Consider the following 72,089-nt stretch of genomic DNA (forward strand, 5'->3'; position numbering starts at 1 on the left):
ATTTAAGTCATATTTCAAGATTCCTCAAATTGAGTTCTTTGCTACCCACATCCATACACTAACTAATACATGTAAAAAATAATGTTAAAAGAACCGCTGTCACTCTAAGAAATCAATCTTCTCTGATTTTTTTTTTATGGGGAAACAATCCACAATGCCAAATTCTAAGTTTTTAAACAAAGTTAAAGCCATTCCACAGCATCAGATGGGAATAAATATCACAAAATATTCCATATGGTACCCATTTGGGTTAATAAATGCATAAGCAGTAAATGAAAATTAAGGCCACCCATAGAAAGTAAAATGCAAAATCATGTAATAATTAATACTGTACACATTCCAGATCAATTCTGTAAATTACTTATTCGTTGGAAAAAATGTTTGCTATTTCCTGATACTACCCCAAATGAAATTATCTGATGGAACTATTCAAAATAAATGATAAAATTTCCAAAGACTCTGTATTTCTTCTTCCAATAAACAGATAAGAAAAGGAATTCAAAATGCTTCCAAGGAAGGCATCTGCATTATTTATATTGATTTATCTTACAAAAGCCAACGAAAAGTCATGTAGTTAAGGATCAATGTCCACCACATATGCTTTCAAGGTCCTGTGGTGATTTAGGTTACTTTTTGTGGTAAACCAGAGGAGGAAAACCATCTTAAAAGTTCTAGGAATTTTCAGAACATCTGTTCAAGATCTGAGAAACTCAGAGGCAATCAACTCTCTGTCCTCAGGATTTCAAAACAAAGTCATAGGAATCTTTAAAAAAAAAAAGTTACAGAGAAGGTTGTAAATCTACTAAATTTATTATCCCAGCAAACTCTGGGTTCATTGAACTTGGTGTGCACACCAATTAACATGCAAGACAGAAATATCTTTAAAAGCTTTATTCTGCAGAAGAGGGCACTTGTGATTTAAGTTTCCAAAGGATTTGTTCTAAGGCAGTGGATTTTAAAAGGTTATAATCAGAAATATCATTAACAATTACAGTTTCATTGGCAAACATAGTTAAAATACATTCCAAAAGTGGTTGGCACCATTGGTCAAAAGGTGGACACTGTTGTTGCTATGGAAATATGAACTTGTGGGTGGACAGCCCATCCATTGCTAGCACAGGTAATGCCTGCCTCATTTCATTCTGAGGAAAATTTCTAAGGCTTTCTACAGTTCAAACATGTATTACTTGTAACTTTCTTTTGATAAGATATGCTGTTTTCATAACAGTTGCTTTATTTTATATTCCTCTCTCCATTCCCTCTAATTCAGAAGATCTCTAGAGCTCAGATGCAAACCATACTAATGGAAGACTTAGCTAGACTTGGAGCTGTTGCAAATAATATCCTTCCTGATGAGGAAAGGGTGAAAAAGAGTTTAAATAACCCAAATAAATTGTCCACATAAATAATGGAAAGGAATTTTTAAACATGGCTAAAGCACATAAATGAGAAAGTTCTTTAAATGATTGTATTGTTGGCTGAAAATGTTTAATTGCCTCCTAAGCCTCATTTCCCCCCCCCCCCCCTATATAAGACAATTTAGTATCAACATCTTGCTTTTTATGTAATGGCAACTTGATACTGCAGCCATATTTATAATTAGCAGTCTTTGCTGAAATGAAATGTGTTTTTGTTTGCTTCAATGTACTAATTAGTGACTTCTTGGCAAATGCAAATACATTGTTCTGAATTCCAGCAAGACAAAAAAAAATCAAATATTAATTCTGTATACATTCTATGTCCTGTTGCTCTCAATAAGTGCTATAAAGCAAGTCTAAATTCCTATTAGCTATGAGAGAGAAGTAACAGATATAGGTCATAGTTCCCCTCCAATTAAAAGATGTTTCCCTCCAATTAAAAATGAATGTATTGAATCACAACGGCAGAAACAATATAGATATTGTTTTTGCAGTTTAGGACTAATATAGTCCTAAATTCTAGGGCTTTCAGATCTTTGCAGGATATATGATGGGATGGAGAGAAGTCCACATGGAAATGTGGGGCTGATAGTTTTGAAAAATCAACCTCATTGCCACCTTTTTTTCAGTAACTAAATAACTCACCCCCCTCCCCAATCTTCCACACTTCCTGGAATTTTGTGAAACAAGGGTGTTAGTCCAGGCCATCTTTATTTGGAGGTCCAGTTGACACTTAAATGGAAAAATGATTTATATCCAAGAATATCCCGTCTTCCTGTGGTTTTCCCTGTCCCGGGGCTCCCATAAGAATATTAGTGTAGATAATAATTGGAGAGGAAATAATGTAGAATATAAAGTCTTTTCAAAATATATTGACTCTAACTCTATATGCTGCAAATTTGAAATAATTAAATTGAGCTTTAGTTCTAGTTCATAGATGACACAGAAATAAAGGAAAATTAAAAGCTAGAGTCGCTTCATGTACCATCAGGGCCATTAATTACTGTAATTTAAAAACCTCATGAAAGCACGTTTTGTCTTTCAAAACCCTCCAAAATGATTCATAACCTTGGTCTTTATGGCAGGGCCTAAACATACATAAACCCCATAGCATGGACAGAGATCATTGAAAATAAAATCAGATCTGAATATTCAGCTGCATGCACACGCACAAAAATAATCTAAAGTAAGTGAAGCACACTAAAAGTTGAGGGCATCATCTTGAATTCTTACAAGAAATTTGACTGATGGTGGTTTTGGGGGGCAAAAATCCTGGAAATGTTCAGAGAGCCTACAACAACTTTTCACTTAAAATTCATCTCAAAGAAGGATAAGGGACAAGCTGCTGACCATATGGATATTTCTGAGAGAGAAAGAGCAAGCTCTAGTTTCTTGATAGAGACTGGAGTGCAGGCAGCAGGCAGAGAGCCTGCTTGATTACACGCACATAAACAGTAGTTCCGTACATAATCTTTCTAAATTTTACAATTATAAAAAGACATGATTTTTCCAACATTAATGATCAAATTCATTCATTCTACATTGTCATGAGATAGTTTGTTTAGTTTTGACTTTGCATTTCTTATGACCCGTCACTGTGATTAGTAATTCACTCTCCACATATAGTTTATGCAAATCATGGTTAAATAAAGCATGGCTTAGCACATCGCACCAAGCATCAGATAAGCAAGAGGCATCAATATTAACATTGGAAGCTATCACACAAAGATGGAAGTGCCAGGATTGAAATGTAAATCAAATTCAAGAAAATAAATGTGTAGGAAGGGCTCAGGAAAACCTAGAGGCATGTAAGGCTTACATACTTCTTTCTCAGTGGATACTCTGCACGAATTAATCATTAGACACAATAAGGCACAGTACCTAGGGCCTAAGTACAGGTTAAGCTGCAGCAATTATTTTATTGTTCTTGCAGGACATTAAAAGTGTAATTCTTTGACAACTCTTCTCTCTTGAGCACTTGGCATCACGATGGGTAAGCTTACTCTTTCTGTTGCATATGTCATTTATCCTCTGCAAAGAAGTCTACAATCATCATCCAGCTGCCAAGAAATCATTTTGAGTTTGGAGTGTACATATTCCATCTGCCCCAAGTAAGGAAAAATCTTCCATTTAAAACCAGTTAGTTATTGTTGAACCAAGATATCCCTTAAATTAAAAACGCATATATACAAAGCATTTTGCAATCTTTATCTTATTTGTCCTCACAACATCCCTGTGAGGTAGGTTGCCCCTCCTTGAGAATTGCCTCACATTCATTCAAGGAGTGTAGGACTAAGGCAGAATTTGAACCCAAATCCCAATTTTGCTCTCAAAGTGGCAGACCCTGCTGCCTTTCTTCCAAGGCTTCTGACTTTGCTTCCAAGGACACATTCTATATTGATAACAGAGGGGGGGGGGGAAACCTCCCTTTTATCGACCCTGTAATCCCTTAATTCGGGATAGTCAGGATGGAGCAACTGGATGGAACTGAGCATTTACTGGCTGGATGCTCTTTTTGATGCCATGCAGAGTTCACAGCAGATTTTTTTTTTCCTTTATGCCCTAGGAGAGAAATATCTGCCGCTCCCTAGGATTGAACTCTCAAACTTTGAGAAATATCTTTAGATATATATATTTATATATATATATATTTATTTATTTATGTATAAATATACACAGAGACATACACACACACACAACTCTCCCAGGTGTGATTAGTCCATTTTGCTGTTGGCTAGTATGTGCAGCTTTTCCCATAAGGCTGGGCACCTCCCAGATCTGGCAGGTAAGCAGCATTTTCATCCAAGTGTGACAAAGGCACTGTGTCTTCCTCGCTGACATGCCACTCAAATTCAGCCTTCAGAGTTGGACGCTGATTGTCAGGAAAAGCAAGGGAGAACAGCACCTCAGGCTCACAGACAAACTTGTACACATAACGCTCACCAGCCACCTATGTCACAGAAAGGAGAAAAACACAAGCACTACAGCAGCTGTTCTGTTTTTGGCAAATCCCCCCCCCCCCATCGTACAATGTCCCCAGAAGTGACAAGTGTCTTAGGTTGCTTCTTTATTCAGCCTCTCTTCTGCCATTTCCCAGAAGCTTAATTTGGCTTCATAGCAAACCAGGTGTTTTTCCAAAAGTGTAGCATAAGTCCCGGGAAGAAAATACTGGAAATGCACATTTAAATTATGTGGTGTTTTTTTTTAACTTTAACTTTATGTCTGCATTTTAAAATTCATTTTATGTGGCCTGTAAGCCATTCCAGTCAATGTTTTTCCCAATTCTGAGACACTGATTAAAACAGAAGAAAAGCGTATAAACTATTTATGTTCCTAAAATAACATATAAAGACTGTGAACACACAGTCAATTCAATCAAAATCAAAATATGCGTGTATTGGAGGTTGGTAATCCAGTTGGCTTTATGCCTAGTATGTTGAAATACTAGGCATAAAGCCAACTGGATTATCACAGTCCAATCACACTTTCCCAGCCCTAGGAAGAAAGCAATGGCAAACCAGTTCTGAAATCTCACCAGGAAAACTGTAGCAACTTTTACAGGCAGTTCTAAGAATCAACATTGATTCAAAGGTGTGTGTGTGCGCGCGTGCACACACACACACAAACAAACATTCAAAATATAATATAATATGGAGATCATAGCTTTGCTGTCAGCATTTGTAACAATTAAAGAAACAATCAAGATGGGAAGATGCTCAACCAGGGTTTTTTAAAATGTAGGCTTATAACCCTCATGAAAAAGTTTTTTTTAATGGAATAAAATCCAAGAGGATCAAGTGCTCAACAAATTTATTAAAACAAACACTCCAATATAAAAAAGGACAATGCTTCATTATATCTTCCTGTACCCTTGAAACAATTATTCTGTTTTGATTGAGTCCCAGTTCATGGTGCTGTATGAGACAGATCTCTTGACCTTCCTACACACTAAGACTTAGTCCTAGCCTGAGTATTACTAAAGTGATAGAATTTTGCATAGCTGGTGGCCCTTCCCTTCAAATTTATGCCAACTTAGATTGTAAAATGTGCCATTCCCACTTTCTCTTGCATTTTTAATCCAATAACCAATGTTATTCTCTTGGCACAAAATATGTAGTCGTACCCAAAGGAATAAAAACAATAAATAGATATTTAAATGAAGATCATATGTGTTCATAATGCCCCAACTAGAAATTGTTAATGAGAGATTAACAATTGAACTATGAACAATTCTGGCAGTTCATTGACAGATGAGTGCCCACCTTCCCAAATTTATATGGCATATGCCAAGCATGCAAGCTCCAGACCAACCTTTTGCATAATGCCTTTTTCATAATAGTAACGAAGGGAACGACTCAACTTGTCATAATTCATAGCCGGACGATTCTTCTGAATGCCCCAAAGTCGTGCCACCTGCAGGACAAATTCAGAGTGAGATCACATTTACATGGAAAGAAACTGGGACCAAGTCTTGGAGAGACAAACCAAAAATTTCTATTCACATTCTGGCAATTTCTCTTAAAAATCCAAATGACAATTGCTAGACAATTCTGCGCACATTTCTTCCAGTATATCCACTTTTATATACTTTCCCCAATATTAGCACTTTTATCTGTGGAGATTCTCAATTATCCAGGTCAGGTTGTCCCAAAGGTGTTTTTTTTTTTTAAAGGCAGCTGGATTTTCTTGGTATTTTCTTTGAAAACATTTCACTTCTCACCCAAGAAGCTTCTAGAAGCAAAAGGTTTTCAAAGAAAGTCCAGTAGCCTTTTAGAGGAAAAAAAAACTTTGGAATTATCAGTTTTCATAAATAAACTTCTCCAATATAAGATTTTTTTTGGCTCTGTACTTTGAACTCATATACTGTATAGCTGTGATGGCAAACCTATGGCACGCATGCCAAAGGTGACACGTGGAACCATATTTGCTGGCATGCCGGCAGTCAGCTCCAGCGCACATGTGCATGCCAGCCGATTTTTTGCCCTTCCGGAGGGCTGGGGGAGGCTGTTTTTGTCCTTCCCAGCTTCAGGAAAGCCTACAGAGGCTGGGAAGAGTGAAAAATGGTCCCAATGGCCCAACCAGAAGTTTGGATCCGTTTCCGGCTTCCACAGGGCCTTCAGGAGCTGGGAGAAGCCGTTTTCATTCTCCCCAGGCTTCAGGAAAGCTTCCAGAGCCTGGGGAGGGGTTGCATGCACATTCACGGGGGTGGGGGGGAGAGAAAAAGGTTTGCCATCACTGTTGTATAGACTTGAGCTGCAACTGAAGTAGCAACCTGAGGAAACTTAACATTAGTTTATAACTGGCTTCATGTTTACGCAGAACATTTGCATTAAAGAGTTAAGTAAACAAATCTACTTTTTAGTTCAGAACACCCTCCTCTTTCTAACAACTGCATTTTTGTTGGGTTCTGAAGTTCATTTTGTTCAATTAGAAAGTTAGATATGTGCAACCTTTTCTGAGCCTAAAGCCCATATGTGGCTATTGAGCTGATATTGCAAATAAACCTGTACTCTTTTTCCGTCACAGTATAGTTTGACAATTTTAGAAGGACAGTGCCTGCCACGCTCAATATTCCAAGATCAGATATGGCTTTAACTAGGTTCCTGTAATCCACAATCAATGAAGTGTAATATAAAATAGTTTTCAATTTTAAAAAAGTAACAGAAAATCTGACCTCTTCTGGTTCAATGAGTTTGAATTCCATTCCTCGACCCGTCCAGGCAATAAAATGGGAATTGCTTGGATCATCCAGCAAAGCCACCAGGAACTGCCAAAGCTGCAGCGACCCACGCCGTTGATAAGGTGGGCCCTCACGGTATCCTTCTTGCTTAATATCACCTATTAAGTGCAACATATACAGTACAATAAAAAGGAAGAAAGAAATTGATTTTTAAAAAACCCTGCATTTTCTGGCAAAAATTCACAAGGAGGACCAATGACATATCCTGAAATCAAACTTCTACATTTTGCTTCTCCTACAGGCAAAAAAACAAAGGGACTCTATTGTACCTACCAGATTTCTCCAGCCTTTTGCTCTCCAGGAATACTGAGATGACAATTCCCAGTGTTCCTAACAAACCTGGCCAGAGAATGGTTAGAATGGCAGTTGGACTTACCTGAACTGCATGTTTCGAGGAAAGGTGTGGGAGGAGTAACCATGGGTATTAACCAAGCCTTCTTGCCTATTGGAGACTGAGGTAATCTTTTGAAGCCACACCTCCTGCTCTCCTCTGGCTACCCAGATTAACCGATGGATTGTAACAGCGTCTGAAAGGAAGGATAAAGAAGAACAGCCAACACCAATCCTTCCTAACCGTTAGCTTGAATCTGGACTTGCTCAGGACCCCCGGCGCGGGCCGCCCTAACAGGAGGGAAGTGACTCCTCCCACACCTTTCCCCGAAACATGCAGTTAAGGCAAGTCCAACTGCCAGTTTCCGAAGAGAAGGTGTGGGAGGAGTAACCATGGGACATACCAAAGCTAGATGTCCTGGGAGGGATTGGACGGGCCTGAGCCCTCTTGAGAGTCCAGGACTTCCTGCAGAACCCTCCTGCCAAATGAGGCCTCCGCAGAGGCATAGGCGTCTAATCTGTAATGCTTAATGAAGGGAGATGGAGAGGCCCAGGCGGCCGCTCGGCATATCTCCTCTATGGGTGCTTGAGTGGACCAGGCAGCTGAGGTGGCTGCACTTCTAGTGGAGCGCACTGTGATACCCTCCGGGACCTGGAGAACCCGAGCCTCATAGGCCTGAGAGATGGCCGCTCTAATCCATCTGCTGATGGTGGCCGGGGAGACCTTGGCTCCTCGGGAGGATGGTTAGAAGGACACGAAGAAGGCCTCTGAACGCCTAAAGGACGCCATGCGCTTCAGGTAAATGTGCAGTGCTCTTCTGACGTCCAACTTGTGCCAAGGTCTCCCTCTCCCCGGAAGGATGGGGACAGAAATCCGGTAGAATGAACTCTAACCCTCTGTGGAAGGGGGAGTTGACCTTGGGCATGAAGGAAGGGTCGAGTCTGAGGATGACCCCGTTATCTAGGAAGGTGCAGAGGTCCGCTCTGCTGGAGAGAGCGTTGATCTCAGAGACTCTTCTGGCTGAAGTGATGGCGACCAGAAAGACGACCTTAAGGGTCAGTAGCTGAAGGGAAACCTCCCTCAAGGGTTCGAACGGTGCCTCCATCAGGGCCTGGAGGACCGTGGGCAGATCCCAGGTGGGGAATCGATGGACCACTGAGTGTTTCAGATTCGCCGCCCCTTTGAGGAACTGTTTAAGTACCGGATGTTGGGACAAGGGAGGAGCGTTCACACACACACCCGAACCATAGAAAGAGCGGAGACCTGACATCTAAGAGTACTGGTGGCCAGGCCCTTCTGATGTCTCTCCTGGAGGAAGTCCAGGACTTGAGGAACCAAGGCCGCCATTGGGCAGAGGCCTTTACCCTGGCACCAGTCTGAGAATGCCACCCAGGAGGCATTGTAGATACGAGTGGTGGACTGCCTCCTGGATGCCTCTACCACCTTGATGACCTCTTCGGAAAACTGAGCCTGCCTTAGTTGTTCCCGCTCAATCACCAGACGGTCAGATGAAGCCACTCCGGGTCCGGATGCTCTAGGGACCCCTGGTGTAGTGCCACCTCCCCCGCTGGGATTCTCCAGTGAGGGGCTGTGGACAGATCCACTAGATCTGCCAGCCAGGGGCGGCGCGGCCAAAAGGGAGCCACCATTATCACTTCTGCTCTCTCCACTACCACCCTCCTCAGGACCCCAGGGATGAGGGGAAGGGGGGGAAGCGTAGAGAAGACCTGGTGGCCAACTGCACCGAAGAGCATCCGTGTTCATGGCTCCCACGGTCGGAAACCTCGAAACAAACTCCGGCAGCTGGGCGTTCTGAGGGGTCGCGAACAGGTCCACCGTCGGATGACCGAACCTCTTGCAGATCTGGCGGAAGATCGAGGGGTGGAGCTGCCACTCTCCGTTGTCGATCGTCTCTCTGCTGAGCCAGTCTGCCTGATGGTTCTCTGTTCCAGAGATGTGTTCCGCTCTGATGGACGGCAGGTGCTTCTCTGCCCAGTTTCCCAGCCGCAGCGCCTCGTCACGAAGAGCCTTGGAGTGGGTGCCGCCCTGTCTGTTCACGTGGGCCTTGGCCGCTACGTTGTCTGTCAGGACTAGGATGTGCTGTCCACTCACCATGCTCTTGAAGTGCCGAAGAGCCAGGTGGATGGCTCTGAGTTCCAACCAGTTGATGTTGTGTTTCAGATCTGCTGGAGTCCATCAGCCCTGGGCGATCTGGTTCTCCAGGTGGGCCCCCCAGCTGAAGAGACTTGCGTCGGTGGTGAGCGTCATCCTTGCTGGTTCTCTGAAGAGGCAGCCTCTGTTCAGAGCTGGAGACAGCCACCAGCGGAAGGATAGTAGCACCTGGGGTGACACCCAGATCCTGAAGGTAGCGTCACTCGTCCCAGCTTTCTGATGGGGCAGCAGGAACCATTGGAGCTCCCTGGCGTGTAGTCGGGCCCACGGCACGATCCCTATGCATGAGATGAACTTCCGCAGGAGCCTGGAAAGAAGAACTACAGGGACAGAGCGTGACTTGCAAACCTCGTGGATCATCTTAACGATGCTGTCCTTGCGATCCTGGGAGAGAAAAACCTCCCCAGCCACTGAGTCGATGATGGACCCTAGGTGAAGGAGCCTGGTGGAGGGCACGAGGTGGCTCTTCTCCAGGTTAATGGAGAAACCCAGGGATCTGAGAGTGTCGATGGTAGTACCCAAGTCCCTTGCAGCTGAGTCAGAAGACCTGGCTAAGATGAGGATGTCGTCTAGGTAGCAGAACAAACAGACTGGGAGGGAGCGTAGGTGACCTGCTGCTGCTGCAAGCACCTTGGTGAATGTCCTGGGAGCTGAGGCCAACCCAAAGGGCAGAGCTCTGTATTGAAAATGATTCCCCTCGTGGGAGAACCTCAGGAATTTACGGTGTTCCGGGGGCGATCCTGATATGGAGGTATGCCTCTGTGGGGTCGATGGATGCCAGAAAGTTGCCTGGCCAGATGCCCTCCAGGATGGATTTCAGGGAGGCCATCTTAAATTTGCGGTATACCACCCTGGAATTGAGTAGTTTAAGGTCCAGGATGGCTCTCCGTCCCTCCGAGCTTTTAGGAACTAGAAAGAGGTTCGAGTAGAACCCTGAGCCCTTCTCCCCCTCTGGGACCCTCTCGATGGCCCTGATGTCTAATAGGTGCTTAATGGCCTTGGCCTTAAGGGCCCTCTTGGTCGGGTCTGTGGAGGAGGTGAAGGTGCGGAACCTACTGGGGGGGAGGGAGTGGAACTCCACCTGTAGCCCGAGCCTTACCGTCTGGAGTACCCACTCATCTGATGTGATACGATCCCAGGCATCTGCAAACATGGAGAGGCGACCGCCGATGGGATGATCCGGGGTCGGATCACTTGAATGCGGAAGGGGCGACCGCCTCCTCCTCGAAAGGGCCGTTTGCCCTGTTGTTGGCCCCTGAACCTGTTCTGGAATTGTCTATCCCCCTGCCTGTGGAACCTGGGGTTTGGTACCTCTGGTTCTGGCTGTCTCCGTCGGGTGGTCTGTAGGCGGTCCTCCTAGGGTATGGCGTGTGGTGGAAGTCCGAACGTTTGGTTGTTGATGGGAGAACCTTCCGCTTGTTTTTATCCTCTACGAGGAGGGGATCCAGCGCCGTCCCAAATAACTTTCCCTCCGGTGTAGTCTGCGCCGGTTAGGTGCCACTTCATCCGGGATTCCGCCTGCCAGTGGCGTAGCCAGAGCAGGTGCCTAGAAGCAACTGAGGAAGACATAGCCCGCGAGGCATACTTTACCGCGTCCAAGGTGGCGTCTGCTGAGAATTGCGTTGCCACCAGCATCTTGAAAATGTCCTATAGGAGTCAAACCTTTGATGTTGGAGTCCTGTCCCTCAGTTGCTCCAACCACAGGACCGTGGACCTGTTAAAGAAAGAAGCAGAGGTGGCCGCCTTGATGGCCCAGGTGATAGCCTGGAACGTCTTTTTTTTTAATGTAAATGTGTTTTTATTTTCCATTTTCATACAGTCACATATATACTGTGCATAACTGGGGCCATATAACATTAAACAATAAACACAGCCATTCCTCTTATCAGCAGTACCCCCCAAAATAAAAACCCAATGTACCTCTTCGACCCTCCATACACCCTTTCTTTCGCCCCCCTCCAACTTTCCATCTTCCCTCCATCATTCCCCTCTAGCCTACTTCCCCTCCCCCTCTACCACTCCTCTCTCCCGATACACTCCTTCCTTCCTTCTCCCCCTACCTCCAGTCCTCTCTCCCACCCTCTCTACCCCTCTTTCTTCTATCCCTCTACTCCTCCCTTCAGTGTATTTCTACAATCTATTAATATATTCAGCTTGTCCTATTTTTACAGTGGAATTAAAGAGCAACAGTATACAAGTGCAGTCACGTTACCTTAAAATCTAACACATACTATGTATCCCCCCCACCCCCCTAACACCCCCCCTCCCTTCCCCCCCCCGACTTCCCAGAGCCCATAAACGGTATAGATTTTTAACAAACACAGTCTAAAATATATTAAGACAAAGAAATTAAAAAAAAGAAGTTAATAACATCTCTGCATTGAACTCAGCTTCTTCCTGTTGCACTAGCTATGAACAGTTTAGATTATTCCTAAACTTAAGCATAGGCTATTTGTAATTTCTTAGTCCCATATTTGTTTTGTATATAGTCAATCCATTTTTTCCAGTCTCGTTTATATCTCTCATTTGAATGGTCTTTAAGATATGCCGATATTTTCGCCATCTCGGCTAGGTTTGTGACTTTCAATGTCCATTCTTGAGTTGTAGGCAAGTCTTCCTTCTTCCAGTATTGCGCCACCAACAGTCTTGCTGCTGTTATTAGGTGCAGAACCAGATTAGTCTCTACCGCTGTGAAGTCCGTATATGTACGGACTTACATATACCTAGTAAAAATAACTGGGGAGTAAACTTTATCCTTCTTTTAAAGATATTTTGCATAATCCACCACATTTTTATCCAAAATGCCTTAACCTTTTGACAAGTCCACCATATATGAAAATATGTAGCATCGAGAGAACCACATCTCCAACATTTAGGCTGTACATTTGGATTCATAGAAGCCAGCTTTCTAGGATCTAAGTGCCATCTATAAAACATCTTATAAAAAATTTCTCTCAAGTTTTGTGCTTGTGTGAATTTTACATTTCTTACCCATATTCTTTCCCATATGTCCAACATTATTGGTTCTTCAATATTTTGAGCCCACTTTATCATACAATCTTTAACTAATTCTGTTTCCGAATCCATCTGTATTAGTACATTATATATCCTCTTTATATGCATTAAACTTTGATCTCTTATTTGTTTAAACAAATTATCCTCAACTTGGATAAAACCAGTTTTTTGGTCTATTTTCCACCTGGCCTGTAATTGGCCATACTGGAACCATGTTTGAACTACCTTCTCCTCTTTCAATACCTCTAAAGATTTTAGTTGTAGAACCCCCCTTTCGGAAGTGAGAAGTTGTCTGTAGGTGGTTCTATCCTGTTTTTGTGCTATATTCATATTTTCAATTGCATGTCTAGGAATTGCCCACATGGGTAACTTGTCATTTAGTTTATATTGATATTTTTTCCAAACCCGCAGTAAAGCATTTCTTAAGATATGACTTTTAAAATTCTTATCCAATTTTTTGTTGAATAACAGGTAAGCATGCCAACCATATACCAGATCGTGTCCCTCGATATTCAGTATTCTATCGTTGGTTAAATGGGTCCAATCACTAATTGCGGATAGTGCCACTGCATCATAATATAATTTTAGGTTAGGTAATTTCAAGCCTCCTCTCTCGTGTACATCTTGCATTATTTTCATCTTTACCCTCGGCTTCTTTCCGGCCCATACAAATTTGTTGATACCTTTCTGCCATTCTAAAAGATTCGCATCTTTTTAAAGTATAGGTAACATTTGAAAAAGAAAATTTTTTTTTGGTAAGATGTTCATTTTCACTGCCGCTATCCTACCTAAGCAAGGATAAGTGCAATTTCTCTCATTTTTTCATCTCTATCTGTATACTCCGCCAACGTGGTTCATAATTGTGCTTATATAATTTCCCATTTGAGGCTAGATATTTGACTTTTTTGACTACCTCACATCCTAGCATCCCTCCTAGTTCTTCCTTTTGTTTAGTATTCATATTTATAGCTAATATTTTTGTTTTTCCTAAATTTATTTTAAAACCAGACACTTGACCATATTGATTAATCGTATTCATTGAAACCATATTGGATTCCTGCGGTTGTTCCAATATTATGACCAAATCATCCGCAAAAGCACGGACTCTGTATTCTTGCTGCCTAATCTTGATCCCTTTTAGACCATCCAAGCCCCGTATTTTATTCAACAATACCTCAAAGTTATAATGAACAATAGTGGGGACAAAGGACAGCCCTGTCTTGTACCTTTTCCGATTTGAAAAGGGTCTGTTAAACTTCCGTTGACTATGATTTGAGCTGTTTGCTGTTGGTATATTGCTTTAATTGACCTTAAAAAGCTATCTCCTATCTGCATTTTTTGCAATATCTTCAACAGAAATTGCCAGTTAACTCGATCAAACGCCTTCTCAGCATCCAGAAATATGAACGCAGCAGGAATTTGGTTGTTCTTTCCCAAATATTCTAATGCATTAATAATTAGTCTAACATTACTCTTCATCTGTCTCCCCTGTATAAAACCTGTTTGGTCAGTATGTATCAATTGTTGCATAACCACCATTAACCTATTTGCTAGTATTTTAGTAAAAATTTTATAATCTACATTAAGTAATGAGATAGGTCTGTAATTTTTTGGTTGGGTAGTATCTTGATCTTCTTTGGGTATTAAAGATATAAACGCTGTCTTCCAAGATGGGGGCACTTTACCTTCCGTTTGAATTTTATTAAATAGTTCTCTAAGAGGTTCTACCATTTCTAACTGTAAATTTTTATAGTAAACCGCTGTCAAGCCATCTGTGCCTGGCGCTTTCCCTAACTTTAGTTGCTTAATTACCTGCAAGATTTCCCGAGGTTATTGGTTGGTTCAACTTTTATCTGTACTCTTCTCTAGCTAGGGGTATTTTCTCTTTATCTAAGTATTTGTCTATATCTAAACCCTTAATTTTGTCCCCTTTATACAATTCTGTAAAAAATTCCCCGAAATGCCTTTTGAATCCCCTCCTGTTGAAACACCTCCTTCCCTCTATAAATCAATTTAGTTACATTTCGAATTTTCGTTTTTTTCCTAATCTGATAAGCTAACCATCTGCCCGGTTTATTTGCATTACAAAAAGTATTGTGTTTTGCATATAGTAAACTAGTGGCTACCTGATCAGAGATCAACATATCAAATTGGGATTTTAATATAGTAATTGCTTCCTTAACCTTTGTATCGCCTGGATTCAATATTAACTCCAACTCTTTCCCTTTAATTTCCTGTTCCAATTCTTTTCATTTTAGCCCTTGTTTATGTCTATGTATTTTGTTTATATTCATCAGTACTCCTCTCATATACGCTCTGCTTGCATCCCATACAAATTCCATAGGTGTACCCTTATTCATATTCAGAACAAAGTATTCAGATAACAATTTTTTACAATCATTAATGTACTTTTCATATCTGAATAAGTTTTCATTCAGCCTCCAAGACCTTCTTGCCTGCACTGTCCTTCCCAATTCCATCCAAACTGGGTTATGATCCGAAAGGACCCTCGCCGCAATCTTTGTCTTCTTCACCCTAGAAAGTAAATCATTAGTGAGTAGTATAAAATCAATCCTTGAAAAGGATTGATGTCTATCAGAAAAGAATGTGAAATCATATTCCTCTGCATTTCTTTCTCGCCAAATATCTCTCAGTTCAAAGTCGTCCATCATGTCAAAAAAAGGTTTGGGTAGCTTAGCTCGCATTTTAGTATTAGGGCGAGAGGTCTTATATCTTTTAGTGTCAATCACGCCATTCCAGTTACCCAATAGTATACAAGACTTATAGTCCCACTGTACTAATTTAGCGTGAAGATTTCTATAGAATCCGTCTTGCTGTTGATTAGGAGCATAAATTCCCAAAAGTAATGTCTTTTTCCCTTCTAAGATTAGGTCTAGCGCGATATATCTTCCAAAGGGATCTGCTTCAATTAGTTCAGCCTTAATGTCTTTTCTTAAGTATACAACTATACCATTTTTCTTTTCCGTAGCAGAGGTCACAAAATGTTGACCAAGTTTGGGGTTAAACAAATATTTTTGATCGGTTAATTTGATATGAGTTTCTTGCAGACAAATTATATCATTCTTGAACTGTTTAAGATAGTGAAATATTTTCTTTCTCTTCTGTGGAGAGTTCAGTCCATTGACATTCCATGTCAAGATCTTAGTTGTCATCTTTGGTTGGCTGAAGCTTTTTTAGAGCCTCCTGCATGGCCTGTTTAACCTTTGGCCTAGCTCCTCCCATGGCTTCTGCGCTTGTTGCTGTGACTCCTTGATCAATGGCCAATGATTGTTGAGGTTGTTGCATTGTAGCTTGTTTTTCCATTCGTCTGGAAGTCATACGGCTAAGGTCTTTGTTCCATGGCACCTTGCCCTTCCGGGAAGGGGAGATGGTGCACCTTGTCTGGTAGTTGTGTAGTTTGCCGTCTATCTTGTCCTTCTTGTGGTTTTTCTCTAGATCCAGATGGTGCAGGGTGTCCCACCTTCAGAATATTGTGATAGAAATCTCAAGCTTTCCATACAGAGTTGAGACGATATCTTTGCTTGTCAAATGTAACTATAATACCAAATGGCACATCCCATCTATACTGTATCTGACGGTTTCTGAGTTCTTCCACTAGAAAAGCATAATCTCTCCTGGCTCTTAGTATTTGAGGTGGTATTTCTTTCAAGACAATCAAATCCTGGCCACCGATTTGAAGCCTGGTGTTATAGGACTCTTGTAGTATCATGTTTCTGAACTCTCTTGTGGCAAAGTATATAACTACATCTCGAGGGAGTTGCTTCTGTTTTGCCGCCCAAGAATTAATGCGATAAATTTTATCGATCTGCCAGTCAAAGTTGGACCCCGGTCTTCCCATCAGACGGTCAAAAGCCTCTGAAAAAATCTGTTTCAAGTTCTCCTGTTTATCCTCACGCAACCCCCTGACTCTTAATGCGAACTCCATCTGCCTGTACGGTATCATAATAATCTGTTTTTCAGTGTTTTCAACTTTTTGTTGCACCACCTCAGTTTTGGATGTCAAATTGGTATTAGCTTCATTAAGAACCTCTAGGTTATCTTCAATTCCAGAAACATGTTCTGTCAGTACAGTTACAAGTCCCAGCATATCATCATTTATTTTGGCAATCTTAGTATCAAGTTTATCATATAAGTCGATCTTAAACTCTTTTAATTCATCCTTTATCTCCTTTATCTCCTCTCTGAATTCTCTGAAGGTTTCCAAAAAAAATTCTTTCGTTAGCACATCTCCAGTAGGGGGCAACTTTGTGCCAGGTATCGGAGATGTGCTTCTAGGAGGAGGTTTCCCAGGATTTAATTTTGATGCCATTATAAGTCTTATCTACGAGCAATTAATCAAGCTTTACTGGCTCACTGTGCAGCTTATGAGAAAGAAAAAAGGGTATTAATTCACCCCTTTGTTAGCTCTTTAGGATTTTTCAAAGGATTTCAAAAAGAGAGAAAAAGAAAAAAAAGCATTGTAACGAAGCAGCTCGGCATATTCAGCGTCATTTTTGACTTCTCTATATCAGAAATATATATTAGCAGTTATAGCAGTTAGACTTATATACCGCTTCATAGGGCTTTCAGCCCTCTCTAAGCGGTTTACAGAGTCAGCATATTGCCCCCAACAACAATCCGGGTCCTCATTTTACCCACCTCGGAAGGATGGAAGGCTGAGTCAACCCTGAGCCGGTGAGATTTGAACAGCCGAACTGCAGAACTGCAATCAGCTGAAGTAGCCTGCAGTGCTGCATTTAACCACTGCGCCACCTCGGCTCTTAACAAAGTTGATAAGAAGAAAGTCTTGTAAAGGTTAAGGTTAAGGTTAAGTTTATTTATAGGCCGCCCTTTTCCCTGAGGGGACTCAGGGCGGCTTACAACTTATATAGGAAGGGGAAAACTCTTCAGAGAAGTGAAACTAATTAATAAGAAACTGCTGGCCGGCTGTTCCTCCCTTTGAACTTTTACCACTGTTTTTTGCAGAAGAATTAGGAATGTGGCATTGTTACGGAGAATGCACAATCGCCATTTTAGGAGCCATTTTTTTTTAAAGAAAAAAAAAAAACCAAGTACCCGAAGGAAGCTCTTGTAAAACATGAAGCTAGGAGTTTAAAAAAAACAGATAAGGTTCTCAGATATGGACTCTGCTTGTATTAAATTCAGATAAATAGTTCAAATATTGTCCTAAGTGGAGGTATCTTACTTTGAGCTGTGGAAACAACAGCTAGAGATTTCCGGCACGGAGATGATGATTCAGCCTCGGCTGGCCCTCCTTCTCTTCACAGCCAAAAGGGCTGCAAACTTCAAAGGAAAAGCTCTTGCCAGCTGGATCTTCTCTCCCCCTCTTCTTTGCCTGAAGAGTGAGGTATCTGCCAGATGTCTAGGCAGATAACGCGACCAGAAACCCGGGAGCAGCTCTATTAAGCTGCCACCATCAGCAAGATCCCGCCCAGGAAGTCCCGATAGCCTGGAACGTCTTGCGCAGGACGATGTCTGCCTTCTTGTCCTCAGGTTTGAGGCAGTTGGCAGTGTCTCCTGTGATGACCGTTGAAGCTGATGCCAGGGTGGCCACCGGATTGTCCACGTCAGGTACCTGGAGAGCCTGGGCAAAGATCTGATTAAGATTATAAAATTTTCTCTCATTCCCCCCTGGGGTGGGGAAGGACCCTGGTTTTACCCACTGCGACTTGAGCACCTCTATGAACATTTCTGGCGTGGGGATCTCCTCCTTAGCCACGGGGGGCCTATGGAAGAGTCCCTTTTTCTTCTTACTCTTACCCTTGCTAGAAGACTCAGTTGCGGGCTTAGGATCCGGGGTGGATCTAGATCCGCTGTGGCAGCTGCCTTGCGTAGCAAGGAACTGAATAAGGAGGGGGGGGAAGACCCGCCATGGTGGAATCATCCTCTACCTGGGGATCTTCATCCTCTGAGAATCCCACCTCCTTCAATTCTCCCTCCTCTAGGTCGGATGCCTCACTAGCCGTGGATGGGGAGGGAGACCTGGCTTCCCTGGCAACCGAAGTGCTGGGGCATTCACTCTGCCCTCTGGAAGGCTCTTGAGGGGGCCTGCTCCTGGAGCTCTGAGGCTGCTGATTTAATCTGGAGGCCATTACCTGGGCCAGGGCCCTAGCATGTCCTGGAAGATGCTGGTGAGGTCTGGCAGTGCGGCCTGGAGCTCTGGTGGCTGGGAATGTTCTCTGGGATCAGGGGATAGAGGAGCCAGGCGGGGCCTGGCGGGACTGGCTGCCCTGCGACCAAAAGGATCTGCTCTCAAGTCCACTGGGGGGGGCGGCGAAAGTGGGGGCGAAAGGGAACTGTGTCCTCTATGGGAACCCCTTGGTGAGGCTGGAGATACTGCCTGGGTTTCGGCCTGGGCTGAAGGCCTGCGGGGAGAACGTGATCTGGAGGGGGAAGGGCTGATAGTCGCCCTGAAATCCCTGGTCAAGGCCCTGGTTGCTCTGGCCTCCTTCCTGGGGGCTGCCTTCTTGGGAGCTCTGGCCTTGTCACTTCTCACCGGGGATCTGCCTCTGGGGACCGGGGAAATCGCCCTGGAGGGCCCCTCGTCTGGATCCACAGCCCCTGGGGCTCTGGGTCTGGGATCCCTACTCCTGGTCGCCTCCGCCATTACTTACTGTTATGGTGCTCACCCACGTCCTCCTTCTGCAGCCGGCTGTAGGGCGGATTTGCCTCCTTGGGGCTTGGATCCACTTCTCTGCTCTCCTGCCACTGGATTGTGGCCTCAGCTGCTGGCAGGCACAGTCCTGGAGTACCCCCTGGATCACCGGCGGGGTAGAGCCTAAAGGGAAGCCTCTTCCGGCTTCCTGGTGCCCTGTGAGTGCTTTCGACGTCCGTAGAGGAACGCTGATCATGCGCTCACCCATGTGCTCTTAAAATGGCGACTGACCAAGATGGCGATCGCTGGGGCCCTCCGGATCCTCTCTCGCCGCTGGAAGCCTCCGCAGCAGTCCTCGGTGGACTCCCGGTCTTTGCGGATCTTCCTGGGCCTTTCTGGATGCCGCGCAGTCATCTCTTCAACCCCTGCGGTCTCTGAGGCTTCCACCCCCTCAGCGCAACCAGCCAGTCGCACAGGGCGTTTGTGCACGCGCTGGCAAGCTGAAGCTTGAAAGCGTCGCGGAGCACAGCAGAAGGATGGTGAGGCGATTTGTTGTCCTTAAATATTAATCCTGCTAGAAAAGAATCCTTGCTGAAAGGGAAAAAAACTCCTACGTTTTCGAAAAGAAGGGAGAGAACAAGTAACACTCCTTTCAGGCCGAAGACTGAGGTTAATCTGGGTAGCCAGAGGAGAGCAGGAGGTGTGGCTTCAAAAGATTACCTGAGTCTCCAATAGGCAAGAAGGCTTGGTTAATACCCATGGTTACTCCTCCCACACCTTCTCTTCGGAAACATCTGGAAATTACAATCCCATTAATTTGGGGAAGCTGCTATATTTCAAAGTAATTCTCCATCATTTTTACACCATCTACGAGGAAACTTAAGTGGAATTACAAGAAGGCATGTTGAGCAGGGGTGTCTAATTGGCAGGCTGCAGGCTGGATGCGTCATGCGCAGACCACGCCCACCCCAACTCCGTGAATGGGAAAAACTTCGCAAAATGTCATATGATGGAAACAAGACGCAGAGAGTTTGACATCTGTGATATAGAGGCAGTGAGAAGCAAGAGGGAAATGTCAGCAAGTGAACCCCCAAATTTTCAAAGATACAAAAACAAACGTAGTGTCAGCCCATGGTTTGGAGACAGTGCGGGGTGTATAGACATAACAACATTTTCCCCTTGGGAGTCAAGGACGTTCATCTTGCACCGTGGGGGGGAGGAGCGTGACTGGGAGTCAATTACAATTAGGACAGCAACCTGATTGGACCATGTGATGCCCAGGTGGATGCAAGGGAAGGAACTTTGAATTTACTTTGAGTGGGGAAAGCCCAGGGGCTTCAGATTCGGGTTTTCCCAGATGTGCCAATAGAACATCTCTAATAAATTCAAACTTTGAGGAAAATGCCTGCCTTGGAGTTTTGATTTCGTTGGTTGGGTGTGTTACTTGCAACCCTGTCACATAGATTGTAAAGTTGATATTTACAAATCTAAGTTTCTATGCTTCGCAAATAGCATAAAAAAGTGGATTCCATCTTGGATACTAATTCTCTGGAACAGGAGAAAATAATCCGAATATCTACCTGTAAAACATCATAGACCACATATTCCTTGGGACTAATATGTGAATATTTTGTTCAACTTCAGATTTAAAAGTTCAGATTTCACCAATTTGATACCAACCAAATATATAAAGTATGATGTAAGCTGAAGTCCAGCATCTGTAAACTTTGCAAAATTACGGAAAGGGGGGGGGGTCCTACTATAACTGAAGGAGTAATGCTTAGGCAGTTGGTTCTCAACCTTCTTTTCACCATGGACCCCCTTTAAATATCTTTTGTGGTCACATACTATGACCACGGACTCCAAGACAAGATTTAGATCATAATAGTTCTTGAAGCCTTCGCAGATCTCCTGCAATGACATTGCTGACACCAGGGGTCTGTGGAGCACACGCTGAGAACCACTGGCTTAAGGGAATGCTACATTTATGAGAGGTGTATTCTTAGTTCAAATATTCAACTGGAAGATTGGGTAGCTTGGCTATTAAGGGAACTAAAGCCAAATGCTATTGTTTCTGACCTTCAAACCTCTCAGGAACAACACAAACATCTTCTGCAAATGGTCGCATTTGTCTCTCATAACCATAGCCTGCCAAAAAAACCAACAACCAAAGAACAACAGGTAAATATCAAGAATCTGATCTGCATTTCTTCTAGATATATGTAAGTCATTGACATTCAGAGATGAAGTACCAAAATTCTTCCCAGGATTGATGCGACTGATCACACAATTACTGTGGCTCCTTAGGCTTTTGATTAGCTAGACTTAACCATGTGAGACTTTTGTTATCATTATAAAACCTTCCATTGTTAATGGTGTTAATTCTACTAATTATTCTCCCAGAAGTTAAGATGGCTGTATATTCAGTAGGTGTACTTGTTTCTTCATTGTTTACCGTAGTTGTGGGTGGGGAGATGGGGAGGTGATGCTTTATAGATACTATGGCTGAAACCAGACTGGGGAGAATTGTCTCTTTCCTAAAAGTACAAATCTGCTTCTTATAACACATATCCCAAGTCCATTTATTGTTCATTCTAACTAGCAGTAAGTCGGTAAGCAAACAACAACTCAGTATCTCTTCAAAATGAATGTCTACCTACAAGTCAGCATTGGTGTTGAATACACTTGAATATTATTGATGCAACCCTCTTGTGTGAACATTTTCTCCTTCTTAGATAAAGTCTGAAGGAAACCCCATGCTAAGAATAATGTGGTCCATGTGCTCTTGCAACTGATTGTTTAGGTGCTTGCCTTGCATCCTAGGACTGAGTCTGATAATCAGATGCAAATTCAAGCCCTTTTATGAACCCTTCAAGTTGGCACTCTTTTAGACTGATGTGCCTCTGCTGTGCTTTCTACTTGCTTGTTGTAGGATAAAAGTGCACCAGCGTGCCTACCGTCCTACTGTCCCCATTTATATGTACTCTTTTTATGTGTTTATGGATATGTTTTGCTTATTTATATCCATTTATTTGTGCCATTTTTTCATGTGTTTTCATACTTGTTTCCTTGTACGTGTCAAAAAAATATAAACATAAATAAATAAATAAGTAAATAAACAAACAAACAAACAAAAGGAAGGAAGGCTTAAGCCTACAAAATCGCATATTTCTGCTCTCCAGATTTTTCTATGCAAACAATCAAAGCATTATCTACTAAGAATTCTTACAAGAATCGTATAAGTTCACATTTTTTACTGTAAAAAGTAGTCGACTTTTTTTCTGGGAAATAATAGAAGCTGGAAATTGTCCCCTCTCTCCAGTCATGCATCCAAATCTACTCCCAGAACAATCCATAGCAAATTATAACTGGTCACATAGTAAGCCAGATGTTTATACTGGATTTGGCATTTTATCCACTTATCAGGTCCTTCCTTAGGATGTGGAATAGGCAGGTAGTGTTGTTGTTGATTATTATTATTGTTGTTATTGTTGTTATTATTCTTATCATCATCATCACCACCACCACCACCACCACCACCTTAAAGAGAAAATTGTATGAAATCTACCAGGAACCCCAAGATTATTTTTCTCACCTAAGACGCCTTCAGAACTGGAACAACTTGGTAATCCTTCTGCATTCCTATACATTGAATGGCAACTTGCCACATCTGTAACTCAAACAAAAAAAGCGAACATGGAATAAATATTTGTTGGCCTTGTTTCAGATGTGTGAAAATGTGTGAAGATGTGTGTTTGATGGTGCCAATGCTATTATTGGATAACATTTTTGGGAAACAAATGGGACATGAATTAGATTCAAAATGAATTAATTTGAGGAATGTTCTTGTTGGAACTCACTTCCATCCACATTTTTATACTCATTAAGATATTTAAGACCAATTTTGATATGTTTTTTCTTTAGAAGGCTTTTTTTTTTTTGCTTTAGATTTTTATTTTTCAGAATTTATTTGACATTTGTCTGATTTGAATGAATGAATATTATTAGTTTAAGTGAAGAGTTTTTAAAGGAAAAAGTGAAACATAAAAACGATTAAAATAAATTACAGTGTATGTGAGAAATACGCCATGTCTTTCTTATAAGGTCTGGAGATCTTCTCATCTTTCAATTGCCGCTGAACCATTTCTCTAAGAAACTCCATCTAAACTAGCCTGCTATAAGGGATGCTGGGAATTGTAGTTTATCAACATCTGGAGGGCCTTGGATTATCCATACTTACAGAAACACCTTTCAATAGCCAAATCTATGATTCACTGGACACTTTTATTTTTCACCTAACAGTTTTATCTACCCATTTACACCCAGCAGAAAAAAAATGAAAGCAAGTAAACATTTATTCAGTATTAATGGGTTAAATCCTGAAAAGACAGCTCTCAGGGATAATGCAATCTTATTCTTTTCCTAATAGCTGACACTTTAAGTTTACAGCAGGAGAAAAAGCAAGTGAGGAAAGGCACTAATGGCAGCCCCTGGGGAAATGTGGAGCTATAAAAAGGGTCAGGAAGGGTGTGCATTTCTCCTGGATAGCCAGAGGCTTTCCTACTTCAAATGCCAGTTGGATGCTTCCCTCCCAGGTTTGCAGGTGTCATTTTCTGCACATGCTCCCACTTTCTCTGGGCAGTGAGCCAAGCTTTGGCTTGTGTTACCAGCCTGCCGGCTGATTTCAGTTGCACCACTAGGAGAGCAGGAGCAGTGAAACCCAACACTCCTCATCCGGAGACCAGTTCCTGTGCATCCATTTTGTGAATGAAATTCCTTTCCATTCCAGCCAGCCATAGAGACAGGCTCTGGGCCAAACCAGCAGGAAGGTAGAGACTCAAGGTTATGCAATGCCTTGCCAGCCCTGGGGGAACAGAGTAGTTTTTCCTCTTTCTCTCCAAACATTTAAAGGTCAGGGAATCCATTAAAAAAATCTCTTATATAGGCAAGGGTGGTAGTAAAAGAAAAGAAAAAGGGACATATTTGAAGTTTAATGGGTGTAAGGGGGGGGAGCAACTTAAAACATTTTAACGTACATAATTTCTCATGAGCTGGAGAAGTGTTGGCACTTTTTCCCCCTGCCAAGCCACAGCAAGTTTGTTAAATGGATTGGGCATTTACCCATGAATCAAGCCCAACTCCATAGAGTTTTCTTGTCAGCCTTATGGAAGAGATTTCCCATTGTAATCTTTTGCATGGTTTTTTTTGTTAAACTGGTCAGTTATGCTATAGAACTGGGGGTTCCCCAACCAAATATAAACCAATTGAACCCTACTGAGGTTTCAAGATCAGCCAGTTGAATTAAGGCCCAAAGATCAGCAATGGAATTGATGGTCTTACCACAATGGCAAGGGAACATAACACCAGAAGCAAACATCCCTCTGCATGATTTTTGTTCTTTTATTTAGGTACAAAACTTTCATAACAAAATTAAGTATGTATGAAAGAATCTGAACGTAACATACAATATATTGGGAATACACAAAAATAGTAATACTGTATGGAAGAAAAAGGTACTTTCCAGATCATTTTCCAGATACTCTGGATTATGACTGTCCTCATCACCTACCAGAATATGGGGATGTGGAATTGTAGACCACCGCCTCTAGCATGCATGAGGTTGGCGGAAGCTGGTTTAAATCCCAGAGTTTCTGAGTGAATGTATCATTGGGAAATACTGTTACATACAGATATAAATCTTGTTCTATGTGCCCGGTTTTGGTATGTCCATAAGTGAAATCAACAAATGGCATCTTTCAATAGCAGCAAAGATCCAAGATTTTGGCAGGACCAGTATGGGGGCCTCCACACTTCTTTTTCACTTTTTTTTTTTGAGGGAGGTAGTATTACAAGTAATGCCAAGTAAGCCCAAATGCTTTGATTGTTGATCAGCATAGCTGGACCAAGCAAATTTCTGTAGCAGGAAAAAGATAAACCTGGTCCAAAGAACTAAAGCTAGTCCTAAACATGCACACACATATAGCATACTACATTCCCACTTTCTTGCACTTTACCTGTGTCAAAAGCATAGTCTATCCGCTCCTGTTTTATCACCACACCAGTTGCATACTGGGAACGGTCTATGTCTCCCAGTGTGTTCACTTGCTCATACATGGGGTCGTGGAATTCCTGCTTGAAGCCCTGAGGGGGATACGGCAAACATGGGGCAGACCATGGACGTTGATAAATGGAAGGGCTGTCTGATACCAAGGCATGAGAGGCAGAGAAGGACTGGCTGGTCTCAGCATGCAGCTGGTACAAGGAACTAGAAGGAATGCAGAAGAAGTCATACAATTGTACAGGCAGACAAATAAAGAAGAGGCATTTAATCATCCCTTACAGTACATGAAGGGTATGGGGGACCCAACACTCCTTTGAAAAGAGTCCAATATCAGGAAGTGAAACACTTATGCTCAAGTTTACCAAAGCAAAGTACTCTTCAGGTGTTTGAGCCAAACAATTCCCATCGTCACCTTTAAACAGGCCACTTGAGATGGTGGGATCCTATTGAACTATTAACCACAGTAGCTTATTTAGTACCCTCCACTGGATGTTTAATTGGGTAAAGAGACAGCATGTCATGTAAATTGCTACATTCAATTGAGATGGATAGGTTCTTAATTCTGTTTGGACTAAACTAACCTCCTCCATCAGCAGTGTTACCTGAATAATATTAATTAGTTGTCTAGTAGCTGCTGTGGAGGAAAATTCCTAGAGGTGAGGTAGAGGTGGTATTCAGCAGGTTTTGGCCGGTTCTTGAGAACCGATAGTAGAAATTGTGAGTAGTTCAGAGAACCAGTAAATATCTGTAAACCAGTAAAAACCTGACTGGCCCCACCCCATCTATTCTCTACCTCTCGAGTCCCAGCTGATCAGGCGGGAATGGGGATTTTACAGTATCCTTCCCCTGGAGTGGGATGGGAATGGAGATTTTAGAGTATCTTTGCCTTGCCATGCCCACCGAATCACGCCCACAAAACCAGTAGTAAAACATTTTGAATCCCACCACTGAATGTAGGTTGTTAAAATAGGGTTACTGCAGGAACTCCATGTCTCTATTTTGCTTCACTGTCACCATGTGTCATATTTGAAGCAAAGATGGAACCAGGATAGGAAGAGTGGAAAATGTCTCACTTGGATCACTGTGTATTTTGTAAAGTTTAAAAAATTGCAGAGTGATGGTCTCTGAACCAAGTCTGTAGTAGCTTGAACTCCTATTTTACTGACCCATGGGAATGAGTATTTACAATATGTGCTGACTGATTCAACCAACCCTGTTGTGCCCAACAGGCATCAAGTCTTCAAAAAAGCAATCATATTTTAGCCTAACCCATGATGTAAAACCAGGCACCAGCTGAACATAATGCTGTTCAATGAAAAGGAGGACTAGGGATGTTCTAATATTTCAGTAGTTGTTCACAAAGAAGCGGCAGTCAAGCTATTTTCCCAAGCACCTGAAAGCAGGGTGAGAAGCAATGGGTGGAAACTAATCAAGGAGAGATGCAACCTAGAACCAAGAAGACATTTCCTGACAGTTAGAACAATTAATCAGTAGAACAACTTGCCTCCAGAAGTTGTGAATGTTCCAACAATGGAAGTTTTTAAGAAGAGATTGGACATCCACTTGTCTGAAATGGTATAGGGCGGTGATGGCGAACCTTTTTTGGCTCGCATGCCATAAACGGTGGGAGCGCAGGGAGGTTGTGCGCGGGTGTGCTGCACCCATAATGCAATGCACGACACACATACCCATTGTGCATGTGTGTATGACAGGCACTCCCCCCCCCTTTTCTCCTTCCGGTTTGTCCGTTGGATCGTTTTTCATCCTCCGGAGCCTTCAGGGAAGCTTCCGGATGGTTCCTAAAGGCTCTGGAGGGTTTAAACTGACCCTAGGAGCAAACCGGAAATCTGTTCCTGAATTTCCAGTTTTTTTGCACTCCAGAGGCTACATGGAAGCTCCTGAAGCCTCCAGAGGGACTCCAGGGGGTGTGGGAGGCTGTTTTCGCCCTCACTAGGCTTCTATAAAGCCTCTGGAGCCTGGGGAGGATGAAAAATGGCTTTAAAATGGCTGAACTCAGCTGGCCAGCATGCGCATATGTGCTGACCAGCTGACAGAGCAACACCTCGCGTGCAAACTGAGTATTAAGCTGTCCTAAAACCTTTCAGATAGAGTGAGAAATATTAGAAATTTTATCCACCCAATTAATTGGCTTACCTTTGTTCCATACAGTATGCCTGGCTAGGTGCTGTCTGGAGTGGGCCGTGGTGGCTCACATTGTTTGAATCTTGCCTAGAGAAAAGTGTAAGCATCAGGTGCAGCAAGATATATCCCTCTCCCTCCTGCTGGTATTTCCCATTTTCCCCAGCAAAACCCTGATGCGTCGTGATAGATAGGCTCTGAAGAGGTTATTTATTCAGAACTCGATTCAGACTTGACTTTTGTATTGCAGTCAGACAAAAGCACTGATGACCTATATTTTTGAGAAGGAACAGGGCTTTCTTTTGGTCTCCTACTTGTCTTTCTTTTCTTGTCACACATACTCAATTAGACTGAGGACCCCACATGATTCTTAAGCCACAGACAGCCATGCTGATGATTTTAAAGCAGAGCTGCACTTGTGTGGCTACTGAAAGCTTTGGATGTGGACACAACCACAGGGGAAGGAATCATATTCATTCTTTGAAATTGTAAATTAAACCAAAATTACCTTTTGATATCTTCCGATCTGGCCTATTTTTTTTTAAGAAATAGGCTTCTAATTGGCAACTCATCAAAAGAACAAATTCTTGGGTGCTCCTGCTTTAAAGGAGGTGAAACAGAAAAGAGAGAAGAAAGATTGGATGGCACCATTTAAATGTGATGTGGACTTCAAGAGGGGGAATATCTGAGGGAGAGAAGTGAAAAGAGCTCTATAGGTAAGAACATAACAAGGAACAGGGGTAAGAAAACAATTGAAAGGGACCTAGGAGAACTTGATGGGTAAATAAGGGCTAGGAGATGGCATTCGAATCCAAGACCCTGCATGTGGAAGTGGAGAGTGTAGGGGAGGAAAATGAAGGAAGAGGAGATACTGAAATGTGGCACATAAAGGCTAGAAAACAGAAAGTTGCAAAAAGCAGCTCAAGGAATGTCAGAACCATTAAGGAGAATTTATGAATGGTGAGGCAGAAATATTATTTTATGCGTGGCATTTTTTTTTACAATGCCACGCATAAAGAAATATAGCATGACCCAATGATAGATTGTTCCCTGGTTCATAGGAAATGGAAGAATCTACGTTAAAACTACATACCTGGCCTAAAGGGCAGATATTCTTTGTCAATGGAACAAAGAATCAACAAGAATTTTAAGATTGGAGAGATAATGTGACCGACTGAAACAATCATCTCCGCCCACCAGCATCTTAACACAAACAACAGGGATCATCCACAGTAGTATTTCAAAGAGGAAACACCTGATTGGACAGGAACACCAACATTTGGGGCTGTTTTTCAAATTTTATTTATTTATTTTAGACACCTACACTATCATAAACAACACTGTGTGATACTGCCCGGTTCATAATAAAAGGGTATGTCTTTTGAAGATTCACCCTCATATCTGCTCTTTTTGCATTATTAGACAGAAGATTTGTCTAAATAAATGTTTAACCAAATTAAATAAATATCTAACAGCTGCATGACATCATGGTCATACTTTTTAAAAGGTTTTTGTCAATGTATTTTGGTGGCTTACTGTGCTTCCCAATCCAGTTGATAATTTATGATTCAACACGGCAAACACATTCAGAAAATGGGTTAATTCAGGAAAGTAAATTAGATAGGTTAAGCACGTTGGATGAAAACAACCAGAATATGCCAGCCAACCCACTCAGCTGTCCCAACAGCTAAATTCAGAGGTGGAAAAAGGGAGTTGTAAGGATGAGGCTTACTCATTTCTGTCTATGAGTTCTCATATATACTCCTTGAATCTGGAAAGGTCCAAAGTTTGGATCCAGCTGGATCAAAAAGAGAGAACAAACCAAGAAAAAAAAGGCTTTGCAGTAGATAAACCAAAGTGTGAATCCTGGAAATGCGGATCCTGGAGAATTTGTCACAGTGGACAACAGAACAGTTGGTGTTGAGAATTCTTAGGCCACAATTAATCAGGTCTCTCCACTCTTCCAGCCTGATATTATCATATCTTAACCCCCTCTCATTTTCTTGCTGAATGAAGGCAACTAGCATTATTTGCATATTCAATAAGGAGCTACTTCTGATTATCTTCATAGAATTCATAACATTGGAATGCGTCTTGGAGTTCATCTAGCCATCTCCTTTGTCCAATGCAACATCACTCCACGTGGACATTTGACTTCTGCTTCAATACTTCCAAGCAGAAGAAAGCTTATCACCTCCCTTAGGCAGCTTTGTTTTTTTCTACTGACTAGCCCATGCTTCTTCCAACAGTATGTCAAGATCCCCGTTTCCCATCCCCTGCACCCCTTGTGGAAGCAGATACATTTGCTCTATCATTTAAAACTTTCAGGGTAAAATGAATCATCATCATTATCTTTTTCAAAAATCTCTCCAAATTAAGCTTACTGAATAATTTCAGCAGTAACTCCCCATCTGCATAGGTTTTATATGTGCTTTTTTAAAAGGTAGTGTTCCAAGTACTCCAGAGGCAGCCTGCCCAGTTTAGAATAAGAATGCAAATTAAAACTGTGCAGGCTATAAAAATGATGAAGGGTTTCAGACCTTGCATAAACTCCAAGCACCTCTTTGCTATACAACACTACATACTGGTTCTTTTCAAAAATTTCATACAATCCAGAAAAAAAAAGAATTTAAGAATCACAAATCTCCTGATTCCTTACAATCAGTGGCATTTTTTTAGGTTCGTACAGATGTTTGAGAAAATTCAGGATGCTTCAATTATTAGTCAAGAAATGCTGTACTTTTGTGAGGCCCAAAGCACTTCACTTGGTTCTAAAACATGCAGTCTTTTCTAATCTACTCTACTGCATTCTACTCTAATCAACCTGCGAACAGAACAATAAAAAGACTGTGTATTGTTTAGCCAAGAACTGATAGCTAATCCTACTTACAACATGTCCAAGAGTCCTTCATTAATTTTTACAGCAGAAGCTAACAAAAGTGCGTATAGTCAAGGCTATGGTTTTCCCAGTTGCAATGTATGGCTGTGAAAGTTGGACCATAAGAAAGGTTGAGTGCCAAATAATTGAGGCCTTTGAACTAAGGTGCTGGAGAAGACTCTGTGAGTCCCTTGGACTGCAAGGAGATCAAACCGGTCAGTCCTGGAGGAGAGCAACCTTGCTCTTTAGAAGGCCAGTTCCTGCTCTTTAGAAGGCCAGATCCTGAGGATGAAACTCAAATACTTTGGCACCTAATGAGAAGGAAGGACTCATTGGAGAAGAGCCTAATGCTGGGAAAGATTGAGGGCAAAAGAAGAAGGGGATGACGGAAAATGAGATGGCTGGATGGAGTCACTGAAGCAGTAGGTGTGAGCTTAAATGGACTCCAGAGGATAGTACAGGACAGGAAGTATTGGAGGAACGTTGTCCACGGGGTCACGATGGGTTGGACAAAACTTTGCAAATAACAACAAAGTCCCTTTGACACTTCCCTTGTTTCAGCCCCCAAACACAATTTAATAGTCTTATTTCACTTTTCTGAATTGCCAAGCATCCAATTTGTTGCATTTGCACCACTGATCTGTGAAATTCAGTTCTCCTCCATCCCTTTTCAATAACTGCATTTATATGATCAGACTCAACCTGATGGTTAGTGGATAAATTCCTACATCGGGGTGATACTGATACTCTCTAGTGGGAGGATGGAATAGACTATTTATTAATCAGCACTACCAGCATATTAAGTTGCCAATCAATATGGACACCAGGTTTTCTTAGCTTCAAAATATGCAGGATAGTGGTGAGTTATTGGACAATATAGTGTTAAGAGGTTTGGCTATAGTTAACATGCATGTCTTGGCCTTTTTCTCAAACTTGCCTATACCAGCAAAATCTGAAGGGAACCTCTACTTAGCATTCTTGGCAATTCCTAACAGAGAACAAATTCTCATGACTGCAGGAACACAAAGTGATCAGCATTTGTTCCGTAGCAGCATTACCTGGCATATAAGCATTGCTCCCTGGGTTGGTAATGAAAAGGCTGTGTGTGTCTGCAGGAACTGGAGGCATCCACACATGGGCTTTGTGGTTCCTTTTTTATCTTAGCTGGAGGACTGTGAAGGGCCACTGGGTAAGAAAAAAAGGAGAGTAAGGACATCAGGACACTCATCAGTCTGAGTTTGCATCAACCAAGCATAACAAGGGGGCAAGGACTTCCCTCCCCTCTCAACCCCGAAGAAGAAATTGAGAACTAGATGTTCCCTCTGATTTGAAGGGGGTGGGGTGGGGAGAGGTGCTTTTACCTACATCAGAATTGTATTTGCAGAGCCTAGCTACAAAAGAATCTGAGATAGGACTTTGTACAAGAGGACATTCTTAGCATTCAAAACTCCCAGATTTAAACTTGGTTAAGAATACATAAATTGATTATGAAAATGGCCTATGAGTCTGGTTCCAGTCCAGGTAGGCAACAGTTAGTTAAAATTGTCCTACATGAAATAAGGCAGTTTCTGTATTTCATGCAGCTCCATCCCTCTGTTTCAACAATTATTTAGATTAGATCATCGCAGTTCTATCTGAGAAATTCCTTGGAATGTCGTGTTTGTTCATTAAATTTAGATTTACAACCTGACCTTTCAAAAGGAGCTCCACGCAGCTGTTTGTCCTCCAGTTTTCGCCCACACTATTAACCCTTTAAAGGGTAGGTTAAGAGATGCTGACTGACCCAGAATCATCCAACAAATTTTCATGCTTCTTTCTTCTAATGCTCACTTTGGTTGGATATGTATTGAGTCAGCCATAAAGCCATGAGCTTTAGGTTCTCTTCCATGAATTTCTATAAAGTTCTAGGAGTTTCTATGAAAAACTAAGTGAAGAGTATTGTATTCTGAGTTTTAGGTACTTTTGTCATTTACTTCCTATAAATAACATTTTAATCAAGGAAGAACCATCATACAATAGAAATTCAGTTCTTATTTTAGTACATCAAGCATAAGTTAAATAAAAAAGAGGGGTTGGTTAATTATGGGCTCATGGTCTTCATCTTGATTATTTTTCTTCCTCCCCACAAATGCCCTTGCCTTACATGTATCTACATCTCCTAAAATTAGAACATTTCTTTAGTTCAATAAAAACAAATGGCAGAATCTGCTCAGATCTTGGATTGAGGTAGCTTAAATTTCATAAGATCTGGATGATTTTGTGAGTGTGGTTGGCCTTTCAAACCAGGTTATGTAATGGTATCTAAAGGCCTACAAAAGTGATTAAGTGCTGCCATAATGTGTTTAGTTTATATTTGTTCAGATTTGGATCATTTGATAGTTAAAAATTCTGCTTGGTCTCCTATGTAAATGAAACCCTTAGACCAGGGGTGTCTTCAGCTTGGCTGAGGAATTCTGGGAGTTGAAGTCCACAAGTCTTAAAGTTCCCAAGTTTGGACACCTCTGCCTTAGACAATACTCATTGAACTGAAGCATAATTTATAGATCGTCAGCCACACCTCAATGCAGTCACATATTCCCAAATCTAGATCCAACCTAATCTATATATGTAAGAAATCCTTTTAAACAAAATTGGACATTATGAAATTACTAGTAACAACAGTACTACAGACACAACAACAGAAGAGAACAGCCTAATATGGAAGGCAGTCCTAGGGTTGCCAGAAAGGGTTTGCAGTGAAAATATGGTAGGCTAGAGAGGTAAGGGAGTCAGTTTGGTGTAGTGGTTTAGGCATCCAGCCATGAATTCTAGGCCTGTCATGAATCATGAAGCCAGTATGGGGATCTTGAGCCAGTCACTCTCTCAGTCCAAGAAAGGCAAACCACTTTTAAATATTGCCAAGACAACTGCAGGAACTTGTCCAAGCAAATGCCAGAATACTAGTGTATGTGAGAGAGGCAGGTGAGGATGAATTAACAAAGTACAGGGAAATCTAAAGGAACAAATTTCACAGAAGCTATTCAGATAATTTACAATTAAAATTAATAACGAAGAAAAATAGGAGTCATCTTTTTAGTCACATGCCATCTTTTCTGATCTTGGGAATAAATGTTCTCTTAAGATAATTTTGTTGTTCATGAATGTTGTTCATAATATAATCTTAAATTTCCAAAACTAAAAGGACTAGAAATGGTCATTTTGATTTATAATTGCATATGAGGGGGTGTCTTGGCAGGAAGAGGCCCCTATAGGTAAATATACTCAGATGAATAAAAACTTTCCCTCAACTGTCCTCCAGGTTTTTAAAAACAATTAAAATGATTATATTATTGAGTTTGCAATCAGTGTTCAGGCTATAAAAACTATCTTGCAAGGGAAAATTGGTGGCAGTGAATGGCCTCTACCTAAGTTTTGTTATCTAGCAAAAGACTAGAGTGGAGTGGAGAAAGGACATTTATCTTGTATTTCACTCCCACTGAAAACAATAGAAGAAAATAAATCATGCCAATTCCTGGGCCAGTATAGCTTTTGCCTCATGTTTTGGACATGTAGAGAAACTTCAGTGCCCAGATTCCATGCTATGCTCCAAAATATTGCCATAATATCCCCTTCCTATATATATTAATGGAACAATGAGAAACCAGAAATCAGAGGCCGTTTAGCCCTACATCTACCCTCCCAAGGGGAAGAGGAGTCTTAAGGGCCCTCCCTATGTACAATAACTGAATGTCAAACATTAACAAGTTATTTGACAGCCTACAAAACTTCCAACTATCACAAATATGCTTCCACAAACAAAATTTTTAAATAAAATATTCAGTAGGAACAAATACAAGTGTAGGAATATCAAAAAGGACAATGTCCAAGAAGCAGATTAAGTAGAAGAAGTGTGGTGGGTAGAATCAAAAACATGTGGCCAGGATGGGTTTTTTTCAATCCTATCTGGCATCTAGAGAAGTAAACTCAGCTCTGGCATTTTCAGCATGAAGGATCAGATGGAGGCATTTCAGTCGTTGGCATCAAGTTTGGGTACTTTTCATCTTCTTCCCCATCAAAGCAAGACCTTCCCACCTCTCCATCTCCCCAGTTTCAAGACTCACAGTTCTCTGAATGGAAGTCAGGCACAAATTGCTCGTCACTGTCCGGAACCTGTGCTGCAAATTGTAATGGAGGAAGGTAAGTAACATTTGGCATCCTACAAAGGGTTTATTTAAAACACACACATATGAAAGAAAGAATAACACAGGAAGAAAAAAAAAACCTGCCTTTGTATGAGATGGGAACAAATCACCACCAAGAAACAGGAGGGAGTTTCTCTCTTGGGATTGCAACCTTGTCTGCGTAATCCCTCACCCAGTAGAATTGCCATTAGCAAATGAGCAGACCTAGCTCTTTATTTCAAGAGTGTTTTCCTCTTTTCATGGTGCAATACCGGACTCTTAACACTTAAGACAGTGTTTCTCAATCTTGGCAACTTGAAGATGTCCGGACTTCAACTCCCAGAATTCCCCAGACAGCGAAGCTTGACTTGAACACTGACTTAAGACCTAGTTAAAATAGGCACATCTACTGCACACCGTAGCTTAAGAGAAATTCCTTAATTCTCTACTCCTCATAAATCACACCAAATGATCACCATGAAATCCTAAGAAAGGAAGCTCAAACAAGGATGGCAGATTAAGCAATACCAAAGAGATAAAAGAAAACTGCAAGAGGTCCTCGACTTACAACAATGACTGTTTGACGTTACAACGGCTTGAAAATAGGGACTTATGACCATTTTTCATATTTATGAGCCTTGTAGCATTCCTGTGGTCATGTGATTTACGTGCAGATGCTTGACAACTGACTCATATTTATGACAGTTGCAGTGTCCAACAGCCCTGTTGCTTCCTTAACAACTGCAGTGATTCACTCAACAAAATGTGGCAAGAAAAGTTGTAAAATGGGGCAAAACTCACTTAACAAATTCCACACTTAATATAAATTTTGGACTTCATTGTGCTTGTAAGTCAAGGACTACCTGTATAGGTTTTATTTTTCTTATCTATCCAAAGGACCATACATCCAGCTGTGAAGTGGTTTAATTATGGTTTACTGGCAAAGACACAAAAGTAACATTCAGTATAACTATATAAATCATAGTTTACAACCCCCAGTGATGCGTTACACATCATGCCAATCAAAATCATACTGAACATCTTATATTTAGCATGATCTGTAAAACCAGCCAACTTGTATACCCAGAATATTTATCATCATTATAACTCTCTTCTGGATACTTTTTCAGATATGCCATTTTTCAGATCAGCAACAAAACAATTATCTGCATGGAATGTGTTGGAACTAAACTTACTTAATGTTGATGGCACAGACATTTGTTAGAAAGGCAATCAAGGAAAATTATAAAATAATTTCATGTACTGTATTTACATTTTAAAGAAAATTCTACTGAATTATTTAAATATGCCAGAATGGCAATAATTGCAAATATAAGTAGAATTATTGGTTTCCTAGTGTTCTCATCACTTATGTTATCTTGCCCAATAATAAAATATCTGCCAGGAAAAACAAACTGAAAATGCCAAGAACCCAATAAATACCATAGAGTTGCATTGTTTATTAAATCAATCATAGTGTACCAAGACATAAATATCAATTATCTTCAAGCAAAAGATGAATGTTATTCCTATTCTAACATTTTTCCTCTGCTTGAAAGAAAATGCAATTCTCTTTTCTTATCAGGGCATTTGTGATTTATAACTTTTTGTTTGGTCTTTTTGGACTAAGATCAATGGCAGCTGTTGATTTGCCATACTAACCATCCTCCAATTTAGGTCAGCATAGCCCCCGAGTTAACCCCTCTGCATTTTTGGGGTAAAATTGATACGTTAGCAAGCCCTCACACATTTGTGGCATTCTTCCACTGGGTATCAGTCCCCTTCCTGTAGGCCTAGAAAAAAAACCTCTCAAGGACTATGGACTTTTTCTCCTTAATAGGTTTTTTAAGGGCTTATTTAAAAGGTGTTATGTATGGTTGCATGCAAAAGTTTATACACACTTCATCAATTTAAATGTACCAATAAATCTATAAGTGAACAGAACCTGACGCAGACTCTATATAAAGTTAAGCATTGCATCTTTCTGCAAATTTGGATGCATGCTTATTTTTTATGTGCAATTGTTTGCATATTCAGAATAAATGAAGAATGAATACATTCTTTGAACACCCTTCCAGTCACTACATATTATATGTCTTTTGGCAGAAATAATGTTTTCCAAACATTTTCTTTAATCATCTACAACTCTTTTTATTTTTGCTTCTCAGAATATTTCCCATTTTTTTTTTATTGCAGAACTCTTCTAGCTCAGAAATCTAAAGTCTCCTGCATGTCTGGGACCTCCGCATAGATCTTCAATAATATTCAACTTTGACAATCATTCGAAAACCATTGTTTTTTTCCCATAAGTATTTTATAGTTGAGGGGGGTATATTTTAGATCATTGTGTTGTTGGAAGACACTGTTGTTCAAACTTGTGGGTTTTTTGGTGTGTTTCTTCATTCATTATGCATCCTTAGCTTTTATGATATATTGACATTTAGTTGAATCCACTCTCCCATCTCTATAAGATTCCTGTGCCACTGGGTTGCCATCCAATCCCAAAGCAACTCCCACGTTTAGTAATTGGCAAGGTATTCTTTATTTTGCCCCCTTTTCTCTCCTAGTATATTTCGCATGGTTGTAACTGAACGATTCACTTTCTGTTACACAAGTCTAAAGTATATCATTCCAAATGATTTCAGATTCACGAAGGTTTTTATTTTTGTATATTTTGGCATACTAGTAACAGTATTAGCTACAGAAAAAATAATTGTTTTTAAAAGTGTGGGTGTGGGTGTGTGTGGGTGTGTTCCAGCAATAGATGATATAATAAGGCACAAAAAACGAGCTTCTGGTCTCCTAATAACAGAAATGTTATGAAAAACATAATCTGAAATCTTCTTTTTACAAGTAAAATGGAGAGGTGCATGTGTGCGCCTTCTGAAGAAAGCTCTTAACATTAGAAAAGGTGGAAGGAAACAGAAGAGGACAACTAAAAACCAGATGGATAGAGTCAGCTACTGTGGTGAGGGTTATGTTATTGGAAGACCCAAAAAATTAAGTGAGGGGCAGATTATCATAGAGAAAAATCTATCCATATGGTTTCTAAAATATTAAGATAAATTCATTGACTCAATATTAATTAAATATTGCTATTTATTATTTCACTATTTGTATTATTGCGAGCTATACACAGCTTGTAGGTCTGCACATATTCTCCCCTTATTAGAGAGATTGCCAGGGAAGGCAGACAATTTTTATCTAAGCTTTTTCCTCCAGGACACTAACCTGGTTACCACGTATGCAGTGGCAAAGTTCTGTGCTGCTGCAATGTCCATAAGAAAAAAATTGGCTACAGAAGTATAGTCATCTTGTACCAATTATGTGAACATATCTCTAACAATCTTTGGACCATTGTATTTATTCCTATACTTAACAGCGTTGCACGCAGGTAAACCAGGGAGTGACCCGAACAATCTGAGAACAGGTATGTTATTTTCCATTTTTAACGTCAATACCTTTTAATTATATCTTAATGTCAGTATTTTTTAACATAGTGTAAAAACTAATGTGTATTGCTGGTCTTTGACCGTAATAAAGATTTACTTACTTACCTACTACTTGTATTATTATTTCCCAAAACTCCCCACCACCACCACCTATGTCCCCATGGCAATATAAAACATTTGGAAATAACTCAGATCTGCAACTCAATTTCCAGAGTTTACCTCACTGCAGCAATCCTTCCTTGTCTGTTATTTGTCCACACTAGAGAGAATATTCTGATGACTTTAATAATGACTCTTAAGTCTTTTGATGTGACAAAATATATACAATATATTTGACTATGTATGATTAATTAGTAACATATTGGGTAGCTATACCCTCCAGAACATTTTTGAATTCCACAAATAAATTTTCTGCAAGAAAACAAAACTCAGAGAGCATCATGGATTCCAGAGAATTAAGTGAGCATGATATGTCACAAAATGGCTTCCACTGTGAGGATGGGGTCTTAATGGTGCCCATATGGGACCCAGAAGCATAGTTAAAAATCAAGGTGAATCTAAAACCTGATGCTTTGTTATAATTTAACCCATAATGGATGTTGGGTAAATCTGTATGTAACATTATTTTGAAACAATATGTTTAGAAAGAAAAAAGAAAGAATCACTACTCACTAAGTTTGCTTGCCCTTTAAATACTCAATAGTCTCTGTCTGGCTGTCTCCCTCCTTCAGTCATTACACCCTCAGACTCTGTCTACACTTTATTTCCTGCCTGCACAATATAAATAGAACCCTCAAATTTTCCAAGATGTTGGCACTTGCTAATGTCTTCCACATGGCACTAAGCTAAAAGTGATGCACTTGCCCATTTCAATCTGGCTCTGAATTTGGTGGAGCGCAAATTGTTTTCAAGAAACTAAAGCAGCAGAAAGTATAAAGAGCCATAGCAGATGTGACATCCCAAATTGTGTCCATTAAGTAAGCCTTCCCCAAATAGCCATTTTGTTCCATTTCTATCTTGCCCTTATTCCGTTAACATCAGGGAATATTTCTATTCAGATTTTATTCAACACCACTGCATCATCTTTTTTCCTCATGTCCTCCCCTCACGGGGATGGTTAAATTGAACTCTACATCTCATTCATAGTAGCTTGCCATTAGGTAGCTATTAAGCTGAGGGAATGTTACAGGAGAAAGGCCAAGCACTTCTTACTCTAACATCTCAGGAATCTCTCCTACCTCTATTTGTTGACACTAGTGCTTATCTTGATTTTTAGAGTCAAGATACGCCTGCCCTACTTTTAACTAAATGGGTGCAGGAAAATGCTGGACTGAAACACGGGAAACTAAGGCTCAAATCATGCCATCCTTGAGTTCATTAGCTTATCTTGGGTAAGATTTAAGCAACCAGAGACAGATGTTCTCAGCTATAATTCCGTTGGAAGTACAGCCAATAGTGATGGATGCCGGGAGTATTCTAGTAGTTAGCAACATCTGGAGTGCCACAGTTACTTCCTACTGAAAATAGCTGTGATCTTGTAACTATTCTTTAATGCTCGCCGAACAATGAGAGGACTGAAATGAGTAATGCAGGAAGTTTATTTCCAATTTAACATTATGTGCAAATCTATAGTAGCTCCTATGACTCAACTAGCTATGGTTTAAAATGAATGCCTCAGTCAAAGAAAACTCTGATAGCTTGAAGATGAATGAAATAAGTGTTTTAATTAAGTAAAATGAAGGGGAAAAATAGAAATACTGCCCAAGGCTGAGTGAGGAAGCACAATTGTGGATCCAGCCCATATTATTAGGTTAATCATAACACCAATGTCTTTTGGAAAGTTTCAAATTTGCTAGCATTTTTCATCTATTTTAAAGTTAAAAATGGGAGGGGAGGGACCAAAAAGGAGAGAGGGGGAAACCTGAACAACAGTGAAATCACAGTCTGTTATAGTCTTTAATGAAACAATGGAGGTGGTAATAGACATTCTAATTAGATTTTAACAGTTGCTGGAAATGGTCCAGGTTATACAAAAGACTGCCTACAAAACAGTTTAAGATGAAGCAGAAAATGATAATCTCTCTTTTGAAATTACACCATCCAATTGTTACTCAGATGTGGCCTCTCAGCAAAAGATTCTTTAGTAACACTTTGTAATGAAACATTATTCTTAATAAAGAAGAAAAATTTACTAAGTCCCAACTTTTTTTCAGATGCAATATTTTTCTGTGCAGAATCTACTTTTGGAAGAAGTCCTGAGCAGAGGGGAAAATAGTGGACAAGATCTGCTCTAGATACCAAAATCAAGAGCAGAGACACAAAGAGATTCGTAATAGCATATTTATGTGATTGCTTACCAATCCTACACAAACAACTAATTCAGGTGTTTCCATGGTATTGTTTTTTATCATAGCAGTTTCAAATGTCAGCCTTTTCCCCAGATTGGCTGAGGGCTGAGCTACAACAGACTGTTTTGGGGTTGGCATGGTGTACTCATAGTAGATTAATGTACGGGTAGTCCTGGAATTACAGCCAGTCAATGTTATGATGGACCTTCCCAAAGCTATTTACAATCCAGTTTTGAAGTTGCCACAGCCAGCCTAGATCCCCATGATCACATTTCAGGCGCTTGGTAATCGGTCTGCATTTGTAGATATTTGTAGCATTCTACATTCACATGATTGCAATGTATCATATTTTTTGCAAGAAAACAATGTTTGCTTCTGGTTTCTGGAAAAAGATGCCAAGTGGGTGTAATGGGCATTGTTTTATATTTAATGACCATTGTGTTTGCTAACAACCAACCTGTTTATTTTATGATCAACCCACCCATACCCAAAAAAGATCATAAAATGACCAATGCAACGTACGTATTAATTCCAGACTAAATTATGGTCGTAGGCCCAAGGCTACTAGGCCACTAACCCTAAAAATTCTGACTTGTGGCAGTAAATGAATGTAACTAAAGGTCTTATTATGTGGAAGAAATATCTTTAGCAGAGATTGAAAAATACATTTATGCTTTGTTGCAATAGGTTAGGGGAAAACATTCCAACATAGGCTAAGTAAAAATTCATAGGATCTTCCTTGGGGGAAAAATATCTTCTTTTAGCGGGTATTTTATAGATTTACATGTAGGCCATAAAATGGTTTGTTTGATTTCTGTTTAGTGCAGCAGTCACCAACTGGTGGTCCATGAGCAAATTTTGGTGGTCTGCAGAAAAATTATTTGCATTTTTTATATTGCACTAAAAACTTTTTTTTAAAAAAAATCATATTAGTGGTTTAAAATTTAAAATTATGCATTTAGTGGTCCCTGAGTCCAAAATATTGGTGACCCCTAGTTTAGCATATTATATAAAACCAGTTTCAGTTGTAAACCATGATATATGCTTTATACAGTATGTTTTTTGAAAGCAGCCAAATGCAGTGTATTCAATTAACATGGATAAATAAATCATGACTTAGTACCCATTGATTGGTAACCAGTTAGGACTATTATTCCAGAATTCCCTAGCCACTTCTACAAAAACCCTGAGAAAGTTGAGGAATCACTAACAATGATTTTATAAATTGAATATTTTCCCAATTAAGTTTCATCATCCACCTCATTAAATTTCTAGTTTCTCTCCAGCTTACATTAATTGCTTTTGAATCTTACTTGCAATTAACAAAGCTGACTTAAAACAATGGCTGCATTCACATATTATTCTAAGCTGTAATATAGTTTATTTGGCTTGGATTTAGCATGCTGTGATCGCATACATTATTATTTACTAATTAAACCATGCTTAAACAACCTGTGTTTTTAGGGTAATGTATGACTTCAGCCAATGTTTCAGTACATTATCGCTGCATATATTATCATAATACTGTCATAATTTCTATGGAATATAGTCCATTAAGTTTCATTTTCTTTGTCGAAAAACAATACAAAAATAAAATGTGGTCAGCCTGGTGAATGACATATCGTATTTATTATGTATTCTACTGAATGATTTGTTAAATCATTTACTAACCTCAATGAGACTCTGGATTGGAGCCAATTAAAACTGCAATGCTGAAACACATTTACTAGGCACCAAAATATAATGTTAAATACTGAAGAAGTGGCAGAACAAGTTTTAAAATGATCTCAAAATTAAGCCCTTTCTGATCCAGGGACAAAATTACCATTGTATTACAGTGAATCCCAGACAGTCTGTCTTCTTTTGCATTATATTCTGGCAGAAAGGGGAATTATTTTTATTTATATAGCACTATTCATGCACATATCACTTGACCCACTGTAGGGAAGTCTGTACCTCCCAAAATGTTGAACTCCCATCACACTAGATCGTTAATCACTTGGCTGGGGCTGATGGGAGTCTCATACTTTTAAAAGGCAAGATTTAAGGAAATCTACAGTAAAGCAGAGAATTAATTAAAGAAGCCATAGTCTGCACAGAAAATCTGAGTTTTCTAAGGAAAAGAAGCAACGTTTAACTCATTCATAATTGCCAATGGTTCTTTCATTCACAGCTGTTTTTACTCCCTTTGGTCCCCAAGATGACTTTTGCAAGATAAATGGGTAGGAAACACCAGCACGATAAAAGCAGGGAGGGGAGAGAGAGAAAAGAAAAACTGCATAGAATATCCCCTCCTTTCTTCAATTATTTTCCAGTGCACAATTATCCTCTTCCCCTTAATGCCATCATGCAAAGGATAAAAGGCTGCCAAGACCCTTTCACACAAAGCGAAATGCATAGTTTGTTAACCAAACACATTTTTTTTCAGAGATAAGATGATCACAGCTGCACAAACTATTGGAAAAACATTAGAGAAATCCACATTTACGTTTGAGGCACAGGGATGAGACTAATCATCCCCATGGGATGATATCAGCCAGTTTGGTTTAGTGATTATGGCATGAGGCTAGAAAATGGGAGATTGTCAATTCCAGTCCCACCTTAGCCATGTAAATCAACCTGGTGATTTTGGGCCACTCTTTTTCTCAACCCAATCCACCTCACAGGGCTGTTGTGGGAAAATAGGAGGAAAGGCGATTATTAGACATGTCTGCCACCTTGAGTTGTTTATAAACGTAATACAGGTGGGATATAAATAAATGCTTTATCTGTTCAATTTATTTGTGGAAATAATTCATGGAAAATATCAATGGCTCCAGACCTTTTACCAAAGGCTAAAGAAAATACAATTATAAAATACAGATTTTGGTCTAAAACTGGAAGTAAGCAATGGAGAATCTTTCTTCCTATCAATTTGACCATTGCTAGATAAGTCTTGCTAGATAAGTCTTTATTCCAACCAGTTTTTAATGTAATTTTACACTTCTTTTATTTTAGATAAAGCTTCAAACTCATGCAGAGATGATTTAAGAGTCTTTAGCACACCCATCTAAATCCAAGTAAGGCATCTCATCTCTGCTATGAATGCCTTTTATGAGGATAAACAATTATACTCTCAGATAAAACTCCGGCACATTCTACCACCCAACCTGGACCACACAATCAACTTCAGTAACATACTTGACTGGATTTGGGAAGCAAACAGGATAAGACATATTTAAGAAGTGGCTAGATGGCACCCCTTATTCAAGTCACTGCATCCCCTAAAGTAGCTCTCAGCCTTCCCTTCCTTTGATGTTGTCAGAGCAGAATTTTTAAAAAAAAACAGATAAAAAACCCCCACCTGTTTCCACTTTGCTGAATAAGGATAAAAGGTAGCAGTCACGGCATAGGCATCACTCCCTGTGGGTTTGGCTTGTGGCCACCACTCCCATCAAACACGTATCTCTATTCTTACAGTAGCTTCCCTGGCACATCTTTCCTAAATAGGTTTGCATCCTCTTTCCCAATAGATCAAGAATAAAATTTCTGCAAGATTATTCAAATTGTAAGGCAATCTTAACTGAGTACTACAGAGAATCACCAACACCCACCCCCTTGAAAGCCGTGCTTTGAGTGTCGAATGCAGACTCTACCTCCCCGCCACCAGTGTGAAGCTCTTTGTTAAGTGAGTTTTGCCCCATTTTACGACTTTTCTTGCCACTGTTGTTAAGTGAATCACTTCAGTTGTTAACTCAGTAACATGCTTAAGTGAAGCTGGCTTCCCCATTGACTTTGTCAGGTAGCAAAAGCTGATCACATGACCTCTGGACACTGCAACCGTCATAAATGTGAGTCAGTTGCCAAGCATCTGAATTTTGATCACATGGGGGTGCTGCAATGGTTGTAAGTGTGAAAAACAACCATAAGTCACTTTTTTTCAGTGCTGTGTAACTTTGAATGGTCACTAAATGAACTGTTGTAAGTCGAGGACTATATATATTCTCATTGTGGGTTTTTCACTATTTTATTGCTCCATTATCTTACTTTTGTTTCCACTCTTTTCATTTCTTTCTTTTTATTGTTGCAAGCTGCTTAGAGTAGCCCCATAATGAGATAGGCGGCAAATTGGTTTAATAAATTAAAAATTAAAATAAAATGAATAGGTTAATGAAAAAGTAAAATTGCTTCATGCCTTTCTCTGCTAGTGCATTTCATTAAAGGGATTTTTTTAAAAGATGAAACAAACAGTAACTTGTATTTTAATGCTAACTGTAAAGAACCTTCCTTCCTCTGAAAGTAACTTAGAAATGCAAACAAACATTTCTTCACAGGTTAGTTTTTAACAAAGATTTATATTAAATGGCCTTGGAAAGAGGGGTAGAGCAATGTTTGTCCATCTCAACAACGTTAAAACTTGTGGACTTCAACTCTCTCAAGAATTTTCCAGCCAGCATGCTGGTTGGAGAATTATGGGAGTTGAAGTCCACATACCTTAAAATTGTTGAGATTGAAAAATACTGGATTTGAGCAATCTCTCTCTTCCACTAGATCCAATTAGAATCTTAGATTGATATTCAAAATGCAGTTATGCATGCATGCATTATGCATGCATGCAATTGCTTCAGTTTATTTGCAATAGTTTTTACTTATCTAGATCTGAAATCCAGGGATATATCAACATATCTTGTTTCACTGGCTCTAAACTTTGCATATGCATGGCTAGATAACTCATATGATTATCTACTTTTGTAAACCATGTGACTTGTAGATAATTCTCCAGCAAGCCTCGATGAACAAGATAATGGCTTGGTGCAACTTCTGTTTTAGTCTGCGGAAGATTAGTCTAGGTTTTTATTTTATTTTATTATTTTTTTTAAAAAAAAACTGCTGAGCTGTTCCAAAGTGTTAATATCCTCATTAAAGGATATAAAAGAACTTGGTTATCAATTTGGCTCCTTCTAGATGAGGGGTAATCCAGTACCAACTGTGTTGGAGGGGAATGAGGAGTGTTTAAATCTCACACATCTGGATTTCAGAACTAACATTATTCTGTTTCAATTCTTTTAACAAAGAAGATGAATATTGGTGGGGGGTAGCATTTCTAGGAACCTTAGTTTAGATTGTTTAACCATATAAATCACTTAAATATAAAGTATCAAAATAAAGAGTAAACTGTTCCCACTTCTAATAATATGCACCATGAAGTGTAAGAAAAGTCTTGATTTGGAAAAAAAAATATTTTATTTTTATTTAAGATATTGTAACTTAAAAGAAACCACAAAAACAATTCATTTTTCCTGTCTTTGTTCTAAATCGTTTGCTGTAATCAGCAAATCTTAAGATCTCAGAATTCAAATCCAATTCTAAGCATGTTCAGGTTTTGTTTGGTTTTTTTTTTCCTCCTTTAAGGAAAAGAGGGAGGAAAGCAAGCATTTAGTCTTCATGGTTATGTGTGTGAAGTCCTCAACTTATAACCAGTTGCTTAGGAATTGTTTGAAGTTATGACTGACTTACAGCCTGAATTTGAAATTCAGACAACCATCCAAAATGTACAGCTGTTTGCAATGTCCTGCAGTCATGTGGCCAAGATTTACAACTTTTTTTACTAGAAAGTGCTATTTATTCCAGTTTCTGGCAAAAAAAAAAAAAAAAAAAAAAAGCAGATTGGGGACAATGGGTTTGTTTAATGGCCATCACAAAAAAATAAATATATTTATTTTTTTAAATATATATATTTAATAAATATATTTAATAAATAAATAATAAAGTTTTAAAATTAGGGATGGTCACATGGTGATTTGCTTAATGACCAACATGACCTATGACCATAATTCCAGATTCAATTATGGTTGTGATTTTAAGGACTACCAGTGCATGTTTTCAATTCTATATCCTACCTCTTGCAGTCAATAACATTAGTGTGGTCTTTGTATTTTACACTAAGATTAGGAAATAAAATTCTATAATTACATGTTCTTGCTTAAGTTGGATCAATTTGGAGTTATAGAGATTTTCCAAGTTTTTTCATTAAAACCATGAAGTTTACTTTCAAAAATAAATGCAGTGTTCTAGGATATTCATTTTCCCAGGCACAATAGCAAATTCTCAATTTTTAGGCAGCAGAGCTGCAAAAAAAGGAAGTTATTAGCAACACTTTAGTTTAGCATTAACCAAACTGTGTTGGAATATCAATTGGGCTGACAAGTACAGTATTTACTTAACTTTTTTTTTAAAAAAAAAAGAATTATACAGGAACATATACATGAATATGGAATTCCTTCTTCCATATTATACACTTTTTTCAAAAAAATATGACTGCTGATCAGCTGCTCGCTTTAACTCCATTTTTGCACTGGTTTCAGAGAGCTCCACCAATTTCAGTGAAGCAGAGGAACAATATACATGCAAAGTAAACACACAGATAGCCTCTGTAACCTTTTCAAAATGCCATGTCCCCAGATCCACACTTTCAAGAACAAAATAGAAAATCCATTTCTAAACTGCAATTAGCTACTATGTATCTTAATTGGGCACTTAGGGAATGGGCAGATTTGAAGTTTCTCATCCCAGGTTAATGTTCATCAAAATGGAAGAAAGAGCAGGAAGTAATGAAAACCAACAAGGTTCTAAGGCAAGTCCCATTTTCAAACCACCCTGCTTCAAAAGCTTTAAAGCAGGGAGGGGCTCCATGGGTTTTTGCAAGTGGGGGAAGCCGAGCTCCACTGGTCAACAGTCATCACTCCAGAGGGCTGGAAAGTTTGAAGGCCCTTTGCCAAGTTCCTTTCATAAGCAAATACCAACACAATGATGCCATTCATATTCTTGAATTTACTCAGGCTCAGTTACACTGAAAGCAGATGGAAGCAAAAGGAAAGATACTTAAAAGTATGATGATAATGGGTATGACAAGGAAGGAGGCAGCAAACAAAGAAAGATCCGTAAGATAGCCTTACCTTCAGTCAGCCAAGTTTCCTGGAACTGGCTTAGATCAAGGAAGAGATCTGCAAGGAAAAGAGCAGAATGTGATATCACTGAACAGTAGTTCTGGAGAATGTTTGAAAGAAACAGTTAAGACAGCATTTCTCAATCTTGGCAGCTTGAAGCTGGTGGCCTTCAAGTTCCAGAATTCTCCAGGAAGCAAGCTGGAGTTGAGGTCCATCCATCTCAAGTTGAGAAACACTGGATTAAAGGGACATAGCAAGGAAGCCCAATATAATCTAAGGATGTCATGAAACAAAATAGTTTTGTTTCAAACCTTTAACCAAAATAGCCCCACTAGGAGCAATCCTTAAGACACTACATTCTTAAATTCAGGGCATTTTATTCCAAGCTCACAATCCTAAAACATCCAACTCTAAACTGAGTAATAATGTTGTTTAAGTCCTCTCTGAAATGGTAATAAAAAGAGCTCTTTCCTCAACCCTAGCAGCTGTTTCTTCACAATTACTCTAGTCCCACAGGAAAAAAGGCTGGTCAGGTAAAACTGATTTTTCTAAACTAATCCATGTTTTCAGAACTGTCTCACTAAAATAGAAAGCAGCTATGCAGCCTGCAAGCATCCAATGCCTTAGCCACTGCAGAATTATGGAAGATTCATTTCAAAGCTGTTAAGAACAAACTTTTTCCAGAATTAAAAGGAAAAAAAAGAAAAGGCATTTCTGTCCCCATTGAACTCATTAAAAAATCCCAATTATCAATATTCAAGCTAAATAGAGAATCCCAATTATTAATATTCAAGCTAAACAGAGAATGTTAACCTTTTAAATATTTTATATATGGTGGCTAACAGTCAGGAAGATGGAGGTTCTTAAGAGAATTCTCTTAGATTGTGGTCCAAGGACTTTGTAGTATGGAAGCAAGACACAGTTGCTTCTCACCAAGAGGGTTCTGAAAAAAAAAATCTGTATCCTCAAGGTGTAGCTCTCCCAAGACAAAGAGATGATCTCCAAACATTACTTATCCTGTTCATTAGGTAAGCATTGCAGCAATTATGACGTGCTCTCATCTAGGCTGCAGACTAAGATTATGCAAAGAAGGAAGGTACATTTTCTGAAACATCATTTTTGATTATTCAAGTCAGTTTCACAGTTATCCAAAATGAAAGAACCAAAAATGGTCTTTTTTGGATCATGTGCTGGACATTAATCTTTAGGGAATCTGGGTCTATGATAAAACTGTGTTATTCCCTGTTTGCAAAAAAGAAAGCATGATTGCACTGGGACATCATTGCATTCCCAAATCAGGTTGCGGCTTCAAGCTAGAAAACTCTGGAACAGGATCGCCTCTGATACCCTCCATATCTGCCCCTGCCCCCCCCCCACACACACACACCTTCTGAATCTGGGACATGGGGCATACCTGGGTCCATAGATTTCCTCCGTGAAGCCATCACAGTTCTGCTGTCCATAGTTCCATTCCCTGTTGGCTTCTGTAAGTAGACAAACAACACTAAAGTTAATATAAGACAGACCACTGTACCGGGTGCTCAAACTACTGCTCAGAAAAAAACAGAAGCCTTAAAGGGCAAACTCCCGCCCCTCACTAACCTGTGTGTAAGGCACTTGTTGGTCCAAATATCCTTTCATCCTCCCATCAGTCATGGATGCAACTTTCTCAAAGACATGGAGGGCAAATGAAATATCAACCAGGTAGCTGTAAAGAAAGAAAGAAAGATGCATCAATACATTGAAGTTTTTAAAATGCTACTTGTGATAAGTTCCTTATTGCATGCAATTTCCAGCAGCATCTGAAAGAAGGGTCTCTTAAGCGGATTACCAAGGCACGGGTCCTTTTCCCCTGACCCTCCTGTTACTCTTGCCTGTTGGAATGCCAAAACTGAAAAGGTGTTCCCCTCCTCAGAAGAAAAGTCCTTTAATCTGACGCTTTCAGATCTGTTGGGATTACAACTCCCCACATTTCCAGCCTTTATGAGCCATGTGCTATCTTGAAGATGGATGCAATGTACAGCAGGGGATAGCATAACGAAATGCCTAATGAAGGAGGGTGGATGCAATCCTTAACCGAAAGTCTACTTTCAAAACTCAGATCCTCTGCAAACCTTCTCACCCTTCTGTGCTCCTGCAGTGTCCTCCTTTCCCCTTCCTCCTTTTCTGAGTGCTTGGATATTATTATTATTATTTGCATCTTTAGCCCTATAATTTCCTCCACCCCGCCCTCAGACTCTGCTTTGCCCATCCCACTGGACAGGAGTTTAAATCCTACCAACAACTCCTGCCCAGTTTTTCTCCTCTTCGCAAGTTCAAGAAGCCAATCTTCATTAATCACCTCCCTATGCATCTTGTATTGGGGAGGAAGCCCCATTGACTTCAGTGAGACTTCGTTGCAATATGGAATAAGATTAGGTTTAAATCTCTCCAGCTTCAGATACCCCTCTGTTTGTTTCGGCTGCCCTTTTCCCCCAGGCTTCGACCTTTAGATCTTCTTATTTGCCCGTGTTTGCGATATGATTCTCTCTACAAAAGCAGCCCTGCTTCGCCAGCACCCACTAGGCCCCATAGCTCTTTTTTTTTTAAAATCCTCCTCGTCCGTCGCCCCCTCCCCAACTTTTTAAAAAGTATGTGAAATAAAGGAGTTTCTCTAAAAACTTATATTTTCCTCACCTCACTTCAAAGTGGAAACGCGGAGGGTCAGTTCAGGTCTTTCCTACTGGCCCCCACCTCAAGGCAGCTGATTTCAAACAAGAAGAATATACTGCTTCGCGAAAAAACAGAGTCGTGTGGAGTTGCTCCCGCCTCTAGCCCGCAGTCGTTTCCTCTTTCACAGAAACAGACTCTTTTCTGTTTCTCTTTGTTTCATTGACTTTGTGAATGAAAGAAAGGAGGGGGGAATTCCCTAGGCTTGCTGAGACACGCCCAACCAATCAAGGCTCAACTTGTCCCTCAACCCGATTGGAATAAGGCGTGGTTTGAATGCTTTCAGCCAATCAGCTCGAGGTGTTCCAAGATTCATTCAGTGTTGGAACTCTCATTCATAAAAAAAACAAGAGCGCCCAAAGTTCATTCATAAAAGGCTGCCGAGGGAGGGAATGTGTCACGGGTTGTAGATTCGAAGGCTTGGCTTAAATGAATCCGTTTTCTAATTGGCCTGAAACTGGTTATGCAGTTACGTAAGCAAGGGTGTAAGTATAGTTGTTTACTATCCGTTTTTAAGGCCGCCATCGGCACTGGGGGCCAGGAAGGTCTCCAGAGAAAATTAAAGTTGCTAATTTTCATATATACCAATATACCATCCTGTACTGAGTTTGCTTGAATATATCAATAAGTTGGAGGGAGGGAGTTTCCCCCTTCTCCCTCCGAATTTAGAACTCAATTTCTAAATGGAAGAAGTGGAAAATAAAGTTTTTGTAATAGGTTCAAAGGGATTTATGCTTTTTAAAAGATGTATTAAAAAGAACATTATTTATTTTATGAACGTGGAAAAAAGAAATCACCTATTTGCTTAAAAATACAGCTGTCTATCTTATAATATTCTGAGCCATACATATTAGCTTGGCTCCAGATGTGATTGACTTATCAGTGTTTCAGCTGCATTTCATTAGTTCATGCCAAGGAGTGAGTCCAACATAGACTTGGCCAAGTGCTTGTTTTTGGCCCCACAGTTTTTCTGCAGGGTAAGAACAGGCAAAGTAATTGTCTGCCCAGAAAGACAATCTCCACCCAGCTTTTCCTGCTGGGTATTTCTGCCTATCCCATACACTGCAATAAAGTGGGCATCTCTAGATCCCTTACCTGGAACAATGCATCTAATAAGACCTAGGAGGTACAAGTAATATTCAACTTATGACCACAGTTGGGACCAGAATTTCTGTTGCTAAGCAAGACAGTTGTTAAGCAAATCACATCTGATTTTATGACTTAGAATACATTTATTGCAGTGGTGGGATTCAAATAATTTAACAACTGGTTCTCTGCCCTAATGACCATCTGGGTAGGTGGGGCTCAGTGGTCATGTGACTGGGTGGGTGTGGCCAACTCAAGGTCACTCGGGTCGATGGGCGCTTTGCCTTAGCTGTTACAATGTAATAAGGCAATTTCTGTAAGCAGGTCAATAAAGATTAGGCTAGAAACATCTGAATAGTTTCCTTCCTGCCTTCCTTACAGGATTAGCCCTGTAAGGTGGAAAAAAACAAAAGGAGATTTCTTCCAACAATCGGTTCTCTGAACTACTTAGGAAGTTACCAACCGGTTCTCCTGAATAGGTGCGAACTGGCTGAATCCCACCACTGATTTATTGTCACTTTTCATGTATAGTAACCGGCATACACTAAAATGAAATTTCGATGCATACAACTCTCAAAGGGTCCCCATCTCCAGGAATATACACTACATAAACACGACCAAATAAATAAATACAGAATTATGCATATAGTATATTATATGACACGGAGAAACAACACAGTCTGGTTTGGATATATAGCGATACATGTCAAGGATCTTGCGAGTTTACCAGATTAGGGAACAAAGCTGTTATAGAATCTGGTATTCCTGCTAGAAATACTTTGACTGTTTTTGCCACGGCTGTTAAGCAAATCACTTCAGTTGTTAGTGAATCCAGCTTCTCCCATTGACTATGTTTATCAGAAGCCAGCTGGAAAGCTCACAAACATCAGTTATGTGACCCCCCCAAATGCTGCAACTGTTGTAGATGCATACTGGTTGCCAAGCATCCAAATTTTGAATGTGGACACTGCAGTGGTTTTAAAAGCAAACAAGGACCAGTCATAAGTCACTTTTTTCAGTTCTGTTGAACTTCAAACAGTTGCTAAATGAATGCTTGAGGCCTACCTAAGTCTTGTGACAATATCTCACAAGCATGACCTCTTCTCCTTCCTCCCCCACCCCCACCCCACTACTTAAGATTCAACTGCTCTTGACCCTCTTAGCTTCCAGGAAAGCTTTGGAAACCCTCAGGCACTGGAGTCGGAATGTCACATGAGTTCCCCTTGGGAAGTGGAACACAGGTTGTTATGCCCTGGCTGTGTGATCCTGCATTTGTAATAGCATTTTTGTTGGAACATTGTGGTTTGTTTTTAATAGAGGTATGTTGCCCAATGTGAATTAGGAAGTCATATAAACCTGAAATGAAATAAGTAGATAAATAAATGTGGACTTCTCTGCCTTGCAGCAGCCTGCCTTGTCTAATGGGATTCATGAACGTCTGTCCATCCTAGATGAGTTCAAATCACCAGGAGCAGAGGGATTAGAACGCAGAATTCCAAAGAAGCTGGCAGGCATTTTCGAAAAAGAAATGGACAGAAAACTATAGACCAGTGATGGCTAAACTTTTCCTGTGTGTGAATGTGCGCACGTGCACCCAAACCCCCAAAATGCAATGTGCATGTGCCCCCCCCGTGCCCAGGCCCCATGCATGCACATGTGCCCCCCAGGTGTGTGCGCCTCTCCACAAGGCCCCGCCCTTGTACATGTGCACACAGCCACCCACACTTCCCTTGCATGTGCAGCAGAGACCCAAAGACCAGCTGGCAGACAGGAGGCACACATGCATACGCAGTAGAGCTGAACTGGGTTGATGGCTCACATGCCCACAGAGGGGGCACTGTGGGCCACCTCTGGTACGTGCCAGAGTTTCGCCATCATGGCTATAGGCCAATCAGCCTGACATCAACACCTGGGAATAGCCTGGAAAAAGATAACCAAACAACAGATCTGTGAACCACCTAGAAAGCAAGAAAAGTTATAACCAGAAGCCAACATAGATTTGCCAAAAACAGATGACACAAAGCAAATTTTATTTCATTCTTTGACAAAGTGACTAAATTTAACAAGCGAAATGCTGTAGTCATAGTACACCTATTTCCCAAAGCACCAGAAGGCAGGAGAAGAAGCAGTGGTTGGGAAATTATCAAGAAGTGAAGCAACCTAGAACTAAGAAATTTCCGGACAATGGGAACAATTAACCAGTGGAACAGTTTACCTTTAGAAGCTGTGGGTGCTCCATGATTGGAAGTTTTTAAGAAGAGGCTAGACCAGCAATGGCGAACCTTTTTTGGCTCGCGTGCCATACAGGGGGGGAGCACAGTGGGGGTCATGCAGAGGCTTTATAGGAGCCTGGGGAGGGCGAAAACAGCCCCCCCCCAAAGGCCCTCCAGAGGCTTCAGGGACCTTCAGGAGGCTTCCCTGAAGCCTCCGGAGGACTAAAAACGACCCTACGAGCAAACCTGAAGTCTGTTCCCGAACTTCCGGTTTGCCCATAAGGCTGGTTTTTTGTGCTCCAGAGGCTTCAGAGAAGCTCCTGAAGCCTCCGGGGGGCCTCCGGGGGTGGGGAGGCTGTTTTCGCTATCCCCAGGCTCCTGTAAAGCCTCTGGAGCCTGGGGAGGGCGAAAAATGGCTTTGAAAAAAGCCGAACTCAGGTGGCCGGTGCACACATGCGTGCTGGCCAGCTGACAGGGCAATGCCTCATGTGCCCTGACAAATGGCTCCATGTGCCACCTATGACATGCGTGCCATAGGTTTGCCATCCCGGGGATAGGCAGTCATTTGTCCAGAATAATACAGAGCAGGGGCGTCAAACTCGATTTCATTGAGTAGTATTTTTAGTATTTAGTATTTTATTAATATTTGTAGGCTGCCCTTTTCCCTGAGGGGACTCAGGGCGGCTCACATAAAATCAAGGGAGGGGGAAGACAAACATTAACAGAGAAACATATAATAAAATATTCAACAACATACATTCTTCATTCGGGAGGGGCGGCTAACCTTGTCCCCAGGCCTGACGGGCTAGCCAGTTCTTAAGGGCTATGCGGAAGGCCTGGACGGTGGAGAGGGTACGAATCTCCACGGGGAGTTCGTTCCAAAGGGTCGGGGCTACTACTGAGAAGGCCCTCCTCCTTGTAGTTGCCAGCCGACACTGGCTGGCCGATGGAATACGGAGGAGGCCTAATCTATGGGATCTTATTGGTCGCAGGGAGGTAATTGGCAGAAGGCGGTCTCTCAAGTATCCAGATCCACTGCCATGAAGGGCTTTATGGGTGACTAATAGCACCTTGAAGCGCATCCGGAGATCGACAGGTAGCCAGCGCAGCTCGCGGAGGATAGGTGTTATGTGGGTGAACCGAGGTGCACCCACAATCACTCGCGCGGCCGCGTTCTGTACTAGCTGAAGTCGCCGGATGCTCTTCAAGGGCAGCCCCATGTAGAGCACATTGCAGTATTCCAGCCTAGAGGTCACAAGGGCCCGGGTGACTGTTGTGAGAGCCTCCCGATTCAGGTAGGGCCGCAACTGGCGCACCAGGCGAACCTGGGCGAATGCCCCCCTGGTCACAGCCGTCAAGTGGTGGTCAAACGACAGCTGTGGGTCCAGGAGGACTCCCAAGTTGCGAACCCTCTCTGAGGGGTATAGAGTTTGACCCCCCAGCCTGATTGATGGAATATTGATCGAATCTTTGGGAGGGAAGCACAACAGCCACTCGGTCTTTTCTGGGTTGAGTACAAGCTTGTTAACCCTCATCCAGTCCATAACGGCTTCGAGGCCTCGGTTCATCACGTCAGCCGCTTCATTGAGTTGGCACGGGGCGGACAGATACAGTTGAGTATCGTCCGCATATTGATGGTATCTGATCCCGTGCCTGTGGATGATCTCTCCCAGCGGTTTCATGTAGATGTTGAATAGTAGGGGGGATAAGACCGAGCCCTGAGGCACCCCATATGTTAGGGGCCTAGGGGACGATCTCTGCCCCCCCACTAACACCGACTGCGACCTGTCCGAGAGGTAGGAAGAGAACCACCGCAACACGGTGCCTCCCACTCCCACCTCCCGCAGTCGTCGCAGAAGGATACCATGGTCGATGGTATCGAAAGCCGCTGAGAGGTCTAGGAGGACCAGGATGGAGGAATGTCCTCCATCTCTGGCTCTCCAGAGATCATCGGTCAATGCGACCAAAGCGGTTTCAGTGCTGTAACCGGGTCTGAAGCCTGACTGGAAGGGGTCAAGATAGTTTGCTTCCTCCAAGGACCGTTGGAGCTGGAAGGCCACCACCTTCTCAACAACCTTCCCAAGGAAGGGAAGGTTGGAGACTGGGCAATAGTTATTAAGAACAGCTGGATCCAGAGATGGTTTCTTTAGGAGGGGTCTCACCACCGCCGCTTTCAGTGAGGCGGGGAAGTTCCCCTCCCGGAGAGAGGCGGTAACAACCGCCTGGATCCAGCCTCGTGTCACCTCACTGCTGTTAGTAACCAGCCATGAGGGACACGGATCCAGTACACAGGTGGAGGCACTTACAGCCCTCATGGCCTTGTCCACATCCCCGGGGGTAACATCCTGAAACTCAACCCAGAGATGTTCTACCTGATCCTCCTGTGCCTCGGCTGGAACTGCGGGGGAGGAGTCCAAGTCCGACCGAAACCGAGCAATTTTGTCCGCTAAGAATTGGGCATAATCCTCAGCTCTGCCCTGCAAGGGTTCCCCCGCTTCCCTTTTATTCAGTAGGGAGCGGGTTATCCTAAACAGGGCGGCTGGGCGGGACTCAGCGGACGCAACCAAGGTGGCTATGTGGGATCTTTTAGCTGCCCTAAGTGCCCTGGTGTATTCCTTGGTGCAGGTGGTTACCATCGCTCGGCTCGATTCGGACTTATCGGACCTCCATCGGTGCTCTAGGCGTCTCCTCCGGCGCTTCATCTCCCGGAGTTCCTCGGTGAACCAAGGAGGTCTCCGGGATCCGCTGCCTCGGAGGGGCCGCAGTGGCGCAATCCGGTCGAGAGCCTCCGATGCTGCTGAGTGCCAAGCAGCAACCAGAGTCTCTACCGGACTGTGGGCGAAAGTGTCAGGAATAACCCCAAGCTCCGTCTGGAACCTTAACGGTTCCATAAGTCGCCTGGGGCGGAACCACCTGGTCGGTTCCTCCTCCCTACAGTGGGGGTTTGGTCTCCGAAAGTCGAGCCTCAGTAGGCAGTGGTCTGACCACGACAGGGGTATGATGTCATTACCCCTCAGACCAAGATCACAAATCCACTGCTCCGAGAGAAATACGAGGTCGAGCATGTGCCCCGCCGAATGGGTTGGGCCCTGAATTACTTGGGTCAAGCCCATGGCTGTCATGGAAGCCATGAACTCCTGCGCCCCATCAGAGTTTTCACCGAGCGATGGCAAATTAAAGTCCCCCAGGACCATCAACCTAGGGAACTCAACTGCCAGCTCGGCTACTGACTCGAGGAGCGAGGGGAGGGCTGCTGCAATGCTGTTGGGAGGCAGGTACGTTAACAGCAAGCCCACTTGACCCTTAAGGTCCAACTTTATCAGCAGAGACTCACACCCGACAAGCTCCGGAGCAGGGACCCTACGAGGAACTAACGACTCCCGGATAACAATGGCCACACCCCCACCCCTTCCCTGGGCTCTCGGCTGATGTAGCACCTGAAATCCTTCTGGGCACAGCTCTACAAGGGGGACTCCTCCCTCTGGGCCCAGCCAGGTTTCAGTAATACATGCCAGGTCTGCCCTCTCGTCTAAAATTAAGTCCCGGACGAGAGGAGCTTTATGTACTACAGACCTGGCATTTAGCGACAACAGCCTGAGACCAGGGTCCTGACTACTTGCGCCATCTGGTCTCGGAGTGGGACTTAAAGGGCCGGAAGGAGGGATCTCTGTAATATAGCGAACCCTCCTTCCCCGGTAATGGCCTGCCCTAAAGTCCCCGCCGTATCTGCCCCTCCCTGTTACGACCGTAATACCCCAACCCTCTCCCGTGTCTCTGGTCCCCCCAACCACCCCCATGGCCCCCACATCTCCCGGCAGGTCCTCCGAATCATACATACCCATGCACTCCCCCAAACAATCCCCACGTCAAGATTTAAAACACAAAAAATTTACAACAATATAATAATAAAATTGAGGTCCGCATCAGGGTTGTGTTTGACTTTGGAGGGCTGGGGTCGATGTGACCAGCGTGGGTGTGGTCAGCTTGACATCATTCGTGTCAGAGTCTGTGGCAGCCTGAGCACTCTGCCAGCGAAAACAGGCTCCCGAGCTCCGTTTTCAGCTGTGACAACCTCCTGCAACCCTCTGCCGGCAAAAATGAAGGTCTGGAGGGCCACATGCAGTCCTCCCAAGGTCCATTTTTGCTGCCAGGGCTACTGCAGGCTGGTCACTGTTTCCAGGGCAGCCCCATGGGCCAGATCTAAGCACCCTATCAGCCAGATCTGGGCCCAGAGCCTTGAGTTTGACACCCCTGGTATAGAGTCTCCTGCTTATGCAGGGGGTTGGAGAAGAAGAGCTCCAAGATGCCTTCCAAGTCTGTTGTTCTGTTATTTAATTTTAGGCTAGTGTTTTCCTACAACTAACTAATAGATGAAGAGGCAATGATGGCTCCCCTTGTTCTGATCACTAGTTGCCTTCCAAGACCATTTCAACCTGAGCTCCTCAGCTACATTTATCAACCCACTTTCTCCCAACATACCTCATCATACTGCAAGGCTGCTCACGGAAGAGCTACAACCAGTAGCCGTATGGTGAAACTAGCAAAGATGGCAACGTTTTGAACACATAGTGGGCCACTACGGAATTTGGCACTAAAGCGACCCATGTCACTCTGGGAGTGGGGCGTAATCTTACCAGCAGAGGGGATGATCATGTACATCAGATGATAATTTGTTTTCTTTGGCAGGACACATCATAGGAAGTAGGAACAGTAGTGAAATTCATTTTTTTTAATACTGGTTCTGTGGGCGTGGCTTGGTGGGTGTGGCAGGGGAAGGATACTGCAAAATCTCCACTCCCGGAGGAAGGATATTGCAAAATCTCTATTCCCACCCCTCTCTGGGACCAGCCACAGGTAGTATTTGCCGGTTCTCCGGACTACTCAAAATTTCCGCTACCGGTTCTTCAGAACCTGCTGAATTTCACCCCTGGGTAGGAACCTAGACTACTCTGAGCAGACCCAAAAATGAAGATGGAATAAAAATAAAATAAGCAAATGAACCTACCCCATGTGGGACAGAATAAGATTCAACAAAAATATGCTGGCATAACAGACAAATATTTTGTTTGGAAGGCTTCCATTCACAAAATGTTTCTGTAGAAATCCAGATGGTTTTGGTAGAAGGTAGAAAGGCAAGAGAAGCAACATTAATTTTACCATCTAATAACCGGCCAGATTTTTTCAGCCTGATTTAGAGTATCCCCTATAAATACAGGTAGCCCTAGGTTATTGATACTGGAATTTCTATTTCCTAGCAATGCGTGATAAAGTGTGATATCAGGTGACTTCATTGCTTAGTGACAGAAATCCTTGCAGGGGAAACCAGGGGTCTCCAACCTTGGCAACTTTAAGACTTGTGGACTTCAACTCCCAGAGTTCCTCAGCCAGCAGCTGCTGGCTGAGGAACTCTGGGAGTTGAAGTCCACAAGTCTTAAAGTTGCCAAGGTTGGAGAAACCTGTTCCAAACCATTCCCAGCTTTGTCCCGCCCAACCCTGAACTTCAGTAATGTAAGGGACTACCTCCTCTTTGACTCCCCCAACCAACTATCTCTCCCACTCCCCACATCTCTGGTCTTTTGGACATCCTCCTCTGCCAGTTCTGCTATCCTGCCCTCTGCTGGCCTTGCTAAGCCTTGCCACCCACAGCTGACCTTCACTGCCATCTTCTTTCCATTGCTGATAAAGAGATTTCGGGATCACCTGAATCACCAGCAAGGCAGCGGCTAGATGCACCAGACTTTCTTCCTGAAAGAAGAAATGTATGCAGCCTTGTTGAAGGCTCTGAAACCTTCAAAAGCCTCACAAGAAGGCTGTGTGTCATTTGGACAAAGCTTCAGACAATTTGCACAAGGGCACACTCAGCATCAGGAAGAAGGCCTGGTGCAGGCAGCAGCTGCCTTGCAAAGGCCAAACCACCTCATCAGCTGCAGGAGGAAGAAAATGGAGAAAGTCATTCGGAAGTGGCAGGGCAGTAAAACCCAGAGTGGCAGGGTGGCGGGTGGCCAAAAGGGCAGAGATGGGGAGGAAATAAATGGGGAGAGTTGAATGGCCTTGCAGTTGTAAGTGTGGGTTGGTTTCAGGAGTGGGTTCCTGCAGCCATTATTACCGGTTCGGCGCTCCAAAAAATTTGTGTGTGCAGGCTCGCTTCGCTTGCTCTGCACGCATGCACATTTGCACTTAAAACGGTCTGTACATGCACACAATATTTAAAAGGGGGGGATTACATTTTTTCAATGAAGATTGTTCTGTGCATGTGCAGAACAGAAAATCAAGATGGCATCGCCAAGGATAGAACCGGCACAGTCGGTGTCCACCAGAGTTACTACCTATTCAGCCGAACTGTGCCGTACTGGTAGGAACCCACCTCTGGTTGGTTGCCAAGATCCCAAATGCTGATCACATAATTGCAAGGATGTTGCAACAGCCGTACCTCAGATACTGACTGCAACTACCATTCATTCACTACCATACTTAGAACAATCGTTTTTAACCAAGGACTACAATACCTAGTAATAGGGGGGAAATTAGTAGAAATAGTAGGACTTGAGCAAAACCAGACTGTACTGCTTATTTTATGTTATGGTCATTAAGGCTTATTAAGTATAAGGTAAGTAAGGGTATAACACAGGGGTGAAATTCAGCAGGTTCTGACAGCAGATTCTGGAGAACCAGTAACAGAAATTCTGAGTAGTTCATAGAACCGGCAAATACGACCTCTGGCTAGCGCCAGAGTGGGGTAGGGATAGAGATTTTGCAGAATCCTTCCCCTGCCAAGCCCATCAAGCCACGCCCACAGAACCGGTAATTTAAAAAAAATGAATTTCACCACTGGTATAACACCACCAATTACCTGGATTCAGATATTCAGTCATTCAAAGAAACTCTTTAAATTTATTACATTGGTCTTAACTCTCTCACTGTGCTGATTTAGTTGGGATAGTTTTAAGCCTGACTAAGTGCATCCGGTCATCTAACTGGTTGGCGTAGTTTTTCGAGCCCTGGTTTGCTTTGTTTTGTTCTAGCCACTCAGGGCAGATGAGATGCAGGAGGTTTTTGGGGGGTGGGTGATGAGGAGGAATCGGAGAGATGCAGGCAGCATCACAGTGTTGCAATACGAGTTCTGCTTGTTTGTCCAAAACTTTCCACTCCTGCAGATTCCAGAGCTGGACTCCCTGTAGGGCGTGTTCTGCCTTGGTGAAGAAGTTGCTGATGACCCTAGTGGTCTCTCCTGCTTTCTAATCTGGAAGCAGATCTCAGCAGGAAAGAAACTTGCCAAGTGAAATACTAATCGGGAGTCCTTGCTACAGGGAATCTTGTAAACATTCATGCCCACGGAGCCTCCTCCCCTGCATGGTGGGGCCCTCCTGACCACAAACAGGATTATGACTCAGAAAATATATTTGGTATCATAGACAGGCTTCACGGCGCAGAAAAAGCCCCTAGCCTTTTTTTAAAAAACAAGAGTAAAATCACAGCTAACTTTCTTTCATCCCACTCAACCCCACCCCAATTGGATGTGGAATTGGCTCAGCGAGTGGCAAAATCTCCTTGGCTGTAGCTGATCTCAGAAAGAAATTCCAGATGGATCCTGGTTTCAGGACCAGGAGGAGGATTGCCTGTGAATTCCAGGGCAGTGGAGTAGCCTGACCATGGAAGAAAAGAAAAGTGCGTATAAAGGCAATTGCAAACAACTTCTGTAGTGCTGCCAAGTTAGCTTCAGGGATCAGGAAGTCAGTCCAACTTGGAAGCTGCTTTATCTTTTTTAGTATGGAATGGAGGAGATGTAGCAAGGCCACTTATTTTGTTCAAAATGCCAAATGCACAAATAAAAGGTTACCCCAAGTGGGGAAAAAAGAGTATTACTCAAAAATGGCATTAAAAATAAGGAAAACATTATTTAATCAAGGAAATAATCAAGGGATTCATCTTTAAAAAAAAAAAAAAGCAGAGGCAGAGTTTAAGCAACCTCTCTATGGGAGATGGTTCATATTAGAGAGTCACTGCTAAGAAGATCTATATTCTGCCCTCTTCCCATCAGAATCTCTGCTAATGTAGCGGCAGTTGCTGCAGTTGTGACTCTGCAGCAATCATCAAGCACTAATGCTTATTCCCACAATCTTCCCCAACTTGGTATCAATCAATTTCAATCAGAAAAGAGCTGGGAGGGGCCTTGGATGTCTTCTAGCCCAGCCCCCTGCTCAAGCAGGAGACTATAGCTTTCAGATTGGCTATCCTGTCTCCTCTTAAAAACCTCCAGTGATGAAGCGCACACAACTTCTGAAGGCAAGCTGTTCCTCTTAATTGTCCTCACTGTTGGGAAGTTTTTCTTTTAATTCCAGGTTGCTTCTCTCCTTGATTAGTTTCCATCCATTGTTTCTTGCCTTGCCTTCTGGTGCTTTGAAAAATAAGTTGACACGACACCCCACCCCATCCCCAGTGATAGGATTCAAATAATTTAACAACGGGATCTCTGCCCTAATGAATTCTTCCAAAAACCAGTTCACCAAACTGCTCAGAAAGTTAGCAAGCGGTTCTCCCAAAGTGGTGCAAACTGGCTGAATCCCACCACTGACCCCCCCTCTCTTCTTTATGACAGCCCCTCAAATACTGGAATACTGCTATCATATAACCCCTAGACCTTCTTTATTCTAGACTAGTCATACCCAGTTCCTGCAACTGGTCTTCTATGTTTTAGTCTTCAGGCCTTTAATCATCCTAGTTGATCTTCTCTGCAACTTTTTTGTAATGTGGTGACCCAAACTGGATGCAGTATTCCATGTGTGGCCTTACTAAGGCTTTATAAAGTGGCACTAATACTTCATGGGATTTTGATTCTATGAGTCTGTTTATACAACCAAGACATCCAAGGATTCTTAGCTTTTTTTGCCAGCTGCCACACACACACACACACTGCTAGCTCCTATTGAAGTGATCATCCACTAACGCTCCAAGCTCCTTCTCATGGTTGCTCCAGATGAATTCACCTTTAACCTGCATCAGACCTAAAACAACATGGATATCTGGAAGACACGTATTTGGGAAAGAGGGTGTAGATTATTAATAAACAGAGCAATGTGTCTTCTCCACTGTCAGCTCTTTCAGGTAGACTAGACAGATGATTAGATGAGTTAATTCTACTTTGTTATAAGACTACATTAACAAAATATTGCAAGTGTGAAAGCACAAATGTGCTTTCTTTTTACAATCTGGTCAATTTAGGACAAATCCTTCCTAATTTGTTTTCCTCTGAAATTTAAGTGATTGTGGACTCCTCCCCCAATTTATCTTTTATCTAGGCAGCCTCTCTCACCTTGTCCCTTAAAACCACTATTTCCATAGACCCATCCATCCAACTATAGGTAACCCATAAATCAATTTTCAGATTAACCCATAGATGCATCTGCAAGTTACCCTATTTTTCCATCTCAAAATATACAGTTTCAAAATGTCCTAATAGCTATTCTGGCAAAGTGTTTTCCCAAGTGTACCTGCCTTTTCTGGGAGTTCCTGGAAATTTTGGCAGTTGTGGGCTGGACTACTTTTTCAATATTACTTTAGCCAACAGTCTATTCGCTTAGCAGTGCAGCAATATCATTGTGACATCATACAAATGGCACTTTGCATGCAGGAAGGAAGCCATTAAACACTTAACCACTTTGAGAAATTAAATGCCATAACTTTACAGGGCTGAAGTCTCTGCAAAATGTTAGGACGCAGGAAAGCAATTAAAAAGACTTATCTAAGGGTGGGCGATAGTTTTATTGTGATAGATAAGGCTGTTAATTGATGCTATCTTGTAAGATAGAACTGGGGGCTTTGGCTTGTGGGGCACTAAAGGGCAGTGGCTCAGGAAGCACTAAAACAGGGAAGTGCAGGATCCTTGCAGTAGGAAAGAGTGCTCAGAATATAATTTACAGCTTCAGATGAGCCGGAACACCTTTAAAAAGAAAAACATGTGCTCTCAAGTAGATCAAGGCAGAAACAAGTCAAAACTTCCCTTAGCAAATTCCTTTATCATTAAAAGACTTACATCCAAATAAGTAACATTCAAACCTTTCCCCCATACGTTGTTCATATGAAGTAATGCCAAAGTCTCTATATATGTATTTTTTAAAAATCCAGTACATCACAAATGTACTCTCAACTTCTCCTCCCAACTGCAGTGTATTTAAATGTGTTTTGGGCACTACTTTGAAGAGTTTTTAACGATTTCTTTTAAACTGGACATGTGAATTATTTTTAACAATGCATTCTACTTCTGCAAATCTTGGGTTCTTGTTATTAATATTGGTTTATTGCTTTTTGTTGTTATAAATACAACAGTTACAAACAATAACCCCCCATGAGATAAATAATAACTCCCAATCATCAGCCACAGAATTCATTTAATGAATTCATCTAATGTCTGGACCTGAAGGCCTGGGAACAGCCCAGAGGTGGGTTTTTATCGGTTCGCACTGGTTTGGGTGAACCGGTAGTGGTAATCTGGCCTGGGTCACAGAACCAGCAATGACCCAGGCTGGCCAGGCCCCCAAACTGGTTCCCCAGTCTCTTCTGCTGTTGCCAGTATGTTTCTGCACATGCACAGAACAATTTACAATCAACTTTGCATGCACAGCAATATACAAAGTGCATGTGCAGCGAACCGGTGCCAACCAGTACAGGAACCCACTCTGGAACAGCCCACAACCTATTGAAAAGCAAACTGGGCTGGGCCATCTGGATCTCCAAGGAGATACTGTCCCACAAAGCAGGATCGACCACAGAGAAGACATGTTTTTTTGTACTGAATGTATATTGATTGATTTTTTGGGGGTCAGGCTCTTCGTACACAATCAAACAGAAAGCAAGATTTGAACAGAATTTTCTTTGTCAAAGTTTAGGTAAAATTAGATTTTGCAAACTAAAGTTTAGATTTAGTTATTAAAATCTCAGCAACCAAGTCACTTCAAGACCTAATTTATCTTTGGTGCTTCGTTTAGATTCCCCAAATGTGTCAGAGATGGCCCTTTTATAATTGAGTTTATCTAAAATAATATGAAAGGCCTGATGTATTTCCCAAAACCAATGTTTTAGATTCTGTTTTTAAACTAGGTTTCTCCCGGAATTAAAAACTAAATTCTAATTTACTGTAATGGCTAAATCAGTCAAAGGTTTATCTACAATACAATATTTTCAAACATGTTCCATATAGTATTAAGTGCAGAAATAATTAAATTGGTTCAAAAACTACAATTCAGTATATAAAACACAAATTGCATCTTCCTCCAAACATTAAAGTGCATTAAGAAACATGACTAATTTGAATAACATTTTTTTTAAAATAGTATTTCTTACATAGTCAAACATTGCACATTTTCCACAGAGATGAGATGCTAAAGTTCATTTACACCAAACTTGCTTCTTTAAACTCTTTTGATTATCAATAATCTATAGATTGAAATATAATAGGATTTATCTGGCATGGATTCTGCTTACTAACCTGACTCTATAAATCCAGATCAATACTTATCATTTATACATACAATGTATATTTTGCAAAGAATGTAAGTAGAGTTCAAGATCATATCAGCATTATTCAATTCAAATGTTGTATTTGGGGCTGTGCTGCAATAAATAAATAAATAAAAGGAAGGAAGGAAGGGTCAAGACACAAATTTAAAATTGTTTCATTTGAATTTGAGTGTAAACAATGTGGAATTATATTAAACAAGGTTATGACTATAACCCACAAATGCAATAATGTTCTCTTTTGGTCATAAGTTGTTCAGATGCACCTTTATGAGGACTCTGGGGAAGTACCCAATGCTTTATGGAGGGCTGTCAGCCCTTCAAGGTACAGACACTCCAGGAATTTCAATAAAAGCAAATGTTGTCTGTATAGAACAGGGGTGTCAAACTCAATTTCATTGACAGCTGCATCAGGGCTGTGGTTGACCTTGGGAGTCAGCCGGGCGTGGCACAACTGGGTGGGTGTGGCCAGCTTGACGCCACTCCCCAAACTGCTGGCATGTTTTGTCTTCGCATTGGGTAGATTGAGCTGAAGCGATGGGGCCGGCCCCTTACATTTTCCAGAATGCCCTTGTTTTTGGCACCTCTGATATAGAATGACAAAGTCATTCCTGCCAGAGCTTCCGTCTTCCCTTATACCAACCATATACCAAATAAGAGCCAAGGTGGCACAGTGGTTAGGGTGCAGTACTGCAGGCCACTTCAGCTGACTGTTATCTGCAGTTCAGCTGTTCTAATCTCACCGGCTCAAGGTTGACGCAGCCTTCCATCCTTCCGAGGTGGGTGAAATGAGGACCCAGACTGTGGGGGCGATATGCTGACTCTGTAAACGACTTAGAGAAGACTATAAAGCACTATGAAGCGGTATATAAGTCTAACTGCTATTGCTATTGCTAAGATCTTATATCAAACAAAAACACAGTGGAGTAATTTTAAGGTTTTTTTTTCTTACATTTGCCTTTCTTAGGACCAAATAATATTTTCTGCAAGTCCTCCTTTTATAGCTCCCTCGTCCCTTCCACATTCCCAAGACCAGGTCTACATTCCTTGAAAAGGTCACATGCAGTCCTGCTGCTAATACAGATCATTCAGACACAAATGCAACGCAATTGGATCTCACTACTATTGCAAGGTTTTCACCAGTTGTTCTGCATTCCCAATCAAACTGCTGCCCAAGTGGTAACCGGCAGCTCCCAAGCCTTCCTACTCCCCCTTGCTTTGTAACTTTAAAGTGGGCAGACCGGCCGAATTCCATCTACTAGCCAGTGCAAACTGGCAACTACCTGGAGGAGAGCCTTCTCGGTGGCTGCTCCGACCCTCTGGAACGAACTCCCCGTGGAGATTCGGACCCTCACCACCCTCCAATCCTTCTGCGCCGCTTTAAAGATCTGGCTGTCCCGGCTGGCCTGGGGTTAAGATTTCAACCCCACCCGAATTGTGTGACTGTTGTGCTCTCTTTTAATATGTTGTATTGTTTCCATATTGGAATACTGTTTGTCTTCCCCCCCCCTCCCTTTTTGAATTGTGAGCCGCCCTGAGTCCCCCCAGGGAAAAGGGCGGCATACAAATAATTCAAATTCAAATTCAGAGAAACTTTTTGAAAAGTGGATCTTCGTCTATGAAATATGAGCCCTTCTACTGGAAAAGAGACCCTCTGGCAGGTTTAAGAAGGCCCTGGCCTCTAGTACCGCTTCTCCTACCATCACCATTTAGACTAGGAACCCCCATTAAAACATAATGAATCACCTTTTACGTTTCATTGGAAAAGTGACCTGATTAATAACTCTCTTGCAGAAAGGGGAAGTGATAGCCAATAAAGAGAAAAATCGATGAAGATCACCCATTATGATAAGCAGGGAAAGGACTTTTCATTTAACAGCCACTTCTATTTGGAAAAGAGCCATCAAACTTTGCAGAGGTACAATATTTAAGGGCCCAAAGGGTTCCATTAGAATTGGATACACCATGGATTATTTCTTTCCCCCCTTCTCTTTACTTAAGAGAGCAATGCCCAGGTAACATTCACCTGTAGCTGCAGGCTTCACACTAGGGGATGTGGCCTTAGTTTTGGTTTGGTTTTTTTTTAGTCTGGAGGCCACTTGATTCTTTGTGGTAGGCTGCACATCAAAAAAGCAGGCCGAGTAACATCAAACAACTACATTTGATTTGTTCAAAAACCATCAATTCAATTAGTGCCATCACCCAGATTGCAAGCTTTTTCTTCAGGCAGAAAAACAATTATAAGGATATTTGTAGAGATTTGGGGGCTGCTCCCCACCCAAGTTTTTGCAGTTCACAAAATATGATGTATGCTCCTCTATTTTAAAATACGTCCATCCGCTTTCCATAATCTTGCCTGAAAAATCCTGATTTAGACCCCCAGAAAGGCCAATCCGGTTGAGTTTGCAAATGGTCCAAATCCAAATCTGTTTTACATTTTCTTGGATTTTTAAACTGATTTCACTCAAGCGAAATTGAACACACAGAGAAAATCCCTGTGATCTGGAAGGAGTTGAAATTGCAGTTTACTAATGAGGAATTCTGTTGAACCTAAAGCAGATAAAAGTTTGAAATTTCATTTGTCTAAGATTCAGTCATCCACCCTTAGTTTCACATACTGAGTGCTGCTACTTCTGAAAGCAGTCAATGAAATGTTTATTTGTGGAAATGTTAATCTGAAATTCATAGTTACAATAAATTACAACACAGCTCAATATACCGCACGCCAGAGGGCTAAATTATATGTTCTAATTCATACCATGTTCCATTTTGCTTTTTATTTACTTTCTTGTAAGCAGGTAAGATCCTAAATCTAAACTAGGATCATAAACACAGAAGAAGGAGGAAACTTAAATATAAATTTAAATCTAATACAATAGATTTTGTTTTAGTCAAATTGCACTCCCTGAAATTTCTTCAGTGGTATCAGGCTGAATAAAAGGTTCAAGTATCTTACAATAGGTGCAGGAAGCCTATGATACTCCAAATGTTGCTGTGTTTCAATGGTCGTCAACCCTGACCATTGGCTAAGAGTTCAATGACAATGGAATCTTTAATATAGAACACTTCTAATGCAAGCTATACTCACTAAGATCTAAATTCCAAGTGGGCTGGTGCCATAGTGGATAGGAATAATTCCTGGAGCATTCTCATCTACATATGAAAGGGTGGGAAACATGCTTGACTCAAATGAAAGAAAAGTCTTTGTAAGAAACAGTTTTATTTCCCTCTCTAAACAAAGCATAGGCCTGTGATGGCGAACCTATGTAGTGGTGGGTTTCAAAACTTTTAGAACCTCTTCTGTAGGTGTGGCCTGCTTTGTGGGAGTGGCTTGCTGGCCATGTGACTGGGTGGGAGTGGCTTGCTGGCCATGTGACTAAGTGGGAGTGGCTTGGCAGTCATATGACTGGATGGGCATGGCCAACTTGCAAAATGTTGTGAAACTTAACAACACTCTTGCTGAGCAACCAAAATGTTGGCTCAGAAACTTTGGCATTTGAAGCACACAAGTCTTAAAGCTGTCAAGTTACAAGACCCTTTACCCCTAACCTTTTAGAAAAAAAACCCCAAGGGTGTTCAAGACTTGACAGCTTTAAGACTTGTGGACTTCAACATCCAGAATTCCTCCTCCAGTCATGTTGGCTCAAGAACTCTGGCATTACAGTGTGCAAGCCTTAAAGCTGTCAAGTTACAAGACCCTTGCACCCCTAAACCTTTAGGAAAAAAACCCCAGTGGTGTTCAAACTTGACAGCTTTAAGACTTGTGGACTTCAACTCCCATCTTGATGATGTGTGGACGGGCGGGGGGAGAGAGCTGGCCTCGGTTCTAAATGGCACTGTATATTTGTGGAACCTTTATAGAAGAGGTTAGAACTGGCAGGAACCCACCCCTGAACCTATAGCACGCAGCCAGAGGTGGCATGCAGAGCGTCTCTGCTGGCAAGCGTGCCTTCACCTGAGGTCAGATCTACGTGGCGTTTCTTTCATGAGCTTCTGTTTCCCTGCAAATGATGAAACAGAAGCACAAGAAAAGAAAAAGATCTTACCTCTTGCCACACTGCCAGTGTTGGGGTGCCGCTGGCCAGCTGGTCTTCAAGTCTGTTGCGCATGTACGCATGTCTGTGCATGCGCATGTCTGCACATGCACACATTCACGTATGCCCACACTTTTCAGTTTGGGCATGCACGCACGCAGTTTCGGCACTCGGCTTCTGAAAGTATTGCCATCACTGGCATAGGCTATAATTAAACTGGTAAAAAGACTTGGCTGATACATTAGCACTGATGATCCACAAGAGGGCACTATTCCAATAGCTATGATTTCATCCTTCCTCTTGGCTCCTCTTAGGTTGGAAGAAGTAAGACCACAAAAAAAAATAGGAGATGCTTTTTTGCCCTGGTTTCTGCCCAGGCTACATGGTTATTAATCAACTGAATGAAGAAGGGTCACACAAGCTTGACTATCTAGTGACCAGATCTTAATCTGACAAAAATCAGTATGGCCTAATTGTATCACAGAGGGAGCTTGCTGCATCTCTTCACTGCTGCTGCTGCTGCTGTCTCTGTCTGGTGTCATTCAGATATTAGCTAGCCCATCCTAGCTAAGGACAAGCATGCTTTATAGCAGGGGTGTCAAACCCAAGGCCTGCGGGCCAGCTGGTGGTGGTCGGATCCCCTGCGTGGCTGTTCTGGAAACAGTAAGGGACCAGCCCGTGTGGCTTCATCCTGGCTCATCCCATCGCAGTGGGCGTGCATGTGCACAGGAGGCAGAGGGTCCAAGCGTGCACAGGCCCAGCCCACACACCTTCCTGCAGGTGTGCGTGAGCACAGGAGGCAGGCACACATGTGCGCCCGCTGGGATGGGATGGGTAGATACGGGACAGCTCCTTACCGTTTCCAGGATGGCTGCCCTTACCAGCTTTTCAGGTTTATGTACAGGGGGGGGGAGGAGGTGTATGGCAGCAGGGGCTTCGCAACTGGCCCTTCAAGAAAGAGGCTGCCTGGCACATCTAGCAGGCCAGGCCACGGGCAAGGTGAGGAGGGTGTGGGGTGGCAGATGCCTACTCCGTACTGTCTCTTTTGGCTTGCAGTGGGAGAGCAGGTCAACGCTGGTGATCTAGCCCACTCGCGGGTCTTGCCCTTGGCATGGGGTAGATTCCCCTCACCCAATGTACCTCGACACCACAAAGGGTGCCTGAAGCTCATGCAGATCCATTAGGCCGTTGCTGTCTCTGCGCAGAGCACCAGCCCAAAGGAGGCGAAGCAGGCAAAAGGCAGCCACTGTGAGTGGGGAAAGCTTGACTCCCATCGGCACTGTGGCTTCCTAAGACCAACTGGGATTGCATTCCTCCTTTGGTGGGCCTGGGCTGCCAGGACTCCAATGGGAACCTGGCTTTCCCCCCTCGCAGTGGCTGTTTTTTTTGCCTTTTGGGCCTGGGTGTGCTTTACCACCTCTAGTTGGCTGCTTTGCCTGGGCGGATCTGCCAAGTGGTGGTGGAGTTGCCACCCAGCAGCTGCCAGGGGTAAAGACCCCTCATGATGCACCTCCTTCACTAAGGCTACTTGACAGGGAGAGCCAAGCCACGCCCTGCAGCTCCAGAGTGCTTTTGGGACACTGTCCGACTGCTACAGCTCCTTCAGACAGAGCCCACAAGGCTGCAGTCCCTTCCTTGAACTGAAGGCGCCTTCTGTCTTGCAGCCCCCCACCCCACCCTAACCTGCTACATCTCTATTCCAAGCTAAGGATTGCAGCCAAATTCCCCGGCCAGCTGACATTTCTGGAAGGATGAGTAAGCAGTGGAATGGCTCGGGGGTAGCCGGGCTTCCCTCCACATGAGCAAGTAAGGCGGCAGGTGCCCAGGGCTTAAAGGCCCTCTTCCACCCGCCTTGGGATGGGTGCCTCTTCCTACCCTGCCCTGCCACACGTCAGGGAAATCCAGCTGGACACCATGTGTTGGGTCTGGTAGTGGACATGGAAATGCCACATCCTCCCCCGCTTTCTGCCGTGCCTTCTGGCGAAGTGTCCCCTCTTGTGCACACGATGCATCTTGGCACCGCTGTGGGCCACTGCAGATGGGTACGCAAGGGGAACATGCTCCACACACAGACCAAGGGCAAGACCCACGAAGGGTTCAAGGAGAAGATGACCAGCAGCAACCTGCTCTCCAACTCCAAAATAGACTCTGGGATGTAGTTAGCACATCTAGGGGTCTGCATCTGCTTGCTGCTCAGACAGCCAGCCCGGTGCTGGGAGCAAGCTCTGGAGCCACAGTGTGAGTGAGCTGATTTCATCTGCTGCACTAACTTTCCTTGGCCAACCACTGCGTCTACGATCCTCAACGTTGCCCGTTTCTTTGTGCTTCTTCAAAAGAGCTTGAACAGCACATCTTGAAACCCCAGTCTGCTTTGAAATCTTTATCTGGGAGAGACCTTGTTGATGCAGTAAAACTACCTTGTGTGTTGTTGCTGTGCTCAATCTTGCCATGACATGAAACTGTCTTTCACACCCTCACCTTGGTAGCAGAATTTGGCTGTTCCTCACCGAGTTTTAAGCCTCCTACACAGCTGTTTCTCTTTCAGTTCATGACTGGGTTTCAACCTCCCTGAGACATTGATGATCATTAGCACCTGTTTGGTATAATTGGTTGATCATACACCTGACTATAATCCTGCAAAATCCCTGACTTTGTGCAAGTGTACCTATGAGAATTGATGCTGGTTTGAAGGCAAAGGGGTGGTCACACCAAATATGGATTTGATTTAGATTTTTCTTTTGTTCTCTCACTTCAGTTCAGTTCAGTTCAGTTTAATAAATTTATATGCTGCCCAATCCTGAAGGGGCTGGACCTCATTCAAGAGGTCAACAGCCCCAGGCCTGCTGGAAAAGCCAGGTCTTAATAGACTTTCTGAAGGCCGCGAAAGTGGGGAGGGTCCGGATCTCTGGGGGTAGATCATTCCATAGGGCCGGAGCAGCTACAGAGAAGGCCCTTCCCCGAGGAGCCGCCAAACAACATTGTCTAGTTGACGGCACCCGGAGAAGGCCCATCCTGTGTGATCTTATTGGACGCTGGGAGGTGTGTGGCAGAAGACGGTCCCGTAGATATCCAGGCCCTAAGCCATGTAGGGCTTTAAAGGTAATAACCAGCACCTTGAAGAGCTTTCGGAGACCAATCGGGAGCCAGTGCAGCTCGTGGAGGATGGGTGTAACATGGGTGTATCTAGGTACACCCAATATCGCTTGCGTGACTGCATTCTGGACCAGTTGTAGTCTCCAAATGCTTTTCAGGGGCAGCCCCATGTAGCCCCATGTAGAGC

At 42.2% G+C, this 72,089-nt stretch overlaps 1 protein-coding gene across 2 annotated transcripts; it reads right to left on the reverse strand.

Moving 5' to 3' along the window:
• Positions 1-4,061: 4,061 nt before the first annotated feature.
• ETV4 (ETS variant transcription factor 4) lies at positions 4,062-50,112 on the reverse strand. 2 transcript variants are annotated; one of them, XM_032237851.1, is made up of 13 exons: positions 49,933-50,112; positions 48,859-48,964; positions 48,671-48,740; positions 47,266-47,313; positions 34,471-34,524; positions 31,429-31,555; positions 27,508-27,582; positions 25,307-25,557; positions 22,888-22,962; positions 21,372-21,440; positions 7,093-7,256; positions 5,730-5,831; positions 4,062-4,368 (listed from the first exon to the last, which is right to left on the reverse strand). In XM_032237851.1, the coding sequence occupies exons 2-13, from the start codon at positions 48,910-48,912 to the stop codon at positions 4,153-4,155; spliced, it is 1,305 nt and encodes a 434-aa protein (XP_032093742.1). In that variant the 5' UTR covers positions 48,913-48,964; positions 49,933-50,112; the 3' UTR covers positions 4,062-4,152. The 2 variants fall into 2 exon arrangements, with proteins under 2 accessions (XP_032093742.1, XP_032093743.1); XM_032237852.1 differs by lacking the exon at positions 21,372-21,440.
• Positions 50,113-72,089: the final 21,977 nt, after the last annotated feature.

This window comes from Thamnophis elegans, chromosome Z, assembly GCF_009769535.1.
Source record: "Thamnophis elegans isolate rThaEle1 chromosome Z, rThaEle1.pri, whole genome shotgun sequence".
In the NCBI taxonomy this organism is placed as follows: domain Eukaryota; kingdom Metazoa; phylum Chordata; class Lepidosauria; order Squamata; family Colubridae; genus Thamnophis; species Thamnophis elegans.

Coding starts and splice junctions, on each gene's coding strand:
- ETV4 (XM_032237851.1), bottom strand. CDS start 48,912: ATGACTGATGGGAGGATGAAAGGATATTTGGACCAACAAGTGCCTTAC. Junction 47,314..48,670: donor GAGGAAATCTATGGACCCAG/GTATGCCCCATG, acceptor TTTTCCTTGCAG/ATCTCTTCCTTGATCTAAGC. Junction 25,558..27,507: donor GCATACTGTATGGAACAAAG/GTAAGCCAATTA, acceptor CATTCCTTCTAG/TTCCTTGTACCAGCTGCATG.